The sequence below is a fragment of the Adiantum capillus-veneris genome, chromosome 18 (assembly GCF_014529385.1).
Source record: "Adiantum capillus-veneris isolate H3 chromosome 18, ASM1452938v2, whole genome shotgun sequence".
Classification (NCBI taxonomy): domain Eukaryota; kingdom Viridiplantae; phylum Streptophyta; class Polypodiopsida; order Polypodiales; family Pteridaceae; genus Adiantum; species Adiantum capillus-veneris.
Window position 1 is genome coordinate 101,706,131 of NC_140948.1, and position 72,089 is coordinate 101,778,219.

A 72,089-nucleotide genomic window follows, 5' to 3' on the forward strand; every position below is an offset into this window, starting at 1 on the left:
TCAAATCCTATTGGATGGCCATAGAGGTGGACCAATGAGAATTAGACTAGAGTACATTTAGTTTAATTCATTTTAAAACACTTGATAAAAGAACCAATAGGAATTAATCTCTCTAGAACACTATTCGACAGTCTCCCAAGGGGTCCAATGAGCATTCAACAGCCCAATGGCTTGCCTGATTCCTATTGGCCAGAAGACAAAGGGTTCCAATGAGATTTTAATTGCATTGATTAAATACCTAAAAGCTCTCACAAAAGAGGAAAGAGGGATGCATGTCAAAAGGCTATCACTTATGCTTCTCAATTATCATTGGCTAAGCTTTGCAAGGTCCAATGGGGTGCCAACATGAGTAAAATGCAAGAGGGGTTGACCAAGAGAGAGAGGGGGCTGATTTTGGAAAGGAATTATCACACACACATTCGCACAAACTAATGGTGAAGCAAAGAAGACTCTGTCTCCTTCTCAAGCTTTAATGGAAAGCTCATTATCTACTCCAATCTTGTGAGAAGGGAGGCCTACACCAACAACTCTTAGCTTTGTGATGCAAATACAACCAAGAGCCAAGCTCCAATGCATGCTCATATCCTCTACCATGCTAACTACTAAGCCATGCTAAGTTATTATGAGTGATTACGTGAGGAGATATACTTATTTCTTGTAAGAATACTCCTTGTTCCTCTCACTCTACTCTCTTGTGAGGGAATTGATGTTGTGTTTTATAAGTGTGTGCATGGTGCTTGAAGCTTCCATCTTCATTGCACCAGCAAGTTACTCAAGGAACACAAAGTATTGTATTGTAAAATTTGTCCATTGATGGGGGAAACCTATAATACAAAGCCTTTTGGAGGGGGGTCCGGCTACATGAAAATCCGGTCCTCAACTGTTCTCAATAGATTAATTTCTCTCTTTGTCGAAGTATTGTCCGTGCCTATCTAGCGAGGTGTTATGATTTTTGTTGCTCTCTCCATCCAAGCACTCTTGCTATGCTCATTAGGAATCTTTTCTAATGAAATGCTCACTATGTTTATGATATTTTCCGCTACACACAAGTTACTAGGCCATTAAATGCTGCGTTGGTATCAGAGCACAAGGTTTCTCTTTTCTTGCTCAAGAAGAAAGGTCCTCAAGCTAGCTATAAATTGTTGGTATTACTAATTTCAATTGAGTGAGTAGAATAGAAATATTTCAGCCTTGCAGTGCGTCTGCTTCATGTAGATAACAGAGCATCACCATGGAGAGCTATGGTCTTAATAGTGGAGTCCTACGGGGATTGCCTATGGATTAACCACTATCGAGTTATTAGAATCTTGACAGGAGCTGTTACTATTTTGGTGTTGAAAGACCCTCTCTTCTACTCCTTGCAATTAATGATATTCAAGCCACGGGTATAGGAGCTAGCTTGATTGCTTTTCTAAAGGGGTTAAGAGGAGCAACAACAACTAGGGCTTGAAGTGCCAAAGTACATCTAAAAATATTACACCTAAAAATTGTTAGAATGGCTGACAATAGTAAAGAGAGTGAAATGAATCTTGATAGCTTTGATTTTGCTAATGAGCTGGTTACTAATGATGCCCCTATGCTTGTTAACTACCTTGTTTCTAGGTTTCAACAAGCTATGGGCAATCCATCCCTCCAAAGTGAAGTGCAACGGCAGCTTCGTGCTCATGGGATTCTCCAAATTCCCCACCATGACGAGAGAGTACCTAGGGAGCCTCCTCGTGAGACTTCCAAAAGATGCCTCTCTCCGATTCAAGAGGAAGAAGAGGATCCATACACAGGGCTCAAATATTTACTTCTTGATGACACATCTCCTTACCAAAGGAGAACTCAAGAGCCCCTACCAAAAGAATGAGAAAGAAGTGAATCTCCATGAAGATGGCGGGAAAAACACTCTCCATTACCTCCTAAAAGGAGAAGACCATCACACACTTCTCCAAACCATAATTCAAAGAGGATGATAGAAAACAAGAGACGAAAAATGCGAGAAAGAGGTCACCCTCTTCTCCATCTTCTTCATCCTCTTCCTCTCATGAAGAAAGTGATGGTGCAAACAAGGAGGAACAAGGCAAGAAAAAAGTGAGAAAGAGGTCACCCTCTTCTCCATCTTCCTCAAATTCTTCATCTTGTGAAGAAAGTGATGGTGCAACTTTTGAACCACCAAAAAGAAGAGGCCATAGGAGATCCTATGCCATGTGGAAGAGGTCGTCCAAGCTCAAGAAGTTCAAAGAGCGAAGAAATAGCATCTCTTTCCTTACCTACGATGGAACCTTTGGTGCTACGGACAAAGTCTTGGCCTTCATCCAACAATTCAATGCGGCATTTGGAGATGAGGGCTTCAGGGAGTCCTCTAAGCTATGCCATGTAGCTATGCATTTCCAAAAGTCCGCCAGGCAATGGTGGTCTAGCCTACGGGCCAACGGTGAAGCCCCACAAACATGGAAAGCTTTAAGAGCTTCCATCATGAAGCAGTTTTTGTCTCTACCGATGCCAAAGACAAAGTACTCACCGAATGGCGAAGCTTGAAGCTCTCTCCTTACAAATCTATCCACAAATAGGTAGACATGTTTTGGGACTTACATCTCAAAGCCACTGTCTTCAGAAAGATGGATTTTGGAGAGTAGAAACAACAATTTTGTGTGAGCTTAACTAAAAATATGGCGGAGTATTTCAACTCCTAAAGGCCACGCACCATATCTGCGATCATACACCATACCATGGTGGCTTCATGAATCAATTTCCAAAGAGGGACTAAGAGAAATGTTAAGCCCATGGAGAAGAAGGACCGTAGCAATGAGCCTAAGGGGAAGGAAAATGTCCAAAAGTCTCCTAAAGGCAATGCCAAAACAACAGCAAAGCTAAGGAGAAGGGAGTTTATAAAGGCAAAAATAAACTCTCTCTTGAAGAGCGTGAGCGTTATCGTAAAGATAACGCTGTTTCAAGGGTGGGGAGCAAGGGCATGCTTATCGTGCTTACCCCCACAAGAATACACGAAACGAGCCTCCTAGAGCTACCTTGGTCAAAATCCAAGAAGAGGAAGTTCACCACAAAGGATCTCCTCTGTGCTATGCTTGGGGAAAGGGAAAAGAACATGATGCTTTTATTCTCTTTGACCCTGGTTCTACTCATAATTTCATATCCATAGATTTGGCCACCAAGCTAGGCATCCAAGCCTATTAGATGAGAGATGTCCTACCTGTCGATGGTTCTTTCAAGGGGCAAGAAGCTTCCATCACTCCCTTAATTGGGAAATTGAGGCTCCATGTACAAAGCTTTGTGGACAAAGAGGACTTCTTTATCTCTCCTCTCACGCATGAGGATGTAATTCTAGGGGCACCATGGTTTGATCACATGGTTGCCAATGTTAAATTCCCAAAAGGAAAATCTACTTTAGGTTCAGGGAAAAAGATATATACATATACGCCAAAGAGTTGGGTAACACCATACCCATTGTACATACGCAAGCTTTCAATAAGTCAATAAAGAGCTTTATTTCCATGTACATGATTTTTGTTAAAGGTTCTAAAAATGAACCTAATGCTTTAGTAAAAAAAAATATAAATAATCACAAGGAGTTAGAGCTACCCAATTTTCTAAAGGGATTTCAAGATGTTTTTATTCATGACATCCCTTGTGACCTACCTCCTAAACGAGGCAATGATGACCATGAAATTGAAATTCTTCCAGGAAGTTCATCGCCTAATAAACCTCCTTATAGAGTTTCTCAAGCTCAACAAGAGGAGATTATGCGGCAAGTTCATGAGTTATTTGAGAAGGGCATGGTTAAGCCTAGCTCATCTCCATTTTGCTCACCCGTATTATTAGTGCAAAAGATAGACATCACATATCGTATGTGTGTTAACTATAGAGCAGTAAATAGGATCACTATCAAGAATAGGTTTCCCGTTACGGGTAGAAGACCTATTTGATAAGCTACAAGGGTCAACCTACTTCAGTACAATTGACCTAAAAAGTGGCTATCATCAAATAAGGATAGTTGACCAAGATATGCATTGTAAAGACCGCATTTCGCACTTCATTTGGTCTCTACAAATATATTGTCATGCCTTTTGGCTTGACTAATGCACCATCCACATTTAACCACTTGATGGAGAAGCTATTCAAGCCTCACCAAACCTTTAATGGAGTGTTCTTTGATGACATTATCATCTACTCTTATTCATTAGACGAACACAAGCAACACTCCAGGTAATATTTCAAGTCTTACAAGAGAATAAACTTTATATTAACCGAAATTAAAGTGAGTTTTTCTTACAAGAGATTCAATATTCAGGTCACATTATCTCTCAAAATGGAATCCAAATGGATCCATCAAAGCTAGAGGTAATAAAAGGATGGCCTAATCCAAGGAATCTTCATGAACTAAGAAGCTTTATAGGTATGTGCGCATACTATAGACACTTCATAGAAAAGTTCTCACAAATTGCAGGACCATTACATGACATAACCAAGCAAAACATTAGGTATACATGGTCTGCCAAGGAGAAAAATACTTTCAAAAAGCTTATCTCTCAACCTGTGCTTACACTACCGGATCTCTCAAGGCCATTTGAGATCCAATGTGATGCTTGTGGTGATTGCCTTGGAGCTGTTTTGCTCCAAGAAGGGCATGCCATAGCCTATGAAAGTGGAAGGCTTGACCCTTTTGAGCAAGCTCTAGGCATATATGAAAAGGAACTCCTTGCAGTTCGACATGCCTTAGAATCGTGGAAGAACTATTTATTGGGGACTCCTTTCATTCTGCGGACGGATCACCAAAGCCTTGTACTCCATGACAAAGACCAAACTCTTTGACAAACAAATGACGTGGGCAAATTTCTTGTCGCAATTTCATTTTCATGTTGCTCATATTGCTGGCAAGCATAATCGATGCAATCTTAAGGCGGCCGAGAGTGAATGCGGTTTCCATAGCAACTCACAATGATCTATCTTCGATGATAGATGAGTATGCTATTGATCCCGATTTTAGAGATGTGATTTTAGTCCTTGCATTAGGGAAGAAAGAGGAACCATTTACTTTACAAGATGGTTATCTTATCTATGGAAATAGACTATGAGTTACTAACTCACCTACGTGCGTGAGAAAGTAATGTATCAATATCATGCTCCTCCTTATGCGGGGCATAGAGGGATTCACTCTACCCTAAAAGGGATTGACACATACTTCTATTGGCCCACCATGAAAGCAAACATACAAGACTATGTTTCTAAACGTGTTGTATGCCAAAAGACAAAGTTTGATATAGGGAAGCAACCTAGATTGCTTCAAACTTTGTAAATCCCTAATTCAACATGGGAGAGCATATCCATGGATTTTATCTTAGGATTGCCTAAGTCTATCCATGGGAATAGGTAATATGGAGGATAGTAGACAGATTCAGCAAACAAGCTCATTTTATACCTGTCAAAAGACTATCAAAGCCCATCAAATGGCAACCCTCTTCATATCAAAAATTTTCAAGTACCATGGCTTGCCAATGTCTGTAGTGTCGGATAGAGATCTTAGAATGACTAGTAATTTCTGGAAGGGTCTCTTTGAGAATTTAGGGACAAGGTTAAATTTCTATTTTGCCTATCACCCACAAATGGATGGCCAAAGTGAAGTAGCTAACCTAACAATTCTTGATCTACTAAAATCCTATGTAACGGAAGTAGATCAAAGGTCCCAATGGGAGACGTACTTACCCTTAGTGGAGTATGCCTACAATAATAATGTACATACCTCCATGGGAAAAGCACATTTTTAGGTAATTGAGGGAAGATCTAAAAGTCCCCTACTACTTGAGGTACATGGGAAGATCTTCTTTGGAGATGAATATAGCTGAGACCTACAACAATTTTTCCAAAAAATTAAGGATGCTATCTCTATCTCACAGCAAAGGAAAAAGGATACTGGTGATAAGCACAAAAGAGCCCAAGTCTTTAAAGAAAATGATTGGGTCTTGCTTAAATTTCCCAAGGCTTGATTGAGGCACACGCCGGGCAAGAATCCTATAGGACACCAAAAGTACTTTGCTACGTTAGCAAAAAGGTACTACGGTCCCTTCCAAATTCTTAGACCAATCAATGACATGGCCTATCAACTCAAGTTTCCCAGTCATTGCCTCATACACAATGCTTTCCATGTGAGCCTACTAAATCCTTACAAAGGAGAGCCACCTCCAGAATCAACTATTGAAGACCCACTAGAGATCAAGGACCAAGAAGAGGTGCTACATCCCGAGTCCATTCTCCGACATGAAGACAAGGTATTGAGAGGCGGTAAGATTATCTGACAATATCTTATTAAGTTTAATAACTATCCTTTTGAAGATGCTAGATGGATGCAAGGCATACAATTAAAGGATAACCTAAACCTTGTCAATGCTTACAATGCTTCCCTAGAGTAAGGAAATGTACAAATGTAATAATTGAACAAAAAAAATTTGTCTTATAATTAAGACTCTCTTTTTCTTTATTGTACACAAATGTCAAGTAGTATGCATGCTTAGAATCAAGTTTGTAAAGACGACGTCTTCCAAACACCAAGTAGAGCTTGTCACTCTACTATGAAAGATTTATAGGACTAATGCGCAGACATGCTTGCAGCAGCTTAGGCTCTCAAGCACCAAATGGATTAGTCATGCATTCTAGAACAATGTTGTAGGGTAAGATAGGAATCGTCTACCTGCTAGAAAAAGGACTAATGAATAGGCTTTATCTTCTCTACCCCATAGTCGAGGATGACTATGATTTCAAGAGCGAGGTAATGTCATAATAACTAATATCTAATTATCCTAAATGATTTTCTCTTGTTAAACTGATCTAGAATATTGGTTAAGCTGGTAGACCGGCCATAGTAGGGATCCAAAGAAGGGGCCATCTTCAAAAGAGCAATGTGCAACAATGGGATTCAAAGAACATAAGGTTCAGCCCATTAAGACTTCCAAAATGCTAAGGTTCCAAAATTCAAAGGTTGTGTCCAATGATCCAACCCTAGGTAAAATTGGATGCTTGTGGGAAGACTCAAAAGTCTTTCACATCCCTATCTTGATGGGGGCGAGCCCTTTTAGTAGGGGATGAGAGAGACACGCACACACACACACACACACACACACACACACACACACACACACACACACACACACACACACACACACACACACACACACACAGGCTCCCTTTACACAAACGGAATATGGGACACATGTCAGCTCCCTAGCCCAGTTGCCCCCAAGGTGTATTCAAAACCTATTCGATGGCCATAAAGGTGACCCAATGAGAATTAGGATAGAGTATATTTAGTTTAATTCATTTTGAAACACTTGATAGAAGAACCAATAGGAATTAAGCTCTCTAGAAGACTAATGGATAGTCCCCCAAGGGGTCCAATGAGAGTTTGACTGCATTAATTAATAAATACTAAAAGCTCTCACAAAATGGAAAAGAGTGACACATGTCAAAAGGCTATCACTTATGCTTCTCAATTATCATTGGCTAAGCTTTGCAGGGTCCAATATGGGGTGCCAACATGAGTAAAATACGACAAGGGTCGACCAAGAGAGAGGTGGAATGATTTTGGCAAGGAATTATCACACACCCACACCCACACACACACTCAAACAATCTCATGGTGAAGCAAAGAAGGCTCTCTCTCCTTCTCAAGCTTTAATGGAAAGCTCATCATTTACTCCAAGCTTGTGAGAAGGGAGGCCTACACCAAAAACTCTTGGCTTTGTGATGCAAATCCAACCACGAGCCAAGCTCCAATTAATGCATGCTCATCTTCTCTACCATGATAATTACTAACCTATGCTAAGCTATTATGAGTGATTATGTGAAGAGATATACTTCTTTCTTGTAAGAATTATACTCCTTCTTCCTCTCAATCTACTCTTATACCCCACTAGCTCTGACCATCTTCGAAGGTGTGTGAGGTATTGGGTATGAGACCGTGAGGGAATTGATGTTGTGTTTTATAAATGTGTGCATGGTGCTTGAAGATTCCATCTTCATTGCACCAACAAGTTATTTAAGGAACACAAAGTATTGTATTGTAAAATGTCTCCCTTGATGTGGAAAACCTATGTTACAAAGCCCTTTGGAGGGGGGAACGGCTCCATGAAAATCCGGTCCTCAACTGTTGTCAATAGCTTAATTTCTCTCTTTTGAAGTATTGTTCATGCCTATCTAACTAGGTGTTATGCTTTTTATTTATCTCTCCATCCAAGCACTCTTACTATGCTCATTAGGAATCTACTCTAATGAAATGCATTATGTTTATGCTATTTTCTGCTACTCACAAGTTACTAGGCCATTAAATGCTACATTCGTGTAGCGTGGATGTCACATGATCTTCAACGTTACGGAAGATGATAGAGTTTGCACTTTGGTTCTGACCTCCTTTACAAAAGTGGTCACTACTTCCAACTTTGTGTTATTGAACTTGATTTTTTTTGTTCTATCTTTTCCTTTTCATGGCTCTCCACTATGTTGAGTCGAGCCTCAATGGCAACGAGTCTATGCTTCAGCTCCTCATTCTCCTTGTGAATCCTCTTGACTTCATTTTGAAGGATTCATATATTGTTTGTCTCTGGGGGTGTTTTTGTGACCTCGACAAATGTAGACTTTCTTGAAGATGAGGCTTGAGTGGCCATGGCAAGTACAAGCTTCCTTGGGAGGGCAAAGCCAACGCCCCCCACAGGCAACCCCTCGCTCAAGGTAGGCTGGGGAAAACATGAGAAAAAGTAGGTTAGAATTGCAACATTGCACAGACACACACACACATAATCTTATTGTTCATCTATCTCCCTCTTTCTATACCTAATCTCTACCTAATCTACACATCTAGATAGAAGGTGTAGAAGAGAGGTAGATAGAGAGGGCATAGAGAGAGGTAGATAGGGAGGGGTATCTACACCTATAATATCTCTATGTACACTCTCTGTATTTCTACTATGTATGTATCCTCCCTCTCTACCTAATATGTACACCATGTCTATCTACCTTATCCACACATCTCTCTTCACTTAATCTCTTCCTAAACCATAACTTTATTTGTCTGCTCTCTATCTAATCTCTATCTCTATCCTCTCTCTACCCTCTAGACATAGGGAGAGTGGTAAATCTCTACACTCTCTGTGTGTACTCTATCTATCTCTATACTCCATGTATCCTCCCTCTCTCTATCTACACCCTATCTGCTTCTTCTATCTACATCCTAATCACTCTCTACTCTCCCTCAGCTACAACCTAGCCTCTATCCACATCTCTCTCTCTCTCTCTCTCTCTCTCTCTCTCTCTCTCTCTCTCTCTCTCTCTCTCTCTCTCTCTCTCTCTCTCTCTCTCTCTCTCTCTCTCTCTCCCTCTCTCCCCCCCTCTCCCTCTACTCCCTCTATCTACACCTAATCGCTCTATCAACACTCTCTCTATTTCTACTCTCTGTGTATCCTCCCTCTTTATCTACTATATCCACACCCCTTTCTACACCCTGATGTCTTCCTAGATCCTAACCTTATATGTCTACTCTCTACCTAATCTCTATACATTGTCTCTATTTCTACTCTTTACGTATGATCCTCCCTCTGTACCTAATCTACCTAAAATTTTCACCCTCTCTATCCACACCTCTCTTGACACCCTAATCTCTATATGTATCCTCTCTAACCTCTAAACATAGAGAGGTAGATAAATCTCTACACTCTCCCTATCTCTATACTCTATGTATCCTCCCTCTCTACACTCCGCGTGTCCTCCCTCTTTCTATCTAAACCCTCTCTACTTCCTCTAGAATCCACATTCCAGTGTCTCTCTACTCTCACTCTATATCCTAACCTCTATCCACACCTCTCTTTCTCTACCTAATCTCTATCCCTACACCTTCTCTATTTACTCTCCACTTAATCTCTACCTAATCTCTATCCCTACACCTTCTCTATGTACTCTTCACTTAATCTCTACACCCTCCTTATCTACTATATCCACACTTCTCTCCACATCCAAATCTCTTTTTGAATCCTAACCTTATTTATCTACTCTCTATCTAATCTATATCTCTACCCCTTCTCTACTCTCTTTATCCCCTAATCTTGACACTCTTTATTTCTACTCTCTATGTATCTTCCCTCTCTACCTAATATCTACCCACACCTCTATCTACACCCTACTATCTTTGTAAATAATAACCTTATCTATCTACTCTCTACCTAATTTCTATCTCTACACTTTCTCTACCCCCAAATCCTAGCTCTCTCTCCATGTAATGTCTCAATCTACTCTCTCTCTCTCTAATCTAACTACCTCTCTCTTTTCCCTATACACCCTCTCTCTCTCTCTCTCTCTCTCTTCTCTTCTCTGAAATCTAATCTAGACTATTTTAATACTTTTCTCCCTCTAATATCTCTTTTCCTCTTTTCCTCTCTCTAATTTAACATACACTAAATTGACACTATTTAATTTCTCTTTTTTTAATTTTCAATTTATCATACTCCAGCTTATCACTTTTTCTATTTTTCTTTTTCTAATGTTTAACACCTAATGTACTCTAACTTATCACTTCACACTCTCTCTCTTTTCCTTTTATCCTCTCTCTAATTTAACATACACTAAATTGGCACTATTTAATTTCTCTTTTTTTTTAATTTTCAATTTATCATACTCTAAATTATCACTTTTTTATTTTTCTTTTTCTAATGTTTAACACCTAATGCTTAAATTTTTTCTCTTTTTTCCTTTCTATCTCTCTCTCTCTCTCTCTCTCTCTCTCTCTCTCTCTCTCTCTGTGTGTGTGCCCCCCCCCCCCCCCCCCCCCCCCCTAGTGCAACCGTTTTTTGACCTAGTAGATAGTAGTTCACTGTTTTGATCATAACTTCTTCATCTGAACTCTGCTTTGGGTGATCTATAGCCTCAATCGAAGGGCACAATGCTCTCTACATGTATATGTAAAGACCAAATTTTCAGAGTTATGAAGGGCATTTTTGTAGCAGCATTTTTGAAGTAAACAAGTTCAACAAAGTTGAGTCTCATCTTTGATTTTACATACAATGTCTTCCGGCACTCACAAGGGTTCTACTTCTTCAACAAGATCGAAAACCATGATCATGTCTTGGTATCATTGCAAGAGACCATAAATAAACAAGGCAAAGACTTATGGACACTTGCAATGGAGAATGGAACACTAAGGGAACTTGTGGTTGAGAATGAGAATCTTAAGAGAACGCCTAAGATACAAACAACACGTTTGATGCAACTTGAAGAGGAAGTCAAGGAATGTAAACACTTTCTTGTGGACTGGAATTCTTTGAAGGAGTGCATGAGCAAAGTAGAGCATGAGCGTGTATTGAAAGAGGAGAAATTTGACACCATGAGCCGGGATGTATGCGACATGAAAAATGTATCCACAAACAAGTGTTGGGCTGATGTATGTGGTAGCAATGTGATTCCTAATTCCCAACTCATGCAAGCTATGGCTCAAACAAATAATGTTGAGAATGAGGATGTGGAGGAGTTGAAGGAATGGGAGCGTCATTCCAAGAACATTGTTATTCATGGAGGAGGGCATGAGCAAAGTAGATCATGACCATGTATTGAAAGAGGAGAAATTTGACACCATGAGTCAGGATGTATGATGCGACACGAAAAATGTATGCACAAACAAGTCTTGAGCTGCTGTATGTGGTAACAATGTGGTTTTTAATTCCTCACTCATGCAAGATATGGTTCAAATAAAGATGTTGGGAATGTGGATATCAAGGAGTTGAAGGAACGGGAGCAACGTTCCAAGAACATTGTTATGCGGGAAATTTCTAAAGAGAAGTTAGAGACACCTCCTTCTCCTGCCATTGTTATTGAAAATTTCTTCAAAACCCACTTCGGCATGTCCGGAGATGTTATGGTCTATGGATTACATAGAGTGGGTAAGCAAGGAGATCCTAGCTCTAGCGAACGGACAACTGTATGCACCATGTCGGACGAGACCAAGCAAAAGATGATCCTTGATAATAATTGGATCTATTTGAGGAATAAAAAATGTTTTGTATGTAAAGATTGCACTATTAAGCAACAAAATATGCATCCCAAGGCATACGAGGAAAAGAATAAGAAAAACAACGAGACCTCTCACGAAGAAAATGTGCCCAAGGAAGAGGCAAGTTCCTTGAGCAAATAGGGATGCGTGACCTATAAGAACGAGTTACAATTGAGAATATTCTTTTGGAATTTTAATGGATGCCCATGGAGTGTGGGGGTTGGCATTGATGAATTAACAAGAATAGTCGATGTTGTACTTCTTGTTGAAACTTGGGAGCATGATACACAAAGGATTGATGGCTTGGAGGATTACAATGTACATTCATTGATTTGGTCAAAGAATTTCAAGAAACAAAGAGGGCAAGGAGGGGTAGCATGCATGGAAGAAAGGATTGGAAGATTTTGTATCAATTGTGAAAGATGACAAGTACAAATGTTATGTATGGCTGAAAATTATAACACCAAAAAGAGCACCCATTTTTGTAGCCGGTTGCTACATTCTTCATCATGATTCTCCCTTCTATGCTTACATGAATATGAATCAATCATTTTTTTATTTAGAAGAAGACATTGATTATTTCAAAGGTGAAGGTGATGTTATTGTATTTGAAGATATGAATGCTCGCACAAAAGCATTGCAACAAGATACTTAAAAATTTGATATGCCATACATTTCAAGGAAATTGGAGGAAGCTCACTTGTATGACCGTACTTCAATGCATGAGAAAGAGCCGGATTACTATGGAAATTTACTTTTACACGTGTAATAGCACGGATATGCTCATTGCGAATGGTGTATATTTGTGGAGTGGAACAAATGGATTTACATGCAAGAAACATAATGGGGATAGTGTGATTGACTATATGCTACTCTCCAAATCCATCATGTATTGCATAAAGAATTTTATGTTTGGCCGATGAACCCCGGAATCCGGCCATCGAACCTTATGTATTGACCTTTCATGTGGAGAAGCAACTAGTCATGGTAATCTCGTTCAAAGGGAAGAGAAATTATCAATGTATGGATTTCAAATGGGCACCAATGTACATTGAAATAGTTGAGCAAAAGGTGTGAATGACAAAGCTTCAATATGACGCACCATTGGAAACTAAATGAGAAGCTTTCAAGAAAGTTATTTATTCTTGTTTCAAAGAATGCTTTGCCATAAAGCATCTCCATGGTATCAATAAAGATAGATTACCCAAAAGGTGGTTTGATAAAGAATGTAAAGATGCTCAAAAGTCCTTGATAAAGATTGATGCAACTATGGACAAAGACAACTATCAAAGTCATTTGCATACATACAAGGCATTGATTCAAAAGAAGAGAAGAAGATGAAAAGTAAAGCAACAAATTTTTTAAGTCCAAAGAAAAGACACATGCATGTGGAAGATTTTGGAGAAACTTGAGGGGCAAGCGGATTGAGAATTTTGGTAACTTGAGTTTTGTGGATATGTACACATATTATAGGCAATCATATGAGCAAGCAAATGCTGAAAAAATCCATTTTATGGTTCACTACCATGTATGCCCTCTTTTTTTAACTATTGAGGATGTATGTGGTGGGACCGAAAAGTTGGCCACTCACAAAGCGGGAGATCTTCAAGCTATCAAGCCGGAGATGATCAAATGGACGGGAGATTTTACTCATGAGTGGATATGTGATATGTTCAAACTTGCACTCAACATGGTATGCCTTATGATTGGAGTACTAATTGGGTTAAGCCTTTGCATAAAGGAGGGGATGTAAAGAATATAAACAACTGTCACACTATAATGATTGGGTCTCTTATGGAAAATATGTTTTTTGGTGCATAATGGAGATGAAATTGAGTGATTGGGATGAAGACAATGACAAGCGGGTTTTTGTCGATGCCATAGCACCATTTATCATCTTGTCACTCTTCGTGTTCTCATGAAGGAAAGTCAGTTGAAAGGCAAGTGATTGTATTGTTGGTTTGTGGACTTTAAGAAAGACTTTGATATGATTCCAAGTAACAATTTGTGGAGAAGGATGGAAGAACTCCAAGTGCCAAGTGAGTTTATACTTGTGGTTTCTCAAATCTATAGAAGGTGATTTTTCAATTGGGCATGGGTAGAGAAATTTTAGAAACTTTTGTAAGCACTATTGGGGTTAAACAAGGATGTTTGTTTCACCAACTCTCTTTGGTCTATGCATCAACCAATTGGAACAAATGGTACTTGACTTTTTGCAAGAATAAGTCATTGAAGAGGTCACTATTAGCAATGTGATAATCATGAAATTGTTGTATGCGGATGATGTAGTGCTTCTAGCACACACTTTCGAAGATGCATAAAATTTTATGGTTGTCCTTAAGAAATTTTTCTTGCATAGTGGGCTAATTGTGAATGAATCCAAAACAAAGGTTATGCTTGAGAAAACCAACAAGAAGGAGAAGCCACGCAATGAGACACTTGAAGTTGTTGAGAGCTTTAAGTACATTGGCCTTGAGGTTCCGTCCAATCAAAAGTGGCATGAATACTATGCACCGTGTGGAAGTGGGAAAGAGAGCATATTATGCATTTGAGAATATGTGTAATGCGAGAAATATCAACTGCTAGGTTCTGAAGAAGTACCGTTTTGATGCATTGGTAACACCGGTTCTTCTTTATGGAGTTGAAGTGTGGGGCGGAAGCATCTCCACGTCTACAAAACCATGTTCTTCGCGCTGAAAGAGGAATCTGTACTCACACTCACATGGTTGAGCCTATCCCCTTTTTGGCAATACACACTATCGCATGTGCCATTTGGCTTAGCTCCTTTGATGCGAGATAGGGCATTGAGGCATTGGACAAGACTCAAATTGACTGTGCACATTATGCTCACCGCCGCAAGTTTGAGAGTCAGAGTACCACACACTAATAGAGTGTTCAGATTTTCGTCACATCTAAACTTGCTTCTCTCACATTTTCAAACATGACTTATACCTACACACTTTCGTCTCCCAGCCACAGTGTGGGCTCTTCATTGTGACTCTCATCATGAAAATTTTGGAGCATCGAGAGGCACTTATCAGCCATACACACACTACATCACATGTAGCTTTGGTCCCATATGTCATATTTGACCTCCGAGGACGATCATAAAATATATATATATATATATATATATATATATATATATCTAGTTTAACATACACATCTTTCACACATCCAAAAAGTTCAATTTGAAGGTGTGATGTTTAATGTGTAGTGTTTACTTTTTCTCTTTGTAACATTTAATGGCCTAAAAACTTGTGTGTAGCAGAAATTAGCATGAACATAGTGGGCATTTCATTAGAATAGATTCCTAATGAGAATTACAAGAGTGCTTGGGTGGAGAGAGCAACAAAAAGCATAACACCTAGTAGCATAACACCTAGTAAGATAGCATCAACAATAATTTCAAAAGAGAGAGAAATTAAGCTATTGACAACAGTTGAGAACCGGATTTGCATGGAGCCGGTCCCCCCTCCAAAAGGCTTTGTATTATGGTTTCTCCCATCAAGAGAGACATTGTACAATACAATTCTTTGTGTTCCTTCAAGACGAGCTAGTGCAATGAAGATGAAAGCTTCATGCACTAAAAAAAACACTTAGTAAACACAACTTTAATTATCCCTGTTCTCAGACCCAAGACCTCATACACGTTCGAAGATGGTGAGAGCTAGCAGGGTATGAGAGTAGATTGAGAGGAAGAAGGAGTATCTTACGAGAAAGATGCACATCTCCTCACATAATCACTCATATAAGCATAGCTTTAGCTTAGTAATTAGTTTGATAGGGAGATGAGCATGCATTGAAGCTTGGCTCTTGGTTGGATTTGCATCCACAAGCCAAGAGTGTGTCGATGTAGGCTTCTATCTCACAAGCTTGGAGTAGGTGATGAGATCTCCATTATAGCTTGGGAAGAGATAGTCTTCTCTTTCTTCACACATGAGATTGTGTGAGTGTGTGTGTGATAATGCCTTGCAAAAATCAGCCCCCTCTCTCTCTTGGGAGAGCTCTCTTGCTATTTGTTCTTGTAGGCTCCCCGTTGGACCTCCCCAAGTCAAGCCAATGGCTATTAAGCAGCATAAGTGATATCCTTCTGACATGTATCCCCCTTTCCCCTTTTGTGAGAGCTTAATCAATTAAACTTAATTGATTTAAATGAATTAAATCCCCATTGGACCTTTCCCCATTCTGACCAATAGGAATTAAGTAGCCCATTGAGCTGCTCAACTCCTATTGGACCCCTTCACGGGCTGTCCAATAATCATCCAGGAGACTTAATTTTCATTGGTTCTTTTTATTAAGTGTTTTAAAATTAATTAGGCTAAATTTACTCTAGCCTAATTCTTATTGGTCCACTTTAAGGGTCATCCAATAGGAATTGGGTACTCCTTGTGGGCATCTGGCCTAGGGAGCTGACATGTGTCCCTCATTCCCTTTGTGTAAAGGGATTTTGTGTGTGTGTGTGTGTGACTTTCTCTCTCATCCCCTACTCCCAAGGTTCGCCCCATTCTATGTAGGGATTTGAAAAGCCTTTTTGGTCACACACAAGGCATCCAATTTCCTTAGGATTGACCTTTAGCCACAACCTTTGAATTTTGGAACCTTAGCATTTTGGAAGTCTTAATGGGCTGAACCTTAGGTTCTTTTTAGCCCATTGTGGCACCTGGCTATTTTGCAGATGGCCCCCCCTTTGGATCCCTATTTTCCCTCCTTTGGATCCCTACTGTGGCCGGTCTGCTAGCTTAACCAATATTCTAGCTTTTTCTCCCCTGGCACTTCCCCACATGAAATGATCAGTTTAATATGAGAAAATCATTTAGGAGAATTAGATATTGATTATTATGACATTATCTCTCTCTTGAAATCATAGTCGTCCTCAACTATGGTGTAGAAAAGATAAAGCATATTCCTGAGTCCTTTTCTTAGTGGGTAGAGGATCCCTATGTTACCCTGCGACATCATTCCACAATGGATGACTAGTCCATTTGGCGCTTGAGAGCCTGAGGTTGCTGCAAGCACGTCTGCACATTAGTCCTATCAGTCTTCCATAGTAGAGTGACAAGCTCTACTTGGTGTTTGGGAGACGTCATCTCCGCAAACTTGATCTAAGCATGCATACTAATTCATTTTTGTGCACAATAAAGAAAAAGAGAGTCTTATAAGACAAAAAAACTTTATTCATTTTTAACATTTTGTACATTTTCTTACTCTTGGGAAGCATTGTAAGCATTGACAAGGTTTAGGTTATCCTTTAATTGTATGCCTTGCATCCATCTAGCATCTTCAAAAGGATAATTCTTAAACTTAATAAGATATCGTCGGATAGTCTTACCGCCTCTTAATACCTTGTCTTCATGTCGAAGAATGGACTCGGGCTGTAGCACCTCCTCTTGGTCCTCGATCTCCGGTGGGTCTTCAATAGTTGGTTCTTGAGGTGGCTCTCCTTTGTAAGGCTTGAATAGGCTTACATGGAAAGCATTGTGTATGAGCCAATGATTGGGCAACTTGAGTTTATAGGCCATCTCATTGATTGGCCTAAGAATCTGGAAGGGACCATAGTACCTTTTTGCTAGTTTAGCATAGTACTTTTGGTGGCCCGTAGGATTCTTGCCAGTTGTGTGCCTTAATCGAGCCTTGGGAAACTTTAACAAGACCCAATCGTTTTCTTTAAAGACTTGGGCTCTTCTGTGCTTGTCAGCAGCAGCCTTTTGGCTTTGCTGTGAGATAGAGATAGCATCCTTAATCTTTTGAAAAGATTCTTGTAGGTCTCGGCTATACTCATCTGCAGCGAAGATCTTCCCATGTACCTTAAGTAGCAAGGGACTTTTTGATCTTCCCTCAATTACCTCGAAAGGTGCTTTTCCCGTGGAAGTATGTACAGTGTTATTGTATGCATACTCCACTAAGGGTAAGTACTTCTCCCATTGGGATCTTTGATCTACTTCTATTACATAGGCTTTTAGTAGATCGAGAATTGTTAGGTTAGCTATTTCACTTTGGCCATCCGTTTGTGGATGATAGGCCGAAGAGAAGTTTAGCCTTGTTCCTAAATTCTCAAAGAGACCCTTCCAAAAATTACTGGTCATTCTAGGATCTCTATCCGATACTATAGACATTGGCAAGCCATGGTACTTGAAAATTTGTGAAATGAAGAGGGTTGCCATTATATGGGCTTTGATAGTCTTTTTGACAGGTATAAAATGAGCTTGTTTACTGAACCTGTCTACTATCGTCCATATTCCCGTATTCCCATGGATAGACTTAGGCAATCCAAAGATAAAATCCATGGATATGCTCTCCCATGGTGAATTAGGAGTTGTCAAGGGTTGAAGCAATCCAAGTTTCTTCCCTCTATCAAATTTTGTCTTTTGGCAAACCACACATTTAGAAACATACTCTTGTATGTTCGCTTTCATGGTAGTCCAATAGAAATATGTTTCAATTCCCGTTATGGTAGACTGAATCCCTCTATGCCTCGCATACGGTGGAGCATGAGATTCATACATTACTTTCTCACGTAGTGAGTTAGTAACGCATAGTCTATTGCCATAGAGAAGATAACCATATTGTAAAGTAAATGGTTCTTCTTTCTTCCCTAATGCAAGGGCTGAAATCACATCTCTAAAATCGGGATCAATAGCGTACTCATCTATCATTGAAGATAGATCATTGTGAGTTGCTATGGAAACCGCATTCACTCTCGGCCGTCTTGAGAGTGCATCAACTACTTGATTATGCTTGCCAGCAATGTGAGCAATATGAAAATGAAATTGTGAAAGGATATTTTCCCACCTCATTTGTTTGTCGGAGAGCTTGGTCTGCGTCATGAAGTACTTAAGACTTTGGTGATCCGTTCGCAGAATGAAAGGAGTCCCCAATAAATAGTGCTTCCATGAGTCTAAGGCATGTAGAACTGCAAGGAGTTCCTTTTCGTATATGCCTAGAGCTTGCTCAACAGGGTCGAGCCTTCGACTCTCATAGCCTATGGCGTGCCATTCTTGGAGCAAAACAGCTCCAAGTCAATCACCATAAGCATCACATTGGACCTCAAATGGTTTTGAGAGATCCGGTAGTGTAAGCACAGGATGAGAGATAATATTTTCTTTAAGCTTTTGGAAAGCATTGTTCTCCTTAGTAGAGCATGTATACCTAACGCTTTTCTTTGTTAGGTCATGTAATGGTCCCGCAATTTGTGAGAACTTTTGTATGAAGCGTCTATAGTATGCACACATACCTATAAAGCTTCTTAGTTCATGAAGATTCCTTGGTTTAGGCCATCCTTTTATTACCTCTAAATTTGATGGATCCATTTGGATGCCATCTTGAAAGACAACATGACCTAAATACTGAATCTCTTGCAAGAAAAATTCACTTTTCTTTTGATTAACATAAAGTTTATTCTCTCTCAAAACTTGAAATATTACCTAGAGGTGTTGCTTGTGTTCGTCTAATGAATTAGAGTAGATGATAATATCATCAAAGAACACTCCAGTGAAGGTTCGATGAGGCCTGAACAGCTTCACATCAAGCGGTTGAATGTGGTTGGTGCATTGGTCAAGCCAAAAGGCATGACAATGTATTCGTAAAGACCAAATGTGGTGCGAAATGTGGTCTTTACAATGTCTTCATCAACTACCCTTATTTGATGATAGCCACTTTGTAGGTAAATCCTACTGAAGTAGGTCGATCCTTGCAGCTTATCAAATAGGTCTTCTATCCGTGGAATGGGAAACCTATTCTTGATAGTGATCCTATTTAGTGCTCTATAGTCGACACACATACGATATGTGCCATCTTTCTTTTGCACTAATAGCATGAGCAAAATGGAGATGAGCTAGACCTAACCATGCCCTTCTCAACTAATTCATGCACTTGCCGCATAATCTCCTCTTGCTGAGCTTGAGAAACTCTTTAAGGAGGTTTGTTAGGCGGTGAACTTCCTGGAAGAAGTTCAGGAGGGATGTCGTCAATAAAAACATCTTGAAACCCCTTGAGAAAATTGGATAACTCTAATTCCTTTTGGTTGCTTTTATTTTCTTTTGTTAAAGCATTAGGTTCATTTTGAGAATCTTTAACAAAAATCATGTACACGGAAATAGAGCTCTTTATTGACTTGTTGAAAGCTGGTGTATGTACAATGGGGATAGTGTTACCCATTTCCTTAGCATCTATATACATGTCTTTTTCCCTAAACTTAAAGGAGATTCTCCTTTCAGGAAATTTAACATCGGCAGCCAGGCGGTCAAACCATGGTGCCCCTAGGATTACATCCTCATGCTTGAGAGGAGAGATAAAGAAGTCCTCTTTGTCCACATAGCCTTGGACATGATGCCTCAATTTGTCGATTAAGGGAGCGACTGAAGCTTCTTGCCCCTTGAAGGCATTGTCTGCGGGTAGGACATCTCCCATCTCGTAGGATTGTATGCCTATCTTGGTGGCCAACTCTATAGATATAAAATTGTGAGTAGAACCAGAGTCAAAGAGAATAAAAGCATCATGTTCTCTTATCTTTCCCCAAGCATGGCATAGAGGAGATCCTTTGTGATGAGTTTGGTGAGTCTCCTCCTCTTGGATTTCAACCAAGGAAGCCCTAGGAGGATCTTGGTGGTTGTTCTTTTGGGGACAAGCGCGGTACGCATGCCCTTGTTCGCCGCACTTGAAACACCGGTTATCCTTGAGATAACACTCAAGCTCTTCAAGAGAGAGTTTGTTCTTAACTTTGTAAACTCCCTTCTCTTTAGCTTTTTTGGAGTTGCCCTTAGGAGACTTTTGGACATTGTCCTTCCCCTTAGGCTCATTGGAACCCTTGTTTTCCGGGGGCTTATCATTTCTTTTAGCCCCCGTTTGGAAATTGATTCGTGAGTCCACCATAGTATGGTGTATTACCGCCGATATGGTACGTGGACTTTGGGAGTTGACATACTCCGCCATTTCTTCGGTTAATTAAGCCTGCACAAAATTGTTGCTTTTGATCTCCAAAATCCAACTTTTTAAAGACAGTGGATTTGAGTTGTAGGTCCCAAAACTTGTCTACATATTTGTGGATGGATTCATTTGGAGAGAGCTTTAAGCTTCGCCATTCGGTGAGTACTTTGTCTTTGGCATCGGTGGCCAAAAACTGCTTCATAATGGAAGCTCTTAAAGCTTTCCATGTTCGTGGAGCTTCACTGTTGGCTCGTAGGCTAGGCCACCATTGCCTGGCGGACTTTTGAAAGTGCATAGCTACATGGCGTAGCTTAGAGGACTCCGTGAAGCCCTCATCTCCAAATGCCGCATCAAATTGCTGGATAAAGGCCAAGACTTTGTCCATAACACCAAAGGCTCCATCATAGGTAAGGAAAGAGATGCTCTTCCCTCCCTCTTTGAACTTCTTCAGCTTGGATGACCTCTTCCATGCGGCATAGGATTTCCTATGGCCTCTTCTTTTTGATGGTTCAAAGGTTGCACCATCACTTTCTTCAGAAGGTGAAGAATTTGAAGAAGGTGGAGAAGAGGGTGACCTCTTTCTCGCCTTTTTCTTGTCTTGATCTTCGTCGTCTTTACCATCACTTTCATAAGAGGAAGAGGATGAAGAAGATGGAGAAGAGGGTGTCCTCTTTCTCGCCTTTTTCTTCACTTGCTTTTTATCATCCCTCTTTGAATTATGGTGTGGAGAAGAGTGTGATGGTCTTCTCTGCTTTGGTGGTGATGGAGAGCCTTTAGCCCACCGTCTTCGTGGAGCCATCTCTGCCGAGGTGACGGGAGACTCACTTCTTTCTCATTCCTTCGGTGGAGGCTCTTGAGTTCTCCTTTGGGAAGGAGATGCATCATCAAGAAGTAAATTCTTCATGAGCCCTTCGTATGGATTCTCTTCTTCTTCCTGAATCGGAGAGAGACCTCTTTTGGGAGTCTCACAAGGAGGCTTCCTAGGTGTTCTCTTGTCATGGTGATGAGCTTGGAGAATCCCGTGAGCACGGAGCTACCGTTGCACTTCACTTTGGAGAGATGGATTGCCCATGGCTTGTTGAAGCCTAGAAATAAGATAGTTAACAAGCATTGAAGCATCATTAGTAGCTTGCTCATGAGCAAAATCAAAGTTATCAACATTAATTTCACTCTCTTTACTATTGTCAGCCATTCTAACAACTTTTAGGTGTACTTTGGCACTTCAAGCCCTAGTTACTACTCCTCTTTACCCCTTTAGAAAAAGCACTCAAGCTACTGTACCCGCGGCTCGAATACCATTAAATGCAAGGAATAGAAGAGAGGGTCTTTCAACACCAAAACAACACCGGCTCCTGTCAAGCTTCTAATAGCTCAATAGTAAGCCGTAGGCAAGCCCCGTAGGACTCCACTATTAAGACCATAGCTCTCGACAGTGATGCCCCGTTAACTGCACAAAGGCAGGCGCATTGCAAGGCTAAAAAATCCCTATTCTACTTACTCACAGGCAATTATTAATACCAACCATTTATAGCTAGCTTGAGGACCTCCCTTCTTGAGCAAGAAAAGAGAAACCTTGTGCTCTGATACCAATGTAACATTTAATGGCCTAAAAACTTCTGTGTAGCGGAAATTAGCATGAACATAGTGTGCATTTCATTAGAATAGATTCCTAATGAGAATTACAAGAGTGCTTGGGTGGAGAGAGCAACAAAAAGCATAACACCTAGTTACATAGCATCAACAATACTTTCAAAAGAGAGAGAAATTAAGCTATTGACAATAGTTGAGGACCGGATTTGCATGGATCCGGTCCCCCCTCCAAAAGGCTTTGTATTATGGTTTCTCCCATCAAGAGAGACATTGTACAATACAATTCTTTGTGTTCCTTCAAGACTAGCTAGTGCAATGAAGATGAAAGCTTCTAGAACTAAGCAAAACACTTAGTAAACACAACTTTAATTATCCCCGTTCTCAGACCCAAGACCTCACACACCTTCGAAGATGGTGAGAGCTAGCAGGGTATGAGAGTAGATTGAGAAGAAGAAGGAGTATCTTACGAGAAAGATGTACATCTCCTCACATAATCACTCATATTAGCATAGATTTAGCTTAGTAATTAGTTTGATAGAGGAGATGAGAATGCATTGAAGCTTGGCTTTTGGTTGGATTTGCATCCACAAGCCAAGAGTGTGTCGATGTAGGCTTCTATCTCACAAGCTTGGAGTAGGTGATGAGCTCTCCATTAAAGCTTGGGAAGAGATAGTCTTCTCTTTCTTCACACATGAGATTGTGTGAGTGTGTGTGTGATAATGCCTTGCAAAAATCAGCCCCCTCTCTCTATTGGGTGAGCCCTCTTTCTATTTGCTCTTGCAGGCTCCCCATTGGACCTCCCCAAGTGAAGCCAATGGCTATTAAGCAGCATAAGTGATAGCCTTCTGACATGTATGCCCCTTTCCCCTTTTGTGAGAGCTTAATCAATTAAACTTAATTGATTTAAATGAATTAAATCCCCATTGGACCTTTGCCCATTTTGACCAATAGGAATTAAGTAGCCCATTGGGCTGCTCAATTCCTATTGGACCCCTTCACGGGCTCCCCAATAATCATCCAAGAGACTTAATTTTCATTGGTTCTTTTTATTAAGTGTTTTAAAATTAATTAGGGTAAATTTAATCTAGCCTAATTCTCATTGGTCCACTTCAAGGGTCATCCAATAGGAATTGGGTACACCTTGAGCTGACATGTGTCCCTCATTCCCTTTGTGTAAAGGGAGGTTGTGTGTGTGTGTGTGTGGCTTTCTCTCTCATCCCCTACTCCCAAGGCTCGCCCCCTCCTATGTACGGATTTGAAAAGACTTTTTGGTCACACACAAAGCATCCAATTTCCCTAGGATTGACCTTTGGACACAACCTTTGAATTTTGGAACATTAGCATTTTGGAAGTCTTAATGGGCTAAACCTTAGGGCCTTTTTTTCCCATTGTTGCACATGGCTCTTTTCCATATGGCCCCCCCTTTGGATCCCTATTTTCCCTCCTTTGGATCCCTACTGTGGCCGGTCTGCTAGCTTAACCAATATTCTAGCTTTTTCTCCCCTGGCACTTCCCCACATTAAATGATCATTTTAATATGAGAAAATAATTTAGGAGAATTAGATATTGATTATTATGACACTCTTTGTACTTAAACATTAATTTAATATGAATCATTAAATATATACTAATCTTTACTTTTACATTAATTTTACATTAACGATTAAATCAACACTTATCTCTCTTTCTTCAGCTCTTTTCCTCTCTTAATTTGTTTTCTCTCTTCCTAATCACGCATGACCAAGCAAGCAAGGAAGCAAGCATCTATGAAATAATTACACACCTACAAACAATCAAACAAGCAAAGTGAGTCAACCAAGCAAGCACGTACACCAAACATGTAAGAGGTACAAAACCTTTGAATCTAGAACTTTTGTAACATGTGTGTGTTTAAGACAATTTGGGGGTGGGCGGGGGGTGGGGAGATTGTGAAGAAACATACCTCTCAATATAAGAGGAAAAATCCAGAACCGCCAACATTGCTACGGATTAACAAATGAAGGTGGAAACAAATGAAGATGGAGACAGAAAAATTTGTGGCTACGGTAATAGGGACGAAAATGGTTTGTCAGCACAATAAACATGATAATGCTAGTGGAGATACATCCGCGAGTATTAATATGCTTGTTGCCTCGCCTATTATTGCGGATATTATCGCTACATGACTTCTCAAAAATAAAGGTGCTCATTTGGGCCACCCAATTTTGGGTGGCCCAAATGAGCACCTTTATTTTTTACCTGCATAAAACATATGAAAGTCAATTTTATTTTGAAAATTTTACAGGAAAAAAATAAACAATATACTTTGAAGTTCCAAGTTACACCTTGCTTGATAATTTAAAGTACAAAAGAGAAATTGTTTTTTTTTTCCCACTCCCACTCCACATCTTCCATGTTGCCACCATGATGATTCTTGCATGGATTTGCAACCTGGTTGGCCATTGCTCCCCGTGCACTTGATTTCTTGTTTTTCTTTTTCTTTTTTTATATAGACCTCCAACCACTGTGGTAAAAAAAGCTCACATTGGTGGCATTTGGAAATTGAGCATGCAACAATTCCTTGACGTAGTGTGTATGATCGACCTCTTGATCTCTATATTTTAGAAAACAATTCTTATACATTGAATGTATAAGAATCTGAAGATGGCATCAAAACGTCATGCCTTGTGATGTACCAAAGTCAACTTTGCCGCCATACATTACTCTATAGTAGCACTCATGTGTGTCTGGCATGCATGCATCAGTGTCCTTGTCCTCTACGTCTAGAGTGGCACGCTCTAAATAGGGAGCTTTGTCCCCCCTCCACCACCAAAACAAGAAAATCCACAGGATCACTTGCCGCTCAGCCTCTCACGACACTCACTACCCTAAAAAGAATGTAGATGAGCACTGCGAAAACAAGTTCGTCGACCATGTGTGGATGCCGATGATGCTCAGGTGAAGTAAGAGTTGAATGGAATGGTGTGGGGCCCTACGATAGGAGGGGAGTAGGTTGGTAAGAAGGAAAAAGAAAATATACACTCATTCTCCCAAAAATTAGCTATAACAATGTCCACCCTGGATGGGAATCCATCTAGGACGGGAAGCAACTAAAGGAAGAATGATTGGATTGCTCCCCAGTAGGTGGTCTCTTGTCCGACATCTACATTAAGGGTTAGTAAGTATTAGGACCTAGCTCTTATCTACGTACCTCTATACGTCTACACCCAATCCTCTCTCTCTACATAGATACACTCACACATACATATACTATTAGAACTAAGTAGGGGATAGTGGTGCCATTACTCTAGTGACACCTCTTTAGATATCATCACATCTTGCTCTCTACTCTTTCTTCTCTCTATTCTCTACTCTCTCTCTCTCTCTCTCTCTCTCTCTCTCTCTCTCTCTCTCTCTCTCTCTCTCTCTCTCTCTCCCTCCCTCTCTCTTTTTCTCTGTACCACTATCTCTCCCCATCTATGTCTCTATCTCCCTCTATCTATCTGTCTTTCCCTCTCTCTCTCTCTCTCTCTCTCTCTCTGTCTGTCTCTACTCTCTCTTGATGTCTATTATCTTTTTCTCTTCCTCTTGTCCTCTCTCTCTCTCTCTCTCTCTCTCTCTCTCTCTCTCTCTCTCTTATATATCTCCCTCTCTGTATTTATCTATTCTCTCCCCCCCCCCTCTCTCTCTACACTCTCCCTCTATCTCTACTCTCTTTTTATCTCTATTCTATCCCTCTTTCTCCTTTTATGTTCTCTCCCTCTCTCTCTTTCTCTATATCCCTCTCTCTCTCTCTCTATCTCTCTCTCTCTCTTGTTGAAAAGTGTATTTACATTACTTTACATGATGTATTTTTTGGGTTCTCTATATCCTTGAGAAATTTTGCTTGCAAAATGGGCTGATTGTGAATGAATACAAGACAAAGGTTATGCTTGTGAACACCAACCATAAGGAGAAGCCATGCATTGTGTACAACAATGAGACACTTGGAGTTGTTGATAGCTTTAAGTACCTTGGCCTTGAGGTTCCGTCCAATCACAACTGGCATAAATGTGCTATGCGCCGTTTGGAAGCGGGAAAGAGAGCATATTATGCATTTGAGAACATGTGTAATGCGGGAAACATCAAGTGGGTTCTCAAGAAGTATCTTTTTGATGCATTGGTGACACTGGTTCTTCTTTATGGAGTTAAAGTGTGGGTCGGGAGCATCTCAAAGTCTACTTGGAAAGAGTTTGAGAATGTCCAAAAGCGTTTTCTCACAAACTTTCTCCAAGTGAAGACACAAACACCATATATGCTCCTACTTCTTGAGTCGGGATGTCTTCCAATTGAGGTTATGGGCATGGAAAGGGTTGTGGAGTACATGATAAAGATGCATCAAAACCCCTCACATTGACTTCCTACAATTGCATGGGAAGCAAGCAAAAAAGTTCAAAAGATGCATAAAAGCAAGATCTTGAGCACGGGATGGATGCAAGACATAAAGAAGTGGTTTGGGAGATAGATGGGATGCATTACACTTGGTACATGATGCCTCAATTGACTCCCAAGTGAATGAAGCTTTTCTACAATGCCAATGTATTGCAGCTTGGGAGAAATCCGGTGGGTCACGCTTCATACATAACACCCATCATATTGCCCCCAGCTACAAAACCATGTTCTTCCCTGAAAGAGGAAATTGTACTCACAGTTACATGCTTGAGCCTATCCCCTTGTTGGCGGTGATACCCACTATCGTAGCCATTTGGCATAGCTCCCATTTGCTTCAATGCGAGATAGGGCGTTGGGGCAATGGAGAAGAGTCAAATCGACTGTGCACATTATTCTCACTGCAAGTTCCAAAGTCTGAGTACCACGCACTACTAGAGTGTTCAGATTGTGGTGACATCCGAACTTGTTTCTCTCACATTTTCAGCCATAACTTAGACCTACACACTTTCCTCTCCCATCCAAAGTGTAGGCTCTCCATTGTGACTCTCATCACCACAATTTTGGAGCATCGAGAGTCGCTCATCAGCCATACACATACTACATCACATGTAACTTTTGGTCGCATAGGTCATATTTGACCTCTGAGGAAGATAATAAAATTTCTCTCTCTCTCTCTCTCTCTCTCTCTCTCTCTCTCTCTCTCTCTCTCTCTCTCTCTCTCTCTCTCTCTCTCATGTAACTTTGGTCCCAGAGTCATATTTTACGTCCAAGGACGATAATAAAATCTCTCTCTCTCTCTCTCTCTCTCTCTCTCTCTCTCTCTCTCTCTCTCTCTCTCTCTCTCTCTCTCTCTCTCTCTCTCTCTCTCTCTCTCTCTCTCTCTCTCTTTCTCTCTCTCACGTAACTTTGGTCCCATAGTCATATTTTACCTCCAAGGACGATAATAAAATCTCTCTCTCTCTCTCTCTCTCTCTCTCTCTCTCTCTCTCTCTCTCTCTCTCTACATCAGCCTTTTTTATGACCTAGTAGACAACAATTCACTCTTTTGATAATTACTTATTCATTCAAACTCCAAATTAGGTGACCTATAGCCTCAATCGAAGAGCACGAACCCCTCTACGCATTGATGTAAAGACAAAAAAATTCAAAGTTATGGAATTCATTTCTATAGGAGAAGTTTTGAAGTGAATAGGTTGAGGAAAGTTGACTCTCACCTCTTATTTTACATACAATGTCCTTTGGCATTCGCAAGGGTTCTTCTTCTTCAACAACGTCCACAACCATTGTGGAAAATGATCCAAAATCTCCTAAGTGTGGAGATCGCAACACAACCACTCAACCAACGACATTGAAAACCATGATCATGGCATACTTGGTATCGTTGCAAGAGATCGTAAACAAACAAGGTGAAGACTTATAGGCACTTGCATAGGAGAATGGCACGCTAAGGGTATTTGCGGTTGAGAATGAGAATCTCAAGAGGACACTTCAGATGCAAACAACATGTTTGATGTAACTTGAAGAGGAAGGCAAGGAATGTAAACACTCTCTTGTGGACTTGAATACTTTGAAGAAGCGCATGAGCAAAGTAAAGCATGACCATGTATTGCAAGAGGAGAAATTTGACACTATGAGCTGGGATGTATGCGACATGAAAAATGTATCACAAACAAGTTTTGGGCTGATGTATGTGGTAGCAATGTGGTTTCTAATTCCTCACTTATGCAAGCTTTGGATCAAACAAACAATGTTGAGAATGTGGATGTGGAGTAGTTGAAGGAATGGGAGCGACATTCCAAGAATATTGTTATTCGTGGAATTCCCAAAGAGAAACTAGAGACATCTCCTTTTCTTGCCATTGTTATCGCAGATTTCTTCAAAACCCACTTTGGCATGTCCAGAGTTCTGTTCTATGGAGCACACAGAGTGGGTAAGCTTGAAATTGTATGCACCATGCCGGATGAGACCTAACAAAAGTTTATCCTTGACAATAGTTGGATCTATCTGAGTGATACAAAATGTTTTATATGTGAAGTTTGCACTATTAAGCAACAAAATATGTGTCGCAAGGCATATGAGAAAAAGAATAAGACAAGGAGATCTCTCAGGAAGAAAATGTGTCCAAGGAGGAGGCAAGTCAAGCAAATAAGGATGTGCAACCTATTAGGCCAAGTTACAATTGAAAATATGCTTTTGGAATTGCAATGGATACCCATGGAATGTGGGGGTTGGCATTGATGAACTAACAAGCAAAACCAACGTTGTACATCTTGTTGAAACTAGGGAGCATGATAGACAAAGGATTAACGGCTTGGAGGATTACAATGTACATTCATTGATGGGTAAAAAATCCTCAAGTAACAAAGCATTAGGAAAAATATGAACCAACCCCAAAAGGGCCTTGTGAGGATACCTTATTTTAAGGGATTAAGATTCAAAATGTGTGTGATTTAGGAGACAAGGCCATTGAATGAGGGTATTCTCATAGGCTTTTTTAAAGGCTGTCATAGGCTTTTTGTAGGTTGAAATAGAGACTAGGGAGGGACGATAGGTACATTCTCTCTCTACCCAAAAGAGTGGTTGGGTGCTGATGACAATAACTACCCTCACCCCCTTTCTTGCCACATCATCAAGGGCGTCCATAGCCTCAACCCAAAAAGTACTTTTTTCAAAAAAATCAAAAAAATATCACTTTTACTCAAAACTTCTCCCCAACCTATACGTATACTCAAAAATCAATTTTCTCTCTCAAAATCTCACAGCTAGACCTGCAAAATATGAAACTTTCCACCTTTTTTATTTTCCTCCAAAATCACTCCTCTCTCTCACTCTTCTCTCTCCTACTTTTCAGCACACACTCTTCCTCCTTCCCTCTCTCACTCCTCTCCCTCTCTCTTCTCTCTCCTACTTTTCAACACACACACTTCCTCCTTCCCTCTCTTTGTTGCAGGTCCACTCCATAGCTATGCTGCAGCTCTCCCCCCATGTCTCTCCACTACATAGCTTCCTCCATCCCTCTCTTTGTTTGCAGGTCCACTCCATAGATTTGCAGCAGCTCTCCTCCCCATGGCTCTCCACTCCATAGCCCTCCTCTCCACTCCGTAGATCTTCTGCAATACTCCACTCCATAGCCCTCCTCTCCACTCCATAGCTCTCCTGCAACCCTCCACTCCATAGCTCTCCTCTCCACTCCGTAGCTCTCTTGAAGCTCTCCATCCCATAGCTCTTCACTCCATAGCTCACCTCTCCACTCCCTGCCTCTATTGGAGCTCTCCACTCTTGCTTGAGGCCAACTTTATTCCCCTTGCCATGGAGCTAAGAAACATTACAAATCTCCCATCCACAACAAGATTGTCAAGTTCAAAAAATATTTCTCTACATGTTTGGTTGCCAAAGGACTTCTCACCCTCAAAGCGTCATTACTTGCAAATTACACAAGAACGCCGTGCTGCAGGTCACACCAATGTGGACCTTTGGGTGCATGGTTTCCTCTACCCTAATGATCCAGCCATCAATGTGTACCCAACATTCAATAGCCTTGCTTCATCCTTACAATATGTAGAAAGATAGGAGCAAGGTCTTCTTGGATACTGCAAGTGATTGTTGACTAATGAAGCTGATAGTGCACAATGGTCTTTACATCAATGTAAACATCTTTTCCATACCACCAGTGGATTTCTTGAAAGGATCTTTCATGTGGAGGAGGAAGTGGAAACCCTTAAGCTACAGGTGGAAGAGAAGGATGCAAAGATTGTGAAGCTTGAAGATAAGATCCTGCATCTTAAAAAGACGCCCTTAGGTGCAAGGGAACGTAAGAGGAGATTCAATGCCATAGAGACTTTAACCCTCAAAGATGGTGCTAGAAAAATAATGGTTACAGCTACAAGGTACATTTTGCTACACCCCAATCTGTGTTTTTGTGGTAATATTTTTGTTCATTCTTGTAGGAATTTTGTAATAATGTTTTTGTTCATTCCTGTTGAAATTTTATCCAAGAGCTTTGTGGTGGCCACAAAGCCAGGAGGATCGCATCCATTTGTTAAGTTTGTGCCTCAGCAAATCGGATGTCAAAGCCCTTTTACAAGCACCAAATGCACAACATTTAAACAATGCTGTCACAAAGGAGGTGATGCAAAAGTTTTCAAATATTGTGAGCGATGTTGATGCATAGAAGTCTTGTGATGAAGTTGGAATTAGTACTAAGGGATACATTGCCTTATATGGTCTCCTTAAGGATGCTTTAAGGGAAAGAGGAATTACTGCGAATGTTTTTCCTATACCACTTAAGGTCAATCTTGCTAAGAACGCCTCAAACAAAGACATGTACTTTTGAATAGGAGGATATTTGCACATAGAGGAGATAATGCCTTCATCCATCTTTACCAAGCGGTCCAAAGGAGTTAAGAAATGTACCAATGCAAGCGTAGACGTAGACATGGTGGACAAGGGATTTTCTTAATGTCAAATAATATTTTTGCTAATTTGAGAAGGCTTCAAATGGCAATGATACATTTTGATGGTGTAGCACCTAATGGTGAGGCTACAAGCAGTCTATTTTTTAATTATGGTTTTCCTTATGTTATTTTGGACATTTTTCAATGCTAGGCTCAAAATTGGTGTTTGCGCTCAAGCTAGACGAGTGCTAGATTGGGAAGAAAGAAAGATTAGAAAGGATCAGTATTACTCTCATGAACGAGGCATTATTTCATGCAAAACGTATAGCTATGAATGAGGATTGTGCACCATCTTTTAGTGTGCAATTGGAGAAATAAATTTGGTGGCTTGGTGCTATTGAGGTTCCCAAGGAGACCCACAGAGTGCTTGCTTGGATTTCTGAACGCATTCCATGGAAAACAAATGTCCTGAAGGCATAGCTAGCTGCTGAAAAACTCCAAGTAGATGGCATAGGGGAGTTTGAGGTTGACTACCACTTAGGTGGAAATTTGAAAACAATCAAGTGCATTCCAGGGTGCAAACAAGGGGCAGGAGCTCTGTATCCTTGTCTATTTTTCATTAAGGGCTATAAGGGGAATGCATGCTCTCATGCTGTGACACGTACATAGTGGGAACGATTGCTACAAGATCTATTTTGCAACTTTTAGATACATAAGTATATTTTCTATAATGTACATATGCATATCTAAATATAATGATAAGATTTCTATCTCATCCTATTATTTATTTCAAGGGTAACATATTTTTACTTTACCGTCAAAAAATACTATGGGTAAAGCGTCAATAGCTCCGCCTCTTTACTTGGGGCAAAATTTGATTCTTTATTTCTACTATCTCATTATCATCTTGCACCCTAGCTAGATCATATATCTAGGGTCACTTATATTATAAATATATATGTATTTTTTTAATTTTTTTAATATTTCGTTTTAATAGCTACTACGAAGGAATCAAATCCTAGTAGGACACTAGCTTGCATGATTCTCAAAGATACCCCTATTTTAATGCATTATTGCAAGCATAATTACAAAATTTTGTCAAGGAGCAATGTCATGCTTTCATATTGCATGAGGTGTCCATTGGAATCAAATAAAAGTTTAGGCTAAGGCGACCACAAGAAGACTTTTGCTGCCAAAACTACACCCTATTTTGATGATTTTTTTACACAAGGTTCCAAACTGAATTGGAAAACATATATAATATGGGATTTGTAGCTAATGACCTGAATTTTTTGCTCCTATTTTTACTTTTTTATTTAGAGCCACCGTTGAGGAGATATGATCAAAATACTGGACCCCAGTCTGTCCACATCATCCAAGGACAACTCATTTCAAACTTTGCCAGTTCCTGTTCACATTGGCTCTTCTCTTTCTTGTGTAAACCCTTGGGGGTTCTCTTCACCTATAAAAGGGGATCTTTTCTTCCTTGAAAACCATTCAAGCCATTCATGAGATGAATTCATTAGGGAGTAAGAGGATTGATATATACCTAATTATACTTAGCCTTAAACATAAGTGTAAGCCTACACTTGCTCCTAGAGGAAGACTAGACATTCTTGTAAGCTATCCTTGGAAGATAAACTCTAATCAAAGAAATTCTTGAACGTGGTGCATCAATCAAGGCTAAAGTCTTCCCTCTTCTTCTCTCTCCATCATAATGGTGAATAACTCCCGAAGGGTTTGTCAAATAAGACGTGTTCTACTTTGATATTTTGTTGATTTCTTGTTGTTTTCTTTTTCATCTGTAATCCAACATATATCTCTAATTTTATCTCCCTCTCTAAAAAAACCTATCCCTCTCACTCTAGAAATTCATTCTCTCTACAGATTCTAGGTTCTCCTTGCTACAAATACATCTCTCCCCGCAGTATCCTTATTGTCTACGGGCAAGAATAGGGCTAGGGAAGGAAACTTCTCATCTCTTCACTTCCTTCATATCTACATTTCTCACATACTATTCTAGATGAATAATCCAAATGATGTGAATTTCTATCGCTTCCACTCTGTGTGATCTATTAGAATTAACGTATGGATTAGCCCAATCATGCCACAAAAGACAGTGAATGAAACCCTATAATTAACTTCCCTCTCAAAAATGTGTATTTTTTCACACTTCATGCTTTTATGCGCATCTTTGATCGTTTATTAAAGCTTCATATTTATTATGTCTTTACAATGAAGCCTGCGGAGAGGTTGTTGACATTATCTCAAAAGTGGAAGGACTCTTAAATTCAATAGGTTATCATGGGACCAACACCTCCATTGTTGCACAAAAGAACAATGAAAGCACTCAGGACTTGTCCCAACCAATGTTTATGAGTGGACTAAAGGCAAGGCATTTTTTGAAGAGGGTTCAGTCCAAGGAAAGGGGTGTTGTTTTTGAAACATCAACATCTAAAGGTGGATGGGAGTTGTGGAAGGATCTCTACAAGTATACAACGGACAATGATAGCAATGCAAGTGTTGTGCTTAGCCGACAACATGTTTGGGTGGTATTGGACAAGATGATGAAGATACTACAACTTGCAAGCACAACTAGTGAGCAAAGACAAGAATTCCACAATTTGGTGTTGGAGTTCACAAAGGCAATCGTCATTGCATGGGGTGAATCAAACATTACACAGTATATGGTGAGTGCTTGCTATTCCAATCTGGTCTATACTATGCTTTAGTTTTGATCATTGATGTGTTGTGGCTTTTTGGGCAGCACATCGTCTATGCCCATTGTGCATACATTATGAACATGTATGGTTCATTGGATCTTTGGAGCACGCAGGAGGGTATAAAGAAGTCACACTATCGTGCTAGGGGTGTCTACTTCAATAATAGAAGACATGGAGGGGGTTTAGTGCGCTCATGCTATCTTCAAGAAATGTTCAACTGGTTTTATCACACCACCTTTGGATGCAAATTGTCGATTGAACGTGCAAGGTCATCGTGCTTGGCAAAGGAAGCACATTGACTGTCCCACGTCCGTTCCTTAGAACACTAGAGATCCTCACTAGGTCTAGCATGGCATGCATTGTGGTGAGCATCAAGAACTAGGGTTGGAAAAGTTTGGGTTAGGAGGTATTAGATGTATTTAGAATCTCATGAAAATGAAAAATCTACTACATTTGTATCCTCTCTTTTTTTGGATCAAGCGTTTGCATTGTTTGATTGTTTACGCAGTTTTACAAGTGTATGTTTTGCTGTGTGAGTAGTTCTCCAATTACATGTGGTTTAACAAATTCAAAAGATTATTTTCTTGTGCTTTTAGAGGCTCTTTTCCACCATGTGATCCACCCTTATATGGCCACACTATATAAAGAGGTACCCCCCCCCCCCCCCCCCCCCCCTTCGAAAACACATGACACTCCTTCCCTTACTGAACACCACAAGCTCTAAGAAGTCCCCCCAAACGCACTTTCATGATGGAAAGGACCAAACATACTACAAAGAAGAATCCAAAGACCATTGAGGCATGCATAAAGCAAAAGATTCGTGCAAATCAACAACCGGAAGAGCTAGCCGACTCGGAGCAAACAGAGACGGACACATTTGATGAACGTCTGCCATGTGAAGGGGAGGACATCCCAGTGAACCATAGGGTGGGTGGGAAGATGTTTCCAAGTCAAATGGGTGCGATGCCATCTGGCCTAGGTTGCCACACTGTGGCCGACAAGTCACTGTCCAAAGGAATGGGTGCCATGCCTTCTGATCAACCCAACAATGATGAGCGTAGCAGTGAAGATGAGGATTATGATCCAGATGAAGATTCCCCCTAGCCAACTCCCAAGCGCTGTCAAAAGTCACAATTCTACAGAAAGCCGCAGAGAGAAAAGCCACAAGGAGCTCAGAGGCCCCCACAATGAGGACCTCAAAGAACATGACGATTTTGTCAAGCATTTTCTAAAATTTGGCATTACCAGAAGACAACATACCTGCTTATTAAAAAAGCACCATTTGCACGGACATGTAAAGAAGTGCCACAAAGCTAGAGCACAAATCTTTGGATTTCTACAATTTCCCTCGAATCAATTCAAGAGACTGCAGAGGCTTATTTGGTAAGTCTCTTTGAAGACACATTTTTATGTGTTGTCCATGCCAAGCGTGTAACAATCATGGCCAAGGACATGCAACTTGCACGTCGCCTAAGCCTCAGGACTGATACCCTCTGATATCAAAACCTCTTTTTGTAACTAACTTTTATATTGGAATCAAATTAATTACTTTGGAACCCTTGTACTAGATTCAAGTTTCCTTGAGAACTCAATGTATTTTCACTTTGCGACAAATACAATCCATTTCTTTTTGTCTCTCTATGTTAACTTAATGTCCAATTTTAATGTCTGTTTCTCTACATTTATTTTGTTACATGGTTGAAGGCGATATGCTAATCAATTGTACAAAAGGTTCTCCAGTTGCGGACAGGCATAGCTTAGATGATGGCAACCAAAGCTAAATAAATTTTTGGCTGGCTTGAAATTGTCCATTAGGTAAAAGAGTTACTCTGTATTTGCCAGAAACTTGCAAAACTAGTCAAATTGATGTTGTCCAAGACAACGAGGTTTGGCCAGACAACAAGCTTGCAGGGCTAAATCTCGCTGCCTTGTGGACACATAGAATGTCAATGATAGGGCATGATGCTCCAAAAAAACTTGTCCATCTACGCTAAGACACTCATATGCATTTTGGTGCATATGAGGCTAAGACACTCATCTAGTCGGACACCAACAACATCTAGGCTAAGACACTCATATGCATTTTGGTGCATATGAGGCTAAGACACTCATCTAGGTGGCTAATCTGCACTTTGGGAATTGCAATAGGGTCATGGCTCTCAGGGTCGGGCGCCTCGGAGGTGCCAGCAATCTGCTCTCTCACTGCAAATGCTTCTTCCAAGCCATGGGGATATTCAAAAGCTTGCAGTCTTTGCTCACTTTGGACATCTATAGGTGTGGCTGTGGGATCTTTTATGATTTTCCAACACCCCACCCACTGCCATATGTAGGATCTCCATCTCCTCCAGGGAGGGCTCCTCATTGACAAGGAAGAAGAGATTGGAAATGTTGGACAAGAAACATTGCCCAATTTTGTGCTTCTTGAAGGAGTCTACAACTTTCTTTGTCACTTGGTAGAATTAATTTGCCTCTTTTGCAATCACCTCAAAGAAAGCTAGTCTCTTTGAAAATGTAGTGTCACCCTTATGGATGCAGTGAAGTAGATCACATGGCAAGCACATCATGGCATTGTCTTCAAAGTTCACATCATACTTGAGTATATGCGCATGCATATACTCTATGATGTTGTGAAAAGTGTTCTTGTGGAGTTGCATGGTTTTTTGTAAATCCACTGTGCGGGTAAAGAAGCCGTGAAGATCACTACGTCCAACATATTCGGTGTCCTCTAAGAAAAGAAGAAACCCTAAAAGAGGGGTGTGTGGCTCTTTTGACGCTGCTACTGCGTGGAAGGAGGATGTGCTAGCATGTGCTGCCATGGCTCTCTCTCTCTCTCTCTCTCTCTCTCTCTCTCTCTCTTTTTGTGTCTTCTTTCTGTCTCTCTCAAGTGTTGACAAAAAAATAAGAAGTCCTCCTCCCCTTTATATAACCCCCCTCCCCCTTTCCACACACCGCCGCGGCCCGCCACAGAAAAAGACACCATCCCAAAGCTCTTTGATATACATACAAACACACATGGTGCGCACACAAACACCCAAACAAAATCTAAAAAACTTAATCAATGAAGGTGATACTATAATGACAAAGAAGCTTTGAATTTCCATTAAATAGAAGGTTTTACAATGTAGAATTAGAGCCGATTACATTGATCTATCAAATCAACTTAAAGACAGTGTTACGCCAATCCTCCACTCCTCTTGCACTTTCATGGTTGCCTCCATCCGGTATAGAAAAATACACCATCTCAAAGATCTTTGATATACATATAAACACACATGGTGTGCACACAAACACCCAAACAAAATCTAAAAAATTTAATCAATGAAGGTGATACTATAATGACAAAGAAGTTTTGAATTTCCATTAAATAGAAGGTTTTACAACGTGGCATTAGAGCCAATTACATTGATCAATCAAATCAACTTAAAGACAGTGGGCCACCAACCCTCCACTCCTCTTGCACTTTCATGGTTGCCTCCATCCGCCGATCAATCTGAAACAACAAAAATGCTTTTAATAAGAATAACAATTGGCGCATGTAGACAACATATAAATAAAAAGTGATCTTTTGCCGATAGAGACGAAAGTAAGCATCTTTGATTTCTTCATAGCCCAAGATAATCAAGCGTTCCTGTATGTTGGTGAGTGTCTAGTGTTCACGAACTTGCACAATCTCAGAAACACCATTTGACAAAGTAACGGGCATTTCAAATGTCACAAAATTAGCAACACTAGATTGTAAGGGTAACCACTTTTTACACATCCAACGCTCATAGTGAAAACGTAGGTACAAAGTAGTGCGCACTTTCAAATATCATATCTCCATACTTGAAGCCCCCACCTTACACTTGTATTTACTCCTTGGTGCACGCCCTCAACCATCCCCCAATTATCTCCAAATACTAGTTTTAGTGCTTCATACATGACATTTTGCTACAAAACATAGTAGGTGTGACACAAAATGGCAATGTCTTGCACAAGTGTACAAAAACATGCACGGGGCAGGACCAAGTGAGCCCTACTGATTTGGAATCCTTCCCAAATTTTAATGAGGAGAAAATATCAAAAATCATCTTCTCCTTCACTGAGAAGAGTGACCACGCATAGGGTTGTGGCCATTCCGAACTCACTGATGAAGGTTTATCAATAGCAGTGATCTTACATATCCATCCTTTGAGGCCGGCACTACATATGTGTGTGAGTAGAAGAAAATCCTGCATTGCAGCAGAATCGAAGGTGGCATGTTGGGAAGCATCATAACATCAATGTCTTCATGAAGAGCATTGAAGGTTCCTGTGAGACTCTTGATTGGTTGTTCCTCAACAAAGTCTGATCAATGGGAATATATCTATGACAACACCAAAAACTATCAAGTCAAAAACAAACAACAAGCATCTACAATCAGCAACAACCAATAATGTTTTACGACTTACAATGTCTTGGGAAATCTCTAGAGCTTCCATTCCTCAAGCGCATGGAACAACAAGAGTACACGTGTTGAACAATGGCCACTGTGCCATTGACTCTATGGTTCTTGAAACCAAGAAGTTTCCTCTTCCAATGTTCATCAAGGCTGCCACGGTTTCAAACTCAATGAGTCCCAATAGCTGTAGGTTGCATGAAGATCCAAGATCCTTTAGAAAACACCTGTAGCGCACATTCCCCATCAAAAACCCTAGTGTTATGCAAGCAAATGGCATCTATCTCATCCTTTGGATTCCTTGAAGTGGAGGGGGTTGACATGGTGGCACCAGAAGAAGAAGAGTTGTGGTGCTAGAGAGAGAGGCATGTTGCTTCAGGAATGAAATGAGAAGGAATGGTTGAATGGGAAACAAAGGGGAGAAGAAGTATTTCAAATGGATGGTGTGGATGAAAGGAGGAGACATGTCATGCAGCTACGAAAAGCTTTCATTTGTAATGCAGCTATGGAAAGCTTGGTGGGAGGGGGAGAAGTGGCTAAATGGGGAGCAAGGGGAGAAATAGTTCAAAAGGATGGTGTGGATGAAAGGGGGAGACAAGTGATGAAGCTATAGAAATCTTGGAGATAGAAGGAGAAAGAGAAGAGAGAAGAGGTAGAATAGAGGGTACTTCTGAGAAATGCAGATTTTGGTCAAAGAAAATAGTTCTTTGACCATGTATTTGGTTAGGAGATCTTTTGGAGAGTGAAAATTGAGATCTAGAGATTTCAAAAAAAAGGAAATTTTAGGGTTACTTTATGGGCGCCCATGAAAATGGAGGGAACCCTCTCCACTTTTCTCCCATCTCTTTCTTTCTAGGGGACAAAGCTATAATGAGGGGAACAAATAGGCCCCCATGCCCCCTACTACCCTACCTTTTGAGAGGGTACAGCTGTGGCCACCACCCTCTTCCTATTGGTCCATGCTTAATCATCCCTGAAGCTAAAGGGCCCTTTTGGCATTCATATTTTTCCTAATGGAGGGCAAGGAGGGAAAGCATGTATGGTTAAGAAAGGATTGGAAGATTTTGTATCAATTGTGAAATATGACAAGTACAAACATTATGTATGGCTAAAATTTATGACACCAAAAAGAACACCCATTTTTGTAGCTGTTTGCTACATTCCTCATCATGATTCTGCCTTTTATGGTTGCACAGATAGAGATCAGTCATTTTTTTAATTTAGAAGAGGACATTTCTTATTTCAAAGGCAAAGGTGATGTTGTTGTATTTGGGAATATAAAATTCTTGCACAAAAACATTCCAACATGATACTCAACAATTTAATATGCCATGTATATCAAGGGAGTTGGAGGAAGTTCACTTGTATGATCGTACTTCAATGGATATGAAAGAGCCAGATCACTATGGAAAGTTACTTTTACACATGTGTAATAGCACGGGTATGCTCATTGCCAATGGTGTATCTTCGTGGAGTGGAACCAATGGATTTACATGTAGAAAACTTAATGGGGATAGTGTGATTGACTATATGCTACTCTCCAAAGCCATCATGTATCGCATAAAGAGTTTTATGTTTGGCCAATCAACCCCAGAATCAGATCATGAGATCTTATGTATGACCTTGCATGTAGAGAATCAGCTAAGCATGATAATCTCAGCCAAAGGGAAGAGAAGTTATCACTATGTATGGATTTCAAACGGGCACCAATGTACATTGAAATGGTTGAGCAAAAGGTGTGGAGGAAAAGCTTCAATATGATGCACCATTGGAAACTAAATGGGAATCTTTCAAGAAAATTATTTTCTCTTGTGCCAAAGAATGCTTTTCCATAAAGCATCTCCATGGTATCAACAAAGATAAATCACGCAAAAGGTGGTTTGATAAAAGAACCTCAAAATGCTCAAAAGTCCTTGATAAAGCTTGATGCAACTATGGGCAAAGACAACCATAAAAGTCATTTGCATACATACAAAGTATTGATTCAAAAGAAGAGAAGAATATGGGAAGTAAAACAACCATTTTTTAAAGCCCAAGAAAAGGCACGTGCATGTGGAATATTTTGGAGAAACTTGAGGGGTAAGCGGGTTGAGAATTTTGGTAACTTGAGTCTTGTGGATATGTACACACATTGTAGGAAATTATATGAGCAACCAAATGCTAGAAAAATGCCATTCTATGGCTCAATCCCATGTATGCCCTCTTTTTTTACTAGTGAGGATGTATGCGGTGGGCTTGAAAAGTTGGCCACTCACAAAGTGGGAGATCTTCAGGGTATCAAGCCGGAGATGATCAAATGGACGGGAGATTTTAACCATAAGTGGATGTGTGATATGTTCAGCCTTGCACTTCAACATGGTATGCCTTATGATTGGAGTACTAATTGGGTTAAGCCTTTGCATAAAGGAGGGGATGTAAAGAATGTAAACAACTACCGGACTATAATGATTGGGTCTCTTATGGACAGTTTGTTTGGGTGCATAATGGAGATGAAATTGAGTGATTGGGCTGAAGAGAATGATAAGCGTGCAAAAGAAAAAGTTGGTTTTCGTTGATGCCATAGCAATATTGATCATCTTGTGACTCTTTGTGTTCTCATGGAGGAAATTCAGTTGAAAGGCAAGCGATTGTATTGTTGTTTTGTGGGTTTTAAGAAAGCCTTTGATATGATTTCACATAGCAATTTTTGGACAGGGATGGAAGAACTCCAAGTGCCAAGTAGGTTTATGCTTATGGTTTCTCAAATCTATGAGAAGGTGATGTGTCAGTCGTGCATGGGAAGATGAAATTTAGAATTTTTGTAAGCACTTTTGGGGTTAAACAAGGATGTCCATTGTCACCAACTCTCTTTGATCTATGCACTGATCAATTGGCACAAATGGAACTTGACTTTATGCTAGAAGAAGGCATTGAAGAGGTCGCTATTTGCAATGCGGTAATCATGCTTTTTTTCTATGCGGATGATGCAGTGCTTCTAGCACATACTTTAGAAGATTCACAAAAGCTTCTGGTTGTCCTTGAGAAATTTTTCTTGCATAGTGGGCTGATTGTGAATGAATCCAAAACAAAGGTTATTCTTGTGAAAGCCAACCATAGGGGAAGCCATGCATTGTGTACAACAATGAGACACTTGAAGATTTTGAGAGCTTTAAGTACCTTGGCCTTGAGTTTCCCTCCAATCACAAGTGGCATGAAGTTGTTATGCGTCATTTGGAATAAAAAAAGAGAGCATATTATGAATTTCAAAACATGTGTAATGCGGGAAACATCAAGTGTTGGGTTCTCAAGAAAGTACCCTTTTGATGCACTGGTAACATGTACACCGGTTCTTCTTTATGAAGTTGAAGTGTAGGTCGGGAGCATCCCAAAGTCTACTTGGAAAAAAGTTTGAGAATGTCCAAAAGAGTTTTCTTACAAACTTTCTCCGAGTTAAGACAAAAACACCATATACGCTCCTACTTCTTGAGTCGTGGTTGCTTCCAATTGAGGTACTGGGCATGCAAAGGGTTGTGGAGTACATGATGAAGATGCATCAAAACCCCTCACATTGACTTCCTACAATTTTATGGGAAGCAAGCGAAAAAGTTCAAAACATGCATAAAAGAAAGATCTTGAGCACGGGATGGATGCAAGACATAAAGAAGTGGTTTGGGAGATGGGATGCATTACACTTGCTACACGATGCTTCAATTGACTCCCATGTGAATTAAGCTTTTCTACAACACCAATATATTACGGCACTTGGGAGAAATCTGGTGGGTCACGCTTCTCACATTACACTACCCATATTGCCTCGAACTACAAAACCATGTTCTTTGCTAAAAGAGGAAACCGTACTCACACTTACATGCTTGAGCCTATCACCTTGTCAATGATACGCACTATCTCATCCATTCAGCTTGGCTTCCATTCCCTTCGATGCAAGACAGGGTGTTGGGGCAATGGAGAAGAGTCAAGTTGACTATGCACATTATGCTTCTGAAAGTTCAAGAGTCTGAGTACCACACACTACTAGAGTACTCAGTTTTTGGTCACATCCAAATTTACTTCTATCACATTTTCAGCCATGACTTAGACCTACACACTTTCCTCTCCCATCCAAAGTGTGGGCTCTCCATTACGACTCTCATTACCACAATTTTGGAGCATCAAGAGTCACTCATTAGCGATACACATACTACATTACATGTAACTTTGATCCCATAGGTCATATGTGGCCTCGGAGGATGATAATAAAACCAATCTCTCTCTCTCTCTCTCTCTCTCCTATCTCTACTCTCTCTCGCTCTATCTCTACTCTCTCTTCCTCTCTATTCTCTCCCTCCCTCTCTCTCTCTCTCTCTCTCTCTCCTCTCTCTCTCTCTCTCTCTCTCTCTCTCTCTCTCTCTCTCTTTCGCTATATCCCTCTATCTCTCCTTATCTATGTCTCTTTCTGTCTATCTCTCTCTTTGTCTTTCTCTCCCTGTCCCTCTCTCTCTCTCTCTCTCTCTCTCTCTCTCTCTCTCTCTACTTTCTACTTTCTTTCTCCGGATTTATTTTTTTAACTACTTATTTCTCTCTACTTTTTATACACTAAACCTACTTTTTATCTCTCTCTACTTTTCTTCTATTTATACCGCTTTCTTCTTCTCTCTCTCTTTAGTTCCTCTCTCTCTCTTTCTCTCTCTCTCTCTCTCTCTCTCTCTCTCTCCCCCTACTTTCTACTTTCTTTTTCCGGATTTTCTTTTTTTAAACTACTTATTTCTCTCTACTTTTTATACACTAAACCTATTTTCTATCTCTCTCTGCTTTTCTTCTATTTAAACCGCTTTGTTCCTCTCTCTCTTCTTAATTCCCCTCACTCTCTCTCTCTCTCTAATTTCCCCCTTTCTCTCCCTTAATTTCTCTCTCTTTACTTGCATTTTTCTATTCTACTCTCTTTCTCTATCTCTTTTTCTAATCTACTCCTTTTTTCTAGTTACATTTTTAATTTCTACTCAAAGCTGCATTAGTTTTTTAAATCTTTTTCTATAAAATCTTTTTCTTTGATCTCTTTTCAAGTTTCAATCTAGGTGATCAAGAAAGCTTCAAGCAAGCTTAATCTACAAGCAAGTCAATTTCCAAACAAAGTGCATCTTCTACAACGTTTTTCCTAAGCTTAATCTATGCTACCAATTGATTTACCCTAAACCTAATGTAGTCCTACAAGCAAGTGGAAGAGGTATATGCATCTCTACTTTTCTTTTCTTTTTTAATATTTTTTTAATGGCATAAAAGTAGATTGCACTGTCCATTTGGTACATTTTTCACTTGAGCACGTAATCATAATTTTGTACATGTGTGTATGGTGTGTGTGTGTGGTGTGTATAATATAATGCAATAGGGAAAAAGACGGGGGGGGGGGGGGGGGGGGGGGGGGGGGGGGGGGGGGTGTTCTATGTGCTTACCTTGATTTCTTGTAGGTTAGGTTGCCGATTAGGTTGAGCATCCTGTGTAGTTTGTGGTAAGCCCTTCTCCACAAAATCTCCTTCAAACGCAATCCGGAGTAGTCATTGTGTGTGTGTGTGTGTGTGTGTGGAGATAGAGATAGAGATGGGAGAGAGGTAGAATAGGGGAGAAGGGAGGGAGAGCACGTAGGTTCGATGGTGGGGAGAGCTTGACAGCATAGTAAATTTGTGGCATACTCTTCTCTATCTCTCTTTATTAGGTACCATTTATTGCCACTATTACTGTGCCAGTTACAGCGGCTACTACCGTGACTATTACCATGCTATATTTTTAAATGGTTTGAAAAGTATCTAAGGTTGCAAGATAGTACAAAACACCTCCCTCTACCCTTAGATTCATGATAAACTATACATGGCCTTTTTAAATTTTTTATAAATCTTGTTTAAAAACTGATTCTTTAGTTACTTTTGTACCACTTACTATTGAAAAATTAACCCCTCTACTCTAGTAACTATTGTAACTATAGAGCACTTTAAAAAGATAACTTTTTTTCTTTGAATGAAATTTAACACATTTTCATGTGTGTGCAGGACAATTGGGGGTCATCTTGGCCCTCTATACGGCCTTGAATGTGACCAATGAGTCAAGGACAAACTCCCTTGTCCTTGTGCCAAGTGCAAACGAGCAATCCCTTTCTTAAGGAGTGTTTCTTTGGAGCATGTGAAGAACTAAGGGCTTTGGTGTCCTCAAAAAGTGCTCGAGCAGATGAGAGTGCAGCCCCCTCCTCACTTGAGGGTGCCCCCCATTGGTATGTGTTCCGTGGTGGTACTCTGGCATGCAAGGCCAAAAGAAAATGACAAGAGCGATTGGGAGAGGGCATGGTGTGTGGTGACCCTCCTACTAGCTCTACTTCGACAGCTCCTCCAACACGTGTTAGGGACACTTTGAGCTTGAAAATGAGCACTTGTTTGACATGGTGGATGAGTTGTTGGCTTATGCAAGAAACATGTGTGAGGATGATTGTAGACCATGCACTCAATAGGAAGCAGCAATGGAGGACAGGTTTTTGTCAAGTACCCGAACACCTCTTTACAATGGTGCACAATACTTGGTTCTCTTAGCGTCGTTGAAAGTTCTCAACTTTCAAGAAAAATTTGGCTGGAGCAATGCAACTATAGATGCACTCCTTGGATAAATTATATATATGGTTTTTTATGCATGGCACTTACTTCTTTTTGTGGGCTTGCATTTGTATTGATAATCCTTTTTGTTGTAGTTTGATGGGCAAAATGCTTCCTAAAGATCATCACATGCCGTTGAATCACCTATGAGCGAGATTGTACATCACTACACTTGGCACGCAGTATGAGCGCATCCACGCATGTGTTAATAATTGCATTCTATACCGCAATGAGCATGCACATGCTACCTCATATTCCATGTGTGGGAAAGCACGCTACAAGACCGAATTGAGAGGGGTGCACCTACCCCACAAGGTATTGAGACATTTCAGTTAATCCCTCGCATTCAACACATGTTTAAAAGTAGGTCCACAATGGAACTTCTCACATGGAATGCCAACCACTGCTCAAATGATGGAATGATGCATGTACCTACCAATTCACCTACATGCAGACACATAAAGACTTAGTGGCTAGAGTCTTGTCTAGAGCCACAACACTTGAGGCTTGGGCTGGAAAATGATGGTGTCAATTCCCTTGGCACCAAGTCCACCTCATGGAGCACTTGGCTTGTGGTTATCATCAACTACAATATTCCACCATGGGAGACAACCAAGAATGGAAATATACATCTTTCTTTGCTTGTTCTAGAAGCAGAAGGTGGAAAATATTGATGTCTACCTCAAGACCTCATGAAGGAGTTGCAAGAGATATGGAGAGGTATCCCAATTGTAGATGCCTTGCTTTCAAAGGAGAGGAGAGAGGACATTATGAGGGGAATCCTTATCTGGATTATGCACGACTATCTCGGGCTTCGAGATATTTCTGGTATGTATGTTCATTCTTCTCTCTTGTTACCATTTGAAGTTTGAATCTTTTCTCTAACGATGTGATATGAGTGCAAGGTTGTCCACATTGGGCCACAATACATATCCTATTTGTTGGTGACAAAGAGACTAGATGCATTACACAAGGTAGTCTATCCAAAAAACCATCTTTTCTTGCCCCAAAGTCATAGCAAATACAAGGCTCTAACAAATGGGAGGATGCCACTAAAGCGCACGATGGTAGATTGGGAGACTATTTGGAACGAGCACTAAAACACCGATCTAGCCCCGACTACTCCACCAAAATGTATGTAAAGGTATTCCATAATTTAAAGGTTGTCATACTAGAAGGACTTAAAAATACAACACCTCCTCGATCCCATGCACTTGCTCAAGCATGTAGCTCACACCCTATGGGACCACATTACTGGAAAAAAGGACTCCCTGGGGGTGAGGGAGGATATGAGGGCCTTGAAATGTCTCCCTGCCTTTGCCACACCATGTGCCAAGTCCCAAATGGGGAGATTGTAACTCCTAAATCACCATCATGCTAACCAAAGATGAGCTAAATCAAGTGATTGCATCTATTTCCACAACAATGGGATGCATGAGGTCACTAAAGAGAGCTTTCACAAAATCTAATCAAGGTGGAAGCGTTCAATTGTATGAGTTGAAGTCCCATGATTGGCACAAGATATTACATGTAATTATTTCTTTGTTTTTTATCATCTCCTTCATTTTGTTTAGATAGTGATTTGTGTGTACATCTTTCTCTCACTTTCTTGTTTACTATTTTGACATTGTATCTCATTTTTCCAGTGAGTATGTGCATATGCCAAGACAAGTAAGTGAGAGAATCTATTTTTAAACTCAGAGAGTTAGTAAGGTGCACCACATCTCCACTCAACTAAATTTTTCTATGTACACAATATCCTCAACAAGAACTTAGTGTACTCTTGTGTTCTATCTTGAAGATTTGACTGCTTCAAAGAAATTGAAATAGATGTCATCCCTGCTGCTCAAAAACTTTCCGTGGGACCCATGTGTACCATTGAGGATGCATTTTCTCTATCCATTTTTTTAGCCAAATACACCTCTTGGTTCACCTGGTTGAGGAGATAAGGGGGAGACGAGGAGGAAGAGATTGATAATTCAAGTCCCACAGCTGCCAATCTTAGCGAGGATGGTTTCCATGAAGATGATGATGATGAGATGGAGCCTATGAAGAATTCAAAGATGATGAATCCAACACATTTACAAATGGCAATTCTATTTCTCTCTTTATTGCTTTAGGAGCTCAAGGGGTTAGAATTGGATGATGCTTCTTGTAGAGATCTTTTGGAAGATGATTCATAAATATTTTGTATACTTGAATTCTTGAAAAAAAAAATCGTGTCATCCATTAATTTCTCTTAGATCTCTCTCTCTCTCTCCCCCTCTTTCTTTCTCTAGTCTTGTGAAGCATGCTAAATTATGTTAATCAAATGCTTTGTACTTTTCTAAGAAAATTGGATAAACATACACAAATTTGCATATTTTGTCTCCAAAGCATTGCACAATAATGCTACAGACAATTACTACGTTTATAACCTCTTTCTCTTACTTGCATCCACCTTCACACATTGCATTCTATTGTTATTATAAAGCGTTATGGTTGCAAGTGAAGCTAGTGTTTTGTGTTGTGTGTAGTGCAAGAGTGCTATGAAGAAGAGCTCCTTTATAACACCTTTTCATGACAAGAGATTTTTTTGGAACCACTACGTAAAGCCTTTTAGAAAATGCAAGGAATGAATGGATACAATTGATTGAGTGAAATGTGTGTATTGTTCTTCAAAAACGTGTGGTAGTACAAGCGGTAATAAAGGCAGTAAAAAAAGCGATAAAGTTTAAACACAAAAATTTCATCCTATCCCCCTCTCTCTGTTTAACTTCTCATCTCTGGCGGTGCTTGCTTTACATGGAGGCGCATGCATAACTCTAGGATGGATCTTCCTCTTTGTAGTTTCATGTTTATCCCCATAGCCATTGCTTCATGTTTTATATCATTTTTTCTTCTTTTAATTTTTTTTTTTAATAATGCTCTTTAATTTTTATTCACAAGAAAAATAGAGGGAAACACCAGAATTTGAATGTTTAAGAGTTAAAGCGGGGTTCCGTAATGAGCACGGTAATTTTAGTGGCAATAATCACGGTAATACACGCAATAATATGAGTGGTAATATGCATGATAATATTTGAATTACAAAAATCCCCCCCCCCCCCCCCCCCCCCCCCCCCCCCCCCCCCTTCCTTCCCATCCTCCTCTCTCTTCTTTGGCCATCCCATTTTGGTCTCTATCTCTTTCTACAATACGTGATTAAATTTCACGGTAAATGTTTGTGATTTTCATAGTGTCTTGTGTTCCTCTAGCAGTCAAATAGAGTCCTCTTGTGGTCTACCCTCTCCTCTCCATGAGTGATGGAGCACTCCACCAAATATTTGTTGTATGTGTGTTTCTGTGTGTGTGTGGGGTTGTGTGTGAAGGAGGGGGGGGGGGGGGGGGGGGGGGGATATAAAGGGGTGTGAGCTTTCAGAGGGAGAGAAAGAGAGAATATTTTTGCAGGTGTGATGGTGTAGGAATAGAAGAACAACGTATGCTGCAAAAAATGTGGTATACCTTGCTTTGTTTTGTTTTGAAATTTGTGAGGTAATATACTTGATAATATGCAGTAATGAGCACGATAATATATGCAATTATATTAAATTTACAAAAATAGTCCTTCTTGCTCCCCTCTCTCTCAACAAAACTTGGTAATGGGCCATGGTAAACGTTTTGAAAGTTTTATAGTGATATGGTCACATGTTGTTGGGCTTCCAAGTCTCACTGTATCTTATTGTAGAAATCGTGAGAACAAAGCATATAGTTGTTAGTTGATGGGATGTAGCTGGCACAATTACTACATGGAAGCTACAAGAGGTGCTTAATATCTTGGAGCACTATAAGATCCTAAGTCCAAAACGGCCAGCATTGTCACGGTTTACCAAAGAAAAAAAGAAAGAGAAAAGCTTGCACAAATGATAATAGCAACTAAAGTGCATGCGAAAATGGTTTATTAGCTATATGCACAATAATAGACACAAAAATATATAAAAAACTACTATCATTCTTATTACCATGCACACAACCGTGCATATTACTACTATATAGGTTTTCAAAAATAAAGATGCTCTTCTGGACCACCCAATTTTGGGTGGCCCAAATGAGCATCTTTATTTTTTATCGGCATAAAACAAATGAAAAATATCTAATTGGATTTTAAAAAGTGTACAAATTTTTTTTTTTGAGATTACAAGTCACACCTTACCTTTATAGTTTGAGGTAGAAAAGAACATTACTTTAAAAAATTACAAATAAAGCCAAATTCTCAAATTAGTTTTATATACAAATCATGATGGTTTTTTATGCCACATTTGCACTTCTAAATGAGAAGCACATAAAAATATATATCTATCCTAGTCCTCTTTCTCATCTGCCTCATCCTCCTCCATAGGTACACGTGTTTGATCTCTCTGACTCTACACCAACCAACAACAAGTTACATAAATCAATAAACAAATTAATAATTAATACAATATTCATTGTCTACACTTATTGCTTACAGAGATCTGAGTGCTAGGTCAGATTGCTTACGAGAGATATGATGGTTTTTCAACAACCATCACCAAGTATTAAACTTCATGTATCTCTCTTGATGAGCATCTCTCTAGTAGGACCGCTCAGAGTGATATTTTTCTAAGTTAACAATGAACAAAAAAGTTTTATAAGCTAGAACACCTTCTAATCCAAACATACATACTTAAAAGTAACTTACATACTTATCTTTCCAAGCTTTGCCTCCTGCACAATAGTGTGTGGGAGTTTACCTGGCTTGAGCTTTACCCTATTGATTGTGGGGGGATGAGCCCGTTGCAAATTGCTTTCTCTTTTCTTGCATTTCCTACTCCCACTTTGCATTTTCTATGTTCCCATCACAATAGCTCATGTCTGGATTTGCAACCTAGGGAGCCGTTGCACAATGTACAATTCATTACTTGTAGTTTTTTTTTTTTTGATATATCCCTTCAACCATTGTGTTGAGAAATGCTCATTGGGCACATCCAAAAATTAAGCACACAATGCTTCCTTGACGTATCGTGCATGATCGAACTCTTGGTCTTTGATTTTTATGAAATAATTATTATACATTGAGTGCATGAGAATTTGTATATTACGCCAAAATTCCCTTCGCTCTGCAATACCAAAGTCGAACTCGCCACCATACTTGACCATGTAATGGCATCCATGCATGTGTAAGACGGGTGCACCATATCCTCATTCTCTACAGTTCGAGCATGTCAATTGGCTATTAAGGCTCACCGTATTGATGCTAGAAAAGTGAGCACCATAGACATAAAATGTTAATGCGTGGGATGTAGCTGACTCGACTAGTACATGGAGGCTACAAGAGATAGCTAATCTCTCAGAAAACCCAAGTATAGTGTGCTCTCATCTAGATCCATGTCAGGTGTGTGTCAAACACAAAAGGATAATCTTCTTACCACAATCTTCATATAAAAAATTCATGTAGCTACAATGCTCCAAATGTGATGAAACTTACTACCTAGAGTGTGCAGAGTATCCTCACCATATTCATGTTCTCAAAAGGAATTTTTAATACTTTGATAGAATCACGCCAAAGATAAACAATGTATTTTAGGTAGGTCAAATTAAGCCTTTGAGGATCTCTATAGATTCCAACCGATTAAACCAAATATCATGCCACTATATTTGTACCACTGTTGGATTCCCAGTGAGAGCTTTGAGTATCCTATCTTTAATTTGCAGCACCTCAAAGATGATTAGCAGTGATGGGGGCTTTTCACAAACCAAGCTCCCATACCCCTCTTCTCTCGTCCCCACCCCATGAAAACCCCCTCTTAGAGAGGGAGTGATAAAAGGAATTGGAAAAAGTAAGAAAAAAATAAAGTATGATTATGTAAATATATAAGAAAGGTAAAATAGGCCACCTCATGCCTACGGGGTAGCCCATCCCCACCTTGCCTCCTTTTTCTTCACTGTTGCCCCGCCGTGTGTCCCTTTTCCTCTCCTCCACTCAAAAGGTCAACCCCCTCTCTCTTCCCCTTCTCATTTCTCCTTTCTCTCTCCCCTCAAGCTACCCCACCTCTCACCAATAATGCATTATAACTCACCAATAATGCACCCTAACTCACATGCAACTTACCCTATCTTCAAAAATAGTATACCCCATCCCCTCTTTCTCTCTCCTATCATATCCCATGACCCAAATACACCCCTCTCTCTCTAAAGGGTGCCATGTCTCTTGTATTGTAGCTAAATAACCTCCCCCACACTCAGTTTCACTGAAAAAGGTGCCCACAGACCCATCCCCACCCGATGGTTACCTGATTTTTCTTGTGTTCACACACATCTGCACACGGATTCACCTCTGAACACACTCCCCTCTCTCCCCTCTTGTAATTACTTTATTCTCCATGTCACCTCTCACTTTTTTTCATCAACCCATCTCTCTCTCTTAGTCTCTCTCTCATGAGACTGCTGTTCTGGCACATATACACACAGCCAGACAAGTGGGGGCCACAGTCACATGGCCTATGTAGATAATGATTTCTTCATTTCTAAATTCTAGAATTTCTCCCCCCTCCTCCCCTATATAAAGAGGGTTCACCATCACACTAAGCACACAGAACATCACCAAAGAACACACTATGCACTGTGTGTGCCTAGTCCACACACACACACACCCACACCATCACCATCACCGCAATCACCATGCTTGTCTTGAGCATGACCTCTACACCCTTGGCTATGGAAGATGAAGGGCAACTAAATGAAGGATGATGGCCATAACCCTCGTGCGAGTCTTTGCCATCAACTCCCACCTATCCGCCATGTGCTGTACCACTCTCTTCCTTCTCATTCCCCTACCCTATGCTACCCATTTCATCGCCTTATTCTCTAAATAAAGCTTGAGGTTTTGTGAGTATGTTTTCTTACAATGTTTTGCCCATGTGAGGTGTGCAGAATCACCACCTAATCTTGTGTTTGGAGTGAGCCTGTGTATGTGTGAAGGGTGTGTGGATTCGCCATCCTTTTGCGGTGCCTAAGTACTAAGCCGATATACCCCCTCCCTCACTCTCTCTCTCTCTCTCTCTCTCTCTCTCACTCTCACTTGATCTCATTCCCTTTCCTGTTCATCATTACTCCCAAGCATCCATCTCTCTAGGATGAAAACTTTGTTATGGTGGTGTGTTGTTTGCGTCCTAGCCACTGAAGCTAGGTGGTGCCCCTGTTTGCTTTACCATGACAGGCTCGAGGCGCGCTATTTGGTCCCCGGTGTTTTAGAGGCCGTTGGGGTTCGGGGTTCGCTTTGCTCCCGTCATTTGGTGCCCCCACTGAGGATCGAACTCAAGACCTTCAGTTTACAAGACTGAAACCCCTAAACTATTGTGAATGGATGAATGGCTAGCAGGATTTGCTAATTGGACGACAGAAGAAGAAGAGCTCCAAGCACAACTAGACAAACTCCGCATCTCCATCGAAGCTCGAGTGCCAGGCGTAACGGTAATCGATTTGCAGTGGGAGAGTCAACCAACACGCCAAACCCAGTGGATATACATAGGCCAAGTGCCAAGAAGAAGAAGGAGAAGGTCGAAACCATGTCCGCAACCTACAACCAACCCACAACAACAAAATGGAAGGAGCTCTACACAATAGAGAATCAACACTATTCTACTTTGAGAATCGGGTAACTCAAGTCACTGAGGTAATTATCACAGTCAGTTTTCAAGTCGCACCTGATGCTGCAACACAGATAACGGAATCATTGGCTCACACTCTCACTAGAGAAACTAGGGATCTACTGAGTTTGTTTCAGGAAAGAACACCACCCTCTCCCACAAGCTTGGATAGTGACTAAGCACCTCTAAGCTTCACATGAATCAGTACAACCTACCTCAAGACAGATCACACATATCAACACGTGTACGCTCAATCAAGGTAATACTGGATTTGAAGGCTCACTACCAGCACGTCGTTGACACCATGCTGGATGGGGAGCGATTTTTTGAGGTTCTGGCATTAGATCAACCATTTAACCTACCTTTGGTACAAGGCAATGTACCGTTTGAAGTTTTAATCTATGTCCTAGTATAAGAGGGTATACACGCCTCCTTGTAAAGAAGAAAAAAACTTTTGCAAGTTAAGAAGTGTGTCTTTCTATCTCTCTCTCAGTAATCATGGCAAGTGTAGCATTTCCAACATTTAAAGGAAAGAAGGGGGAGGATTTGGTAACAGACTTCCTAGATGACTTTGAAGTAGCATGTGTAGTGAGCAGCAAAGATACGGATGAATCCCGGGTTAGAATCTTTAAGCATCTCATGAGCTAGAAGCTAGATCATGGTACAATGCACTTCCACAAGCAACCAAGGATGACTGGGAACCCTTAAAAACCGCTTTTAAGAGGCGCTTTGGGGGAGGTAGCACTTCAGAAAAGTTGTGGGACAAGTTGAGAGACTTGAAGCAGGAGGGTCTTTTAGAATATGCCACCTATGAGTCCAAATTTGTGGATTTGTGGGAATGGTGGGTTGAGTCACTGGTAAGGGGGGAAGCCGCACCCGATTTTCTAAAAAAAGATCGGTTCATGCATGGCTTATGGCCGCTTCTCAAGGAGAAGGTGAAAGGTAGATTCTCGGCTACGTACGAGTTAGCCGTTGAGATTGCTCTCCTTAAGGACAAGAAGCTGCGAATAAAAGCCAAAGAAACCAAGTCAATAGAAGTAGGAACATCGCGTCGACCAGCAACTACGACAACCACCATACCACCACCACCGGCTCTTGGGGTAAGAGATGACCAACAAGATATGTTGGCCCATATTACTGACCAACTGTAGAATTTGTCTGTCCACTTAATACAGCAAGGGAGGAGTCAAGAAAGAGATCAAGACCTTGGAAGAGCACGACGACAAAACAGGGAGTATCATTGCTACAACTGCGGAGAAGACGGTCACTGTATGTACTACTGTCCCAAACCACGACAAAACTATAATAGAGGAGGTAGGAGGAACCAATTGTCACCCCTTAGAGAAAGAACACCCCCACCCCGAGCACCACCCCCACCAACACAAATTCTACGTCCACCCCAGACACCACTACAAGCATCCATCCCACCTCTTCCACCAGCCCCACCACCTGATCGCACTGTAAACATCATAAGGCTAGAAGAGAAAGGAAAAGCCGTAGTAGTGAATCCACCCAGAGCAAAGGAGAGGGACAAGGGTAAGGAGAAGGTAACCTTTTTAGAACCACTTGAAGCCATGATTGTGAAAAGATCTAGGAGGGAGAATGCTACACAATCAGATGATGAGAGAAGCATGAGAGGAGAAACTAGCAAGAGGCCATCCAGGCCATGACGAAAATTGGGCATCACCGACTTCCAGCTAGGGGAAAGTTCTAAGCCCTATGATCTAACATTGGATGTGGCAGAGCAAGGACCGAAGATTACATGGCCACAGTTGCTACATCTTGTACCAAAAGTAAGGCGACAATGGTCTAAAATGGTAAGTACAAGACGCTCCAAAACAAAGGTAGACGGAGCAATTTTGGGATGCAACATGGATGACATCCTTCCAATTGTCGACGTAAACATAAAAGGAAAGAGGGTTGGAAACACCTACATTGATGGAGGTGCACAAATCTATGTAATGATCGAAGCTATGATGCTTCGATTAGGGCTCGAGGTTGACAGGCCTTCTCCATGCAAGGCAAAGATGGCAAACAACGCAAAAGTAAAGTGTGTGGGTGTGGTAAGTGCCGTGAAAATCAAAGCTTTCAACATTGAGGTAGAGGTAGATGTTTTTGTAATGCCTACTAAGGGGGAGGGCTATCCACTAATTTTGGGAAGGCCATGGTTGATGGCCATGAAGGAAAAACAGGATTGGGGTACTGGCCTTCTACGCATGACCGGTAAGAAAGGGGAGACAATCTACTACGACATGAGGATTGGCAAGCAGAAGCAAATAAATCTGGAAACATCGGCAGATGAAACCACTAGCGAATCTTCCAGTTCTGAGGAGGAGACCACATCCACCGACGAAAGTGACAGTTCCATTGATGTGATGGATATCATTATGAAGGATCCACAAAGGGTAAGCACAACTGGTGATCCATCACCAAAAGGGCAACCCAATGAAGAGGAGAGCAAATCATCTGGCCTAGGAGGAAGTAGGTTGAAGGGTATGTTGTCTACGGAATTAACACTTGAGGAGAAAGATAGTTTTTTGCAAATGTTGATGGGATTTCCTAACCTGTTCATTGACAACTATGAAAGAATCACAGGTATTACAGTGGTGGAACATCATATTAAGCTGAAGGAAGGGGTAAAACCAGTTGTGCAAAAGCTATGACGACTGGGGGTCATACAAGAAAAGGCACTCTTGTCCGAGGTAAGGAAACTGTTGGAGGCGGGATTCATCTATCCTGTAGAAAACTCAGAATGGGTGTCACCCGTAGTGGTGACGCCTAAAAAGAATGGTAAGTGGAGGGTCTATGTTGACTACAAACCACTAAATGCAGCTACAAAGAGAGACCAGTTTCCTCTCCCTTTCTTGGATGAAATTCTGAATGAAGTAGCAGGTTTTGAATGCTATATCGTCTGTGATGGTTATTCTGGATACTTTCAAATACGCATAGCCTTGGAAGATCAGCTAAAAACCACTTTTATCACACCATGGGGTTGTTTTGCATACAGGGTTATTCCATTTGGTCTCACAAATGCACCTGCCACATTCCAAAGATATGTCACATATGTTTTTCAACCGTTCTTTGGAGCATCCATAAGAGTGTTCATTGATGATTTTTGTATATATAGCTCCCGTATTTCACATTTAGAAAAGGTAACTGAAGTTTTGGCCAGGTTGCAGAGCCTAGGTGGGCAATTAAATGTGGATAAATGTCACATTGGGGAAAGTAAAGTCATTCTACTAGGCCATGAAATTTCAGCAAGAGGTATCAACGCCGACCCAAGTAAGGTGTCCGCACTCATAGCCCTACCTTCACCAACGACCGCACATCAACTGGTCTCTTTTCTACAGAAGGTGAGGTACTTAAGTAGATTCATACATCTACTATCACAACTTGTTCTACCACTGCAACAACTCACTCAAAGATCAACTTTCACTTGGGACGAGAAAAGCGAACATCACTACAACAAGGTAAAGGAGGTCTTAGCCACTCTGCCAACTATCTCACCACCTAAGTGGGATGAAAAATTCTATGTCACCTCAAGGGTTGGTGATGACTCATTGGGGGTTGTGCTACTCCAAAAGGATACGACGACATCTTTCATGAGGCCAATCTACTTCTCTAGTCGAATGATGACAGCAGGAGAGAAAGGTTTCACCCATGTGGAACACTTAGTCCTAGCTCTTAGATTTGCAACTACAAAGTTTAGGTCATATTTGCTGCCTAAGAAATTTGTGATTCTAACCACAGATGAAATATTTCCCTATGTTGTACAACACATGGATGTGTCTGTTAGAATTACTAAATGGCTAGTTCGTCTGAAAGAGTTTGACTACACGGTATAGGTAGAAAGCACGACAAGGGCAAGTTTGGGGGGACTCATGACCTACCAAGTCTTTGAAGGGAAGGAGAAGCAATCTAAGGAAGGAGAAGTCCGATTACCTCCAGTACCACCGATGGTAGAAGAAGCATACTCTCTCTACTTTGATGGAGCCTACAAGCGAGCGTCCGACAAAGCAGCTGCAAGCATAGTGGTCTTTGATGACAAAGGTATTTTCGTTGGGCCAATTGTTAGATTCACATTCTAACAATGAAGCTGAGTATGCAGCACTAACCAAGGGTCTACAATGGTGCGTCTCACAACGTGTACAACTCCTTAATGTATTTTGGGATGCTCTACTTCTGGTAAGGCAAGTAAATGGAGCATGGACATGCAAGAATCCTAGTTTAAGGACTAACTTAAGTGGTGTAAAAACCTTGTTGGGTAAGTTTGAAGAATTTCAAATACACCATATCCCAAGGGCTCAAAACCAAGAAGCAGATGCCCTAGCAAGTGAAAGACTACAGGAAGTGGTGGTTGGAGCAATGAAACTAAAGCTCCCTCTATTTCAAGTAAGTGATGCCTTGCCTGACATCATGCATTTTTTGGAAACAGGGGAATGCCCATCAGATTTAACAAAGGGACAGAAGCAATGGCTGACGTGGAAGGCCACAAGGTATCAACTCATAAATGACGGTTTTTACTGTAAGGGTAAGGACCAAATACTCAGGAAGGTCCCTCTCTCTCAGGAAATCACGGGAGTAATTGCTAGTTGTCACGACGGGGTTTGTGGTGGTCACTTTGCCCTAGACATAACAAGTAGGAAAATCTCCTCAACCGTGATGTACACCATTGGTGCAAAACGTGTAAGTTGTGTCAAAAGGCCGGCACTAGGTCACTTATGCCTGAACCATAGACACCTATTCTCTCATATGGCCCATTTGAAAAATGGGGTATCGATGCCATTGGGCCATTACCTAGGGCCAACTCAGGAAAATTCTACATTATCATGGGGGTCGACTACATGACTAGATGGGCAGAGGCTACAACCACCACTAGAATCACAGCAGTAGAGGTAGCTAAATTTATCTACGAGCACATATGTTGTAGGTTTGGCACACCTTTAGAGATCATCTCTGATAGAGGGCCAGGTTTCACAGCAAACTTGGTAGGAGAATTAATGCAGAAACTGGGCATTACAAGGAGGCACTCTTCACCATATTACCCTCAATGTAATGGCCTAGTTGAAAAGGTAAATGGAATGGTTTCTAAAATTATTACCAAGCAGGTAAACAATCATCCTGGAGACTGGGATAAGTATCTACTACCATCTTTATGGGCCTACAGAACTTCATTTCGTACATCCTTGGGATTCACACCGTATCATCTAGTATTTGGTAAGGAAGCAATCTTGCCATTAAAGTGCAACTACAAAGTCTCAAAGTAATGGCAAGCCAGCTTCAACAGCCCAACATGCATTTGAGAGATCACATCATCAACTTGGAAAGACTGCAGCTGGACAGAGAAGAACAAATAAATTATTATGCAGCACAAGCAGAGCATAGATGGCTTAGCTTTAATGAGCATCTCCGGAAAAAAGAATTGAAGAAAGGAATGTTGGTTCTCCGCTACGACAATCGCTTCGACACGCGCAAGGATAAGAAAATCATGCTCCGATGGGAAGGCCCTTTCATCATCAGGAAAAAGTAAGCCAATGGAAGTTACCAGCTTATGGAGGCTGATGGAAAACTTCATAAAACCAGGGTAAATGGTTGGCGACTTAAACCTTATTTTCTTCGATTTGACCAGGCTCCACCAATTGACATTCCAGATGAGGTGTCAAGGCTAGGGACTTGCTATGCGCCGTGTGCGAGCCACAAAGGCTCCTAGCACACAGTCATACAACAGACAAGCTCACAAGGAAGAATGGTGTGTCACTCACCTTCCTGCGTAGTTGCGAATGAAGGATTCCCGCGCCGCGAAGAAGAGGGAGACGCCGTTGCGCCGCGCTCAACCGCCTCGCCGCCGTCGTGCCGCCGCAACGCTCGATCACACACACACTCTCACACTCTCTCTCTCTCTCTCTCTCACGTACACAAACACACAAGGAGATGGTGAAGGAGAAGGTGGAGATGGAGCAAGAGCAGCTTCTATTGCACAATGAGAGAATGAGTAAAAATTAGGTTTAGTGGCTTTTATATGAGCTCACCCCATTCACACTTGGGCGCCCATACTGAGCCAACTAACTCCTTGAATATTCCAGTTAGAGTGCGCCTGTCATCGGTGATCACCCTTACCTTGATCCTATTGGTCCGACAAGCCCGGTACCTAACTCTAAATAATACAACGTTTATAGATCATAGGGTGTCCGTGTGCCATGAGGGTTAACATGCCCCCCTTCCTGATGTAGATTCCGTCCTCGGAAGCTATCCAGTTGAAGCTCGTTCGTCGAGATGGGAGAGCAGTCGACATGGATGTGCGTAGTCTTCTTCAATCACTGCAAAATCAAACAACATTGCCATAGTAATTGCATTCTCATATACAATTAAAAATCATATGCAATAGACAGACAAATTGATTGGTAACAGAATTTTAGACAATTTGTCAGCAATAAACATTAAATTGCAATATAATCAAATGCATAAACAGATATAAAGGTAAAAAATTAAACAAGTCCGAGGTCGCTAATTTAATGGTCAAAAGGCACTAGAGCTCGACTATTAATACCATGGGTAACTTCTCCATTTTTTCTGGTCAATTAAGTTGTTTAATCGCGAGAGCCAAGTATTTGATGTTCGAGGGCTAACTAGAGGCTATACCTAGAAGACCTTGTAGTTAAGCTACGATAAAAGGAATTTCTCATGAAATCATCGCCTGACTGATTACCTTTTCTTTGACCCCCCAAAGTCTTTTCACATTGATTCAATTTTGATGTGTGTGCTTATTTTGTATGCCTTGGGTTTTTTGCTTTTCAAGGAAAAGCGCCCACACTGGGAACCTCTAGGGCTCTAGTACCATAGGCGATACATGTGAGTGAAGTACCAATTTAAGCAGGGATTTCTCTTCCAACTTAAAATTTTACATTGTGGCACTTTGATTTTTTGTTTGTTCATTTTCAGCATTTTAATTTTGTAACTTTGGGGGGTCATATAACACTGTTACCCTCCCCAGGCTCATCACATTTAATTCCCTTTATAATACTTAAGATAAAGGTCAATAGGGTTAAGCCCACTAGAAAGCCCTAGTACATTTCACACAATGCTGCCTAAATTGGATTAAGAATCTAAGTAACCATTGCGTATTAGGAAGGCATCTCCATGGTATTAAGAGAAGATTTCTAATACCTTGCTTGGTCAAACTAGCTTAGTCAGACTACTTGATTTTTAAACCTAGACAAGTGATTATGACAAAACATTACGTTGAATTAAATGTTTGATACTAAGCAAATGCGCTGAATATTATGCTACCAATCACAATCAAAGCAGACAAACATGGATGCAAAAAGATAAGGGCAATGCTAATGGACATAAAACACCTGTTTGTGTTGATGGTCGCGCTTGATTTGAAGTGTGAACGAGAGAAAGGTTCCATGAAGGTCCAAATCCTATCAATAGCAACACGCTCCTGTACACACTAGGAAACAAAAGGAATACCTCCAGGAGGCACATTAGTGGAAAAAGGTACCAACACTTATTGAACACAACAAAAAACATAAGGAACCCTAACCTAATTATTTGCACTCCCCCTAGAGAGTCAAGGGAATAGGATATTGTAGAGGTTGGGGGGAAACCCTAAGGCTAAACCCCTATCCTCGTCATCGAGATAAACAAAGTCATCATCCATGAGACCATATGTGCCATCCGTGTAGTCATGTAAATTTTCTTCTTCATCGTAGGTGCCCATGTTTACTAAGAAGGTCACTACACACCTATAGTCATCTTGGTCAAAAGGGTAGGCTTGTGCAATGGGAGAAACACTCTCTACTAAGTATGGATCAGACGTGGTCAAGAGACGTATCAGCCATTCTAACTCCTCAAAATTCCCCTCACATGCTAGCGTACCTATCAAATCCCATTCACATGCAAGCACTGGAAAGACCATGTGAAATATTTGTGAAAAGTAACGAGGGTACCTCTCACCCAAGGCAGGAGTGGATAACTCTAGCGTACTAGCCATATCTGTACACGCAAATAGATGATGGTTAGAGTGCAAATATTACAAGGGTCGTGTTCTTGTGCATAATTTGTTTTTATGATTTGTGTGATGGCTCTTGCTCTTTTACTTTGTTATCTTGTTTTTGTGAGTATAAGGCTTTATATATACATTCCCTAAGATCGGAGATTAAGAGGTCAGGGAGAAAGGTTGAGAGGGAAGCAAATGAATGATGGATGTCCACAAACACTCCCCCCTTCTTTGGGTAGATCATACCGTTTGAAATGAGCTTGTCACCCTTTGAAACCAATTGTTCCAGTTGGTAATAGGTGAGTATTTTTGCCAGTAGTTTTCTATTACCTTAGGTGCCTCGTCAAGTTGCAAGGGTGGTAAGGTACTCTCCCAGGATCGAACTTGAAGTGGTTCATCAGGTGATTCTTAAACACTGGGAGGTGTGGATTCTTTTGTAGCTTCATTGAGGTCCATTACTATAGATGGAGGCTGTGTAGAAGCTTTTACCTCTATGGATGTATTACATGAGGAGCTAGAAGCTTCATGGAACTCCCCCCTTCCTGAGCTAGGTGGAATAAATTGGGTTTGCCTTGGAGCCCAAACTAGCTCTGGACTAGGTGCGTAGCATTCTGTGATCTTTCCCTTCCCACGGTCTGCCATTGGCTTTAGCGTTACACTGTTTGACTCATATGGGTTTGTTGTCGATAGGGAAGGACATATTTTACATTTAGGTACCCAAATTTGCTCATTTCCATCATAGTATCCTTGGGCTTTTAATAGTCGTTTAGGAATCCAGCGCCACGTTTTCTTACATTTCTTGGAGCGAGTGGGACGTTTCTTACGAGGCTTCCATTTTTTAGCATCAGCCATGGTTACTAAAGAAGCTTTAGGGACCCACTTGTATGCTTTCTTTGTTATATTAGGATGGTTCTTGTGTGTCTCAAGCTTTCTTTCAACTACATCAGTTGAAGATCTAGAGAGTTGGGCTATGGGGACGTATGGTTCAACCTCCTGGACATGCAATGTCTTGGGTTTTATTTTTTTAGGCAATATCTCAGGGACTATGGCTTGAGTGGTAGGGATAAGAGTTGGTTTTTGCGTTGTGACACCCCCAGTTCCCCAATCAATAGTGCATTTGGTGGCTATCATCCACGTGCGTCCTAGGTTTATATTACCCTCCATAGTTCCAGTAGGCATGACCAAAAAGTCTTGAGCTACAATCCCATTTTCATAACTGACAGAAGTGTGCCAGATTCCAAAAACCGTAGTTTTTTTCTTGTTGACACCCTTGACTTGGATAATACTCTCAGATAGAGGTGGCTTCCCTAACTGACACCACACCCCATAGGATAGCAGATTATATTTAGCACCCGTGTCCAATAAGGCGTTATATAGCACTTTTCCATAGGCACTATTTAACTCAATAGGGTATCGTAGAGGTGTGTCAGAGTCCAACCAATCCTCTTCGATTTCCATGTGGAATGCATTTGTGACTCCAAGGTTAGCCTCTCGTTTTTGTCTTATACATTGTTGTCGCTCCTTAGCCTCAGCTTGAGCTTGTATCTTGTTTAACTCGGTTTGCGCTTTGGCGGCCTTCTTTTGATTAATGGCCCGTAGTTCTTCTTGGCTTAAAGGATCATAATATCTTTTGAATTTACTCCCATTGAGGAATCCAATGGTTTCAACTCCATCAAGAGTTTCCACACGAAGGGTACCTTGTGGGGTAATTTCACATACTCTATATGGTCCTTTACCAGCATATTTCAACTTTTTCTTCTCTTTACGTACTCCATACATAAGGACTCTATCACCAACTTTGATGTCCTTATCCTTCACATGGCGATCAAACCACTTCTTTCTCCTATCCTTTTCCACAAGAGCATTTTGCACAGCCAACTGTCTCTCTTCGTCTAGTTTTTCTAAGATATACAAACGCTCGGTTAAGGGGTTACCATTCCATCCTTCTTGCGAAGCTACCCTAAGACTAGGAATGACAAACTTCCAAGGCATAACCGCTTCTTGGCCGTATACCATTTTGAATGGCGTACAATTAATAGCCACTTTATAAGCAGTACGATAAGCCCATAGAGCAGATGTCAACTTCAAATCCCAATCAGTGCGATGAGCTTCTACCGTCTTGGTTAAAATAGAGATTAGAGTCTTGTTGGTGCTCTCGGCTTGTCCATTAGCTTGCGGGTAATAAGGTGTAGACTTATGGTGGGATATCATAAAGGTCGTGGTAAGCTCTCTTATTACCTCATTTATAAAATGGGTACCATTATCACTAACAATTTCAAAAGGGCAACCAAATCTTGTGATAATGTTCTCAAAACGAAACTTAGCTGTTGTCCTCGCGTCAGCTTTTTGTGAAGCCTTAGCTTCAGCCCACTTTGTTACATAGTCCGTAGCAACTAGAATATATCGAGATTGAGTGTTGCGAGCTGCGGGACTAATTGGACCTACAAAGTCTAAGCCCCATTTTTCAAATGTTTGGGTTACTTTAATAGGATGTAAGGGCATTCTGTCTTTGCGCTGTGTGGTCTTGTAACGTTGGCACTCATCACACCCTTTTGTAAAAAGTGATGCATCCTTAAATAAAGTTGGCCACCAATAGCCTGATTGCAGCACCTTTCTAGCAGTCAGGTCTCCTGAAAAATGTCCTCCTGCTATGCCCATATGTGCTTCTTGCAAGATATAAAAATATTCATCCTCGTGGGCACAACGTCTAAGAATATCGTCCTTGCCTAGTCTATACAGAGTTCCGGCAATCAAACAATAGGGTTCACATTCTTTTACTAGCCTTCGAGCGATATCCTTACGAAGTTCCTTGGGTGGAAAACCATTAACTAAAAAGTTAACAATGTTCTCACTCCATTCAGGCATAGTCTCAACTATGAATAGGGAAGTATCGAGTAATTCATCATCAACTCCTGTAGGGGCTTCACCATTGGGTATGCGAGACAAATGATTAGCCATGACGTGCCTTTTACCGGGTCTCACTACAATCGTGAAATCAAACTCCAGAACAATTAACAACCATCGTGTGATTCTTCCTGTGGAGCATGGCTTGTTTACCAGATACAGCAACGCTTGATGATCCACATAAAATACAAACTTGTTTGCCAGAAGGTAGTAGCGAAATTTCTTTACTGCATAAACCATTGCTAAACCTTCTCGCTCTGTAGTGGTGTAGTTCCTTTCAGCATCGTTCAATTGACGGCTTGCAAAGCTAATGGGATAGTCCAATTTATGTTCTCCTGGTTGAGTGAGAACACACCCAATAGCAAAGTTTGATGCATCAATATGCACATGGAAAATGACATCCCAGTTAGGTGTCCTTAAAATCGGAGCACTTGCTAGTGTTTTCTTCAATTGTTCATAGGCCTGGTCACACTCTTCAGTCCATTTAAATTCAATGAGAAGCTTGTACAAAGGACGTGTTATCTCATCCAAAAATAAAATAAACCGTCGATAATAACCCACGTGTCCCATGAACCTTTGAACTCCCTTGTAATTGGTTGGTGGTGGTAACTCTAGAATCACTTTAATTTTGCTCTCATCGGTTGAGATACCATTCTTAGATACTATATGCCCTAAAATAACTCCATGCTTGACCCAAAATTGGCATTTGAACGGGTTCAATGAGATACGATATAACCTACACTTTTCAAACACCTTCCGCAAACATGATAGATGTTCTTTCAAAGAAGAGTAAACACAAAGGTCGTCTAAGAAAGCTTCACAAAACTCTCTCAAATATTCTTTAAAAGCAGTGTTTATTAATCGTTGGAACGTAGCAGGGGCATTTGTTAAGCCAAAAGCCATCACACGAAATGCAAACACGCCAAATTATGTGATGAAGGTAGTTTTAGCTTGGTCTTCTAGCGCTATCGTGATTTGGTTGTAGCCTGAGTACCCATCTAGAAAGCTATAATCTTCCTTGCCTGCAACTCTTTCGAGTACGTGTTCGGAATATGGTAGGGGGTAATGGTCTCTTCTAGTAGCTGCATTAACTTTTTTGAGGTCCACGCACACCATGAGTTTCCCATTCTTGTTTGGCACGATAACTATTGGAGACACCCATTCAGAGTGTTCAATAGGATATATGAACCCACATTTGATAAGCTTTTCTAGTTCTTCTTGAATGATCTTTGCGTACTTAGGATTCATCGGGTAGGGTCTTTGTTGTACGGGCCTCGCAGTGCTAATCATAGGGATTGTATGTTGGACCACAAAAGGTGGAACACCTTTCATATCATGGTATGTCCAAGCGAATATGTCCTTGAATTCCTTGAGAAGCTCTTTGAGGACCGCCTCTTCACCTTCTGTGAGGTCTTGGGCAATAAAAACAGGTTTTGATTCTTCACCGGGGTCAGCTAATTCTATTTCTTTAACTATTTCCGGACCATCATAGATTCCATTATTCCCATCGATAGGTATTCTTTGGGCTTTTGTGTACACAACCTTTGCTTCCCCTGTGGTGTAAGATTTGAAATGTTCTGGTGTAGGATGCAAGTCTGTGGATTTTGGTTGTGCTTTGGTCTGTGCTTCCATTTCTGCTTTCTTGTGTTGTCGAGCTAACTCTTGGTTTTGACGCCTCCTTGCAGTGCGGCTCAACTTTGGCTTGTCTATGATCTCTAATTGGGCTATGTCATGGGGTCGCGGTCTACACCACATAACATGTTGGAGATATTCACCCCAATCGTCTACCAATTTTCGATGAGCATCACATGCTCCTATATAACTGAGCCATTCTGCTGAGGATCTCTTCTTTTTTATCCTAGCACGTACATTGGCTCGATATCGATGCCTCTTAAAGTTTTTCTTTTTCTTGTTTGAGACCTGCTTTTGATTTGCATTTAGATCTGGCTCACTAAAGGAGTCCTCGTTGGTGTCCTCTTCACTCTCGGAGGAGCTATCATCGGTTGATGTGCTCGGTCCTTCCGCATGTTTTGACTCTGAACTTGCTCCACTCTCTAATTCATGAGATTCAGAATCCGTTTCACTCTAGGAGTCCGTGTCCGAGTCGTGTTGGTCAAAGTCTTCTATTGAGCTATCGGTGTCACTGTCAGATTGGTCTACAATTGCCTTGCCCTTAGAAGATGCATGTATGGCACTTATCATGTTCAGAGGTGCAATTTGTGGTACCTCTTCCCCCTCTGGTGTGACCCAAGTGGTTCCTCTATTTCCCCAGGTATCTATGGTTGCAGCTAGGTGTACCCAGTCTACGTTGTCTGATTCCGTCATACCCGGTAACACATCCATGTAAGGAGAATCTTGGCCAATGTCTGTATCCTTCTTACAAGTGTAACAATATTGTAGTGGGGCCGAGTGAAATGTGGTGTCAGAGCGATGATCAATAATGGTTTTACTCCCTAAGGGGTGTACCTTACCAGTCACCAAATCCACTCTAAGGACAGAGTCTTGGAATTGCAAATAGACATGATTTTTAGACCAATCATGAACCATTTGTGCTTCCCTCATGAATGGTCGTCCTAGAATCATTTCATATGACATAAGGTGTTTAGAGAAATCCATTACAATGAGCGTATGTCGTACCTTGTGTCCTAGAACTTTGATCTTAAGATCCTTGAGCATCCCCATAGGTTTGGTTATGGTACCATTTGCCATCTTTACCACAATGTTAGTAACGCTGAGGCGGGGTTTTCCCATGGATTCCCAACAATATTTTGTAACGATGCTAACTCCCGCACCACCATCAAGAATTCCATATGACATAAGGTGTTTAGAGAAATCCATTACAATGAACGTATGTCGTACCTTGTGTCCTAGAACTTTGATCTTAAGATCCTTGAGCATCCCCATAGGTTTGGTTATGGTACCATTTCCCATCTTTATCACAATGTTAGTAACGCTGAGGCGGGGTTTTCCCATGGATTCCCAAAAATCTTTTGTAACGATGCTAACTCCCGCACCACCATCAAGAATTCCCTTTATAGTTAATCCCTTGGTAGTGATGGGTAGGGTCGCATTAGACTCGTCGCCTTCAAAATACTGTCCTAATTCGTTAATGGGTACCTCGATCACAGACTCGTGTCCATCTAAGTCAAGTGATTGCACATGATTTTCCTCATCAATCATAATCGAGTCAGGCCTATTTGGTTGCGCAAACTGCGATAATCCCATTCGTAGCTCTCCGTTAAGTAATGCTCGAAGTGCAAGGAATAACTCAGGATCTCCATACAGCTTTGCTATGATCGTGGTTCGGACCTCAGAAGACATGAAGTCCACTAGTTTGGCAACATTCATTGGCATTTTGCAGGGTGTAGGTCCTTGACTAGGAACTGGTGAGGATGGAATCTCATATTCCTCAATGGGATTAGGTATTCCTTCGTTAAACATCCTTTCCAACAAGAAAGGTGTATGCTCACTTTCTGATGTCCCGTCCTCACTCCCTTCTTGGATGATACTAGATATGGCTAACGGTCTATGGTTCATGTGGGGTGGATGAACTTGCGTGGGAAACACTGTGTCATGAATTTTGACATGCATGGGTTCTGGTTCTAGTTTCCTTTGAGTCTCCTCCACTAAACCTCTTAGATGTTTCACCTGCTCAATCTCGTCTACTGGGTTTGGGTACGTCCCAATCTTCTTTTTACGATTCTTCCCTTTTTGCCCCTGCAGTTTATCTTGGGGGTCTTGGATTGGATTTGGAAACACTTGTGGTGTTTTCAGAGGCTCTTTATGGTTTTCTCTTATTCGGTTTTCATTTGGTTCCATGTTACGGTTTTCTTTGTCGGTCTTTCCCCTTGTGGTATTGGTTCTAGTCTCCATTGTCTCGATTGAATCTGAATCATCCTCGAGGTCATTCATATACACGGGGTCATCTCCTGTTCCTATGTTTGTTTTGGAACTTGGCTTTGAATTTCTCATATTCTGTGACCTCTTCCTTCGTGTCTTGTTTTTCTTTGCTTGGATAATTGACGCGGTATCTCTCTCTTCAAGGATATGGCCTGGCCCTTGAAGCATGGACCGTGTAATCGCATAAGCGGGTGCGACGGGTGGTATTGGCAATGTCACACTAGCAATTTCGACCAAATTTAGGGGTGTGATTTTAGGTGCATTTGGGTTATAGGGGCATTGGGCAATCAAGTGATCTATGCCACAACGATTACATGTGAGTATTCGCATTGCAGACGTGCTCCCTTGATTCATTTGCATATGTGCAACATTCTTTTGCAGCCTAATAGGGCACTCTGCTGCCCGATGTGGTCCACCACACTCGTAGCATTGAAGAGGTGGCCTCCTAGCCTGGGTTTTTATATTTTGACCTCTGGATGCGAGAGCAGCAGCTTGATAAACCGGCTTGACTTGCCCCCAACAATCTTCCATGTAGTATATAGGACACTCTTCCAATGTATCAAGTCCGTAGGCAATACTAGTGTCTATTTCCTCCTCACAGCCATCTGCATAAGCATTAGATGGCTCGCAACCCACTTGGTTCATAGGGGTGACTCTTGGATGCGGGGGCTGCGGTCCTAGCACAGGAGGTGGTAACAGTGTAGCTTGTACAACATTTTGAGATCTAGGGACCATGTGTTGCGGTAGTTGCTCAACAGGTGGAGCAGGCATCAATACAGGAGCTCGAGGTGCATCCGTCCAGGCTACAGGTGGTCTATTTGCCATCATACGTTTGATCATTAAACAATCCTTAGCTTGGTGACCATACCTACCACATGCGTTGCAAGTTCCATTAAATTTTACTCTAAACGTAGGGCACTCACTAGTGCTATGTGGACCTAAGCAAATGGAACACCATTGTTGCTCCCTTCTTGGATACATGTGACTATTTTGAGGGGGCCGATTATCCTTAAGAGACTCTTGGATTGCCTTGGTGAGGTCTATCAAGAATGTCTCAAATACCTTTGGCTCATTGGCAATGGGCTTTGGAGTCATGGGTTCATACTCAATGGTTTGTGAGCTAGTGGATCTCGTGTCAGTAGACACCCTCATGCCTGCTATCATCAAGTTGTCCTCTAATTGGATTGCATTGGCAGTGACATCTTCCCAGGTTGTGATACCTCTAATCACTAGTCCATTATAGATTCCTTCATTCCTCAACCCTCGAATGAATCGATCAAGCAGTTGGTTATTGTTGAAGCGCTCATTTACAGAGCAGCGAGAGTTTAAGTGCTTTAGACGACTAATGAAGTCCCTTACTGACTCTCCTTCCTTACGTTCGGCCTTCTGTAGCTAAGATACTACACCCCAAAGCACACCTTCTCGTATGTACTCCTTTAGAAACAACCTTCGAAGGGTAGGGTAGATTGTTTTCTCGTCCACCCTTAAGGTTCTATACCAATCTCCAGCCTTCCCACTTAATGTCAAGCTTAAGGCATTGCACTTATGTAGTTCGTTGCGTTCCCCTAAGGAATCACATACTTGTTCAAACACTTCAATGTGTTTTCTAGAATCTTTGTCCCCATTGAATTTTTGCGTGAGTTTGGCAATTTGTACTGCCTTACTTCTAGGCTCTCTATCAGATGCATGACGCATATTTTCCGCGATAGATCGACCTATGGTTTGAGCAAACGTTGCCAAGTCACCTATGTGAGGAGGCAGGGCCGGTGGAGGTACTCTTGGAATCATATGTGGGAGAGGGATGGGTACCGGTCTTGGCATATGTGTGGATGATGCAGGATATGGAACATAATCAGGCATAGGTCCACTCGGATAAGGGCTAGGGAGCGGCACTCGAGGAGCATAAACAAGTGGTACAATTGGAGGTGTGGGGGCCATGTGTGCATAAGGGGCTAGAGGCACATACGGTCGAGGCCCCATATTAGGTACTACGACACTAGGTAGTGGCACTGCGCTAACCGTAGATGTCATCGGTACATTCTCTGTCAGGCCTATCCCTGGAGTGAGCACTGTGTTTTCCTTAATAGATGGTTGAGCCAAGTTAGGGAAGCTAAAGTTGTCGCTCGGAGGCTCAGATTGCATAGAGACCCCAGGTGAAATGACGTAAGATGGGTCCATGGGACTCATTAGAGGAGTCTCCATTTGTGATAGAGTAGGCTGTTGAGCCTTGCTCGTATTCAGAAATCTCATGGGGCCAGTTGAGAGTATATTTACCCCTCGGTTTTGCCTTTCTGATTGAATAATGCCATGGATAACATTACAGATCATTTTTTGTTGATCTTCGAGGCTCGTGGCACTAGAGGTGGATCGTACAATCTCTATCCATCCTACATGGTAGGCGTGGCCAGAGTGTAGATCCGTCAACACCTCAGTGTGGAGGTCATATGTCCAATGATCATTAATGAAAAATCCTTCTAGAGTCGACGTGTTAACGGTTTCTTGTGAGGTAGAAGCAATGTTGCTCCCCATGGTTTTACTTATCACCAACGGTACTCTAGAGGGAACTTCTGAAGGAGGCAGCTCAACAGGGCCTTCTTGGTAAGCAGTTGGCAGGATATCCACATGGACACTCTTTGGGGGTGTGGGGTCCACGTGCGATGTGAAAGGAGAGTCCACTTACCCACCCCCTTCGTGTGCTTCATTTGCATCAGGTTCCGAGCGAGTAGCTCTACCTAACGTTTCCATGAAACGGCTAAACATACTAGTACTAGGCTGTGGAGCTTCGGGAGGTGCATGGCCTTCTCTCTCAGTGTTTTGGGTAGGGTATGCTTCCATGATTTCTGAGTCGGAGGAGGAATCACTAGCGGCTATTTTAGGGTCTTGGGTGGTGCTACCTTGTGTCCCCGCTGAGGGTCTAGAGCCTATAGTGGATGGGTAATGGGTGTCCGTATGAACAGAGGTACCCTCAATATGCTCATGTTCTAGCACCCGCCCAGAGCGTAAGTGCATGTGCTTTTGATACCCTAAGGTGTCAAAAAGCTGCTCTAGGAGGCCTTGTGACTAGTTTTTTGTGTGTTTTTTTGCTAGATTTTTTAGATCATGTCGTGGAGTGGGCCGTGTGATAGCTGGAAACGAGCGTATCGCTAGGAGGGATGCGCTGTGCTTTACAGCCCACCGTTTGGTTCTATTTTGCTCCAGAAAAGCCCGAAACAGTCTTTTCCTAGCTGGGGAACTAGGCTCCAAATAGCAAGTCTAAGGGTGCAAGTGGGAAGAGAAGAGAGGAGAGTGGAGGACTTGCCCCACATGCTCTCATTCCCTCTTGAGGCGGTAGGGTATATATATAAGAGTGAGTCTAGTATATATCATAAGACTGAGGACTGAGGCCTGGGCCTGGGCTTGGGCTTGGGCTTGGGCTTGGGCTTGGGCTTGGGCTTGGGCTTGGGGAAATGATCCTGATCAAAATTTTAGTTATTTTTTTTATTTTTTTTAAAAATTATTATTTGGTACGCGTTTTGGTGCACGTTGACCTCACCTAACTATTTACTGTCCCACCTACCTACTGACCTGCTAATCAGTGGTTCACCTAATTACTAACCTACTTAATTAACTAACTATGCGCCTAACTGTGCACAAACCAGAAAACACAGAAAATGCAGAAAATTGAAACTTGACAGAACTGTGCAGTGCAAACCAGAAAATGCAGAAAACTCAGAAATGCAAGAAATGCTAACTGTGTAAGCTGAAATCTGAGCTTAACAGAACAGAGAAAACTTGAATGCAGTCAACAACATTGTGTCTTTCTCTACTGTTTTTGCATAACAACAATAATCAAACTTAAACCGCGCCTTTCCTACATAAAAAATAGCTTCAATAAAATTTACAGGTCGCCATTGGAGCTTCACGCGCAGTAGCTCCCTGGCAGCGGCGCCAAAAATGTCAAATCTAGGGACTTGCTACGCGCTGTGTGCGAGCCACAAAGGCTCCTAGCACACAGTCATACAATAGACAAGCTCACAAGGAAGAATGGTGTGTCACTCACCTTCCTGCGTAGTTGCGAATGAAGGATTCCCGCGCCGCGAAGAAGAGGGAGACGCCGCTACGCCGCGCTCAACCGCCTCGCCGCCGTCGTGCCTCCGCAACGCTCGATCACACACACACTCTCACACTCTCTCTCTCACACACGTACACACACACACACACACAAGGAGATGGTGAAGGAGAAGGTGGAGATGGACCAAGAGCAGCTTCTATTGCACAATGAGAGAATGAGTAAAAATTAGGTTTAGTGGCGTTTATATGAGCTCACCCCATTCACACTTGGGTGCCCATACTGAGCCAACTAACTCCTTGAATATTCCAGTTAGAGTGCGCTTGTCATCGGCGATCACCCTTACCCTGTTCCTATTGGTCCGACAAGCCCGGTACCTGACTCTAAATAATACAACGTTTATAGATCATAGGGTGTCCGTCTGCCGTGAGGGTTAACATGAGGACACACCATCAACCGCCACCTCCGACGATAATCATCAAACAGATGAGCTAGAGACATCAATGACTCTAGCCAAAAGG